At 31.9% G+C, this 69,815-nt stretch overlaps 12 protein-coding genes across 15 annotated transcripts in view; 7 read left to right on the forward strand and 5 right to left on the reverse strand.

Moving 5' to 3' along the window:
- The first annotated feature begins 11,496 nt into the window (after positions 1 to 11,496).
- On the forward strand, positions 11,497 to 12,725 carry LOC106795509 (uncharacterized). The gene has a single exon (XM_014765780.3). It carries the CDS (start codon positions 11,695 to 11,697, stop codon positions 12,643 to 12,645), a length of 951 nt encoding a protein of 316 aa, XP_014621266.1. The 5' UTR covers positions 11,497 to 11,694; the 3' UTR covers positions 12,646 to 12,725.
- Positions 12,726 to 13,591: 866 nt separating this feature from the next.
- LOC100802612 (transcription factor MYB1) lies at positions 13,592 to 18,511 on the reverse strand. The gene is made up of 2 exons (XM_003541642.2): positions 18,507 to 18,511; positions 13,592 to 14,086 (listed from the first exon to the last, which is right to left on the reverse strand). The coding sequence occupies exons 1-2, from the start codon at positions 18,509 to 18,511 to the stop codon at positions 13,660 to 13,662; spliced, it is 432 nt and encodes a 143-aa protein (XP_003541690.1). The 3' UTR covers positions 13,592 to 13,659.
- A 3,709-nt stretch (positions 18,512 to 22,220) lies between these two features.
- On the forward strand, positions 22,221 to 23,276 carry LOC100781024 (uncharacterized). Its single transcript, XM_026124913.2, has one exon. It carries the CDS (start codon positions 22,400 to 22,402, stop codon positions 23,090 to 23,092), a length of 693 nt encoding a protein of 230 aa, XP_025980698.1. The 5' UTR covers positions 22,221 to 22,399; the 3' UTR covers positions 23,093 to 23,276.
- A 1,992-nt stretch (positions 23,277 to 25,268) lies between these two features.
- Positions 25,269 to 27,586, reverse strand: LOC100818966 (pentatricopeptide repeat-containing protein At3g62470, mitochondrial). Its single transcript, XM_014765781.3, has one exon. The coding sequence runs from the start codon at positions 27,449 to 27,451 to the stop codon at positions 25,505 to 25,507; it is 1,947 nt and encodes a 648-aa protein (XP_014621267.1). The 5' UTR covers positions 27,452 to 27,586; the 3' UTR covers positions 25,269 to 25,504.
- A 1,522-nt stretch (positions 27,587 to 29,108) lies between these two features.
- Positions 29,109 to 30,747, forward strand: LOC102667106 (uncharacterized). The gene has a single exon (XM_006595343.3). The coding sequence runs from the start codon at positions 29,453 to 29,455 to the stop codon at positions 30,572 to 30,574; it is 1,122 nt and encodes a 373-aa protein (XP_006595406.2). The 5' UTR covers positions 29,109 to 29,452; the 3' UTR covers positions 30,575 to 30,747.
- A 3,094-nt stretch (positions 30,748 to 33,841) lies between these two features.
- Positions 33,842 to 36,859, forward strand: LOC100803670 (WAT1-related protein At3g30340-like). Its single transcript, NM_001370955.1, has 6 exons — positions 33,842 to 34,105; positions 34,346 to 34,408; positions 34,518 to 34,634; positions 34,752 to 35,169; positions 35,720 to 35,871; positions 36,488 to 36,859. The coding sequence occupies exons 1-6, from the start codon at positions 33,921 to 33,923 to the stop codon at positions 36,675 to 36,677; spliced, it is 1,125 nt and encodes a 374-aa protein (NP_001357884.1). The 5' UTR covers positions 33,842 to 33,920; the 3' UTR covers positions 36,678 to 36,859.
- A 1,582-nt stretch (positions 36,860 to 38,441) lies between these two features.
- On the forward strand, positions 38,442 to 44,187 carry LOC100812024 (target of rapamycin complex subunit LST8-1). Of its 2 annotated transcripts, none has more exons than XM_006594474.4 (11): positions 38,442 to 38,598; positions 38,784 to 38,947; positions 39,373 to 39,474; positions 39,562 to 39,674; positions 39,777 to 39,846; positions 40,401 to 40,478; positions 40,902 to 41,018; positions 41,105 to 41,199; positions 42,188 to 42,267; positions 42,366 to 42,425; positions 42,600 to 44,187. In XM_006594474.4, exons 2-11 carry the CDS (start codon positions 38,840 to 38,842, stop codon positions 42,725 to 42,727), a joined length of 951 nt encoding a protein of 316 aa, XP_006594537.1. In that variant the 5' UTR covers positions 38,442 to 38,598; positions 38,784 to 38,839; the 3' UTR covers positions 42,728 to 44,187. The 2 variants fall into 2 exon arrangements, with proteins under 2 accessions (XP_006594537.1, XP_003542977.1); XM_003542929.5 differs by having other exon boundaries at positions 38,461 to 38,602.
- Positions 44,188 to 45,147: 960 nt separating this feature from the next.
- LOC100779414 (uncharacterized) lies at positions 45,148 to 45,896 on the reverse strand. Its single transcript, XM_006594475.4, has one exon. It carries the CDS (start codon positions 45,809 to 45,811, stop codon positions 45,326 to 45,328), a length of 486 nt encoding a protein of 161 aa, XP_006594538.1. The 5' UTR covers positions 45,812 to 45,896; the 3' UTR covers positions 45,148 to 45,325.
- A 5,209-nt stretch (positions 45,897 to 51,105) lies between these two features.
- LOC100804197 (uncharacterized) lies at positions 51,106 to 51,572 on the forward strand. The gene has a single exon (XM_006594476.4). It carries the CDS (start codon positions 51,311 to 51,313, stop codon positions 51,494 to 51,496), a length of 186 nt encoding a protein of 61 aa, XP_006594539.1. The 5' UTR covers positions 51,106 to 51,310; the 3' UTR covers positions 51,497 to 51,572.
- Positions 51,573 to 59,918: 8,346 nt separating this feature from the next.
- LOC102667236 (cellulose synthase A catalytic subunit 4 [UDP-forming]-like) lies at positions 59,919 to 60,707 on the reverse strand. Its single transcript, XM_006595344.1, has 2 exons — positions 60,418 to 60,707; positions 59,919 to 59,970 (listed from the first exon to the last, which is right to left on the reverse strand). Exons 1-2 carry the CDS (start codon positions 60,705 to 60,707, stop codon positions 59,919 to 59,921), a joined length of 342 nt encoding a protein of 113 aa, XP_006595407.1.
- Positions 60,708 to 62,582: 1,875 nt separating this feature from the next.
- LOC100804726 (uncharacterized) lies at positions 62,583 to 66,483 on the reverse strand. 3 transcript variants are annotated; one of them, XM_006594479.2, is made up of 6 exons: positions 66,319 to 66,483; positions 65,905 to 66,181; positions 63,700 to 64,793; positions 63,403 to 63,567; positions 63,138 to 63,311; positions 62,583 to 62,787 (listed from the first exon to the last, which is right to left on the reverse strand). In XM_006594479.2, the coding sequence occupies exons 2-6, from the start codon at positions 66,161 to 66,163 to the stop codon at positions 62,773 to 62,775; spliced, it is 1,707 nt and encodes a 568-aa protein (XP_006594542.1). In that variant the 5' UTR covers positions 66,164 to 66,181; positions 66,319 to 66,483; the 3' UTR covers positions 62,583 to 62,772. The 3 variants fall into 3 exon arrangements, with proteins under 3 accessions (XP_006594542.1, XP_006594541.1, XP_006594540.1); XM_006594478.3 differs by having other exon boundaries at positions 63,138 to 63,317; positions 66,319 to 66,480; XM_006594477.2 differs by having other exon boundaries at positions 63,138 to 63,317; positions 65,905 to 66,478.
- A 2,343-nt stretch (positions 66,484 to 68,826) lies between these two features.
- Positions 68,827 to 69,815, forward strand: part of LOC100805261 (receptor-like protein 51) — a 1,494-nt gene continuing 505 nt past the window's right edge. Inside the window, exon 1 of the mRNA XM_003541647.5 lies at positions 68,827 to 69,815. This exon is cut by the window's right edge and continues 505 nt beyond it. Coding sequence (XP_003541695.1) covers positions 68,945 to 69,815 — 871 coding nt within the window. The 5' untranslated portion in view covers positions 68,827 to 68,944.

Below are 69,815 nucleotides of genomic sequence, written 5' to 3' on the forward strand. Positions count from 1 at the left end.
CTTTCAAATGTGCTTAGGAGACAAAAACAAATTTTATAAAACACAAAACTGTTTTTGAAAACAGTAAACAAACAAAGCCTAATAATAAGGAAATAAAAGAAACGTAAGAAGCTCTCAACATTTTAAAACCGAAACTTACTTGCATGACCTAAACCCTAAGTTTAGAAAAGAAGGATCGAAATAGAGAGAAAAGGAACATAGCAAAGAGTTTCGTTTCAACTAAAACCCTAAGGAAGAGCCAGATCGAAAAAATTGTTGAGGGAACTTACTTGCACCGCGACTACGAAGCAGAGGGGTGTTGTGTTTGAAAGGGTTGAGCGTAAACACACAAACTCCCTCCCTGTTGTAAAGAGAGAAGAAAGCGGGAAGCCAAAAATTGAGTGTGGAGTGAAGTGATGGAAGGGATGCCCCTCAAATTAATTGCAATGTTTATACGTACAAGCTGTAAATTGTAATGTTATCAAAATTAATTTTTCTGAATATCTCTGTGCAGTGAACGAAATTTTGATGGAAGGGATGCCCCTCAAATTAATTTTTTCCATATCTCTCTGTGTAGTGTACGAAACATATCTCTGTGTATTATTATTATATAAAACACTTAGTTTATGCATAATTAATTTTTTCCATTAAAATAATTAAATATAATTCAATACAAAATTAAAATTATCATTAATCAAAATAAATTCATATTTATTTTTTTTTGTTAAAATCAATCATGATTAATATGAAGGACGAAATAAAAACAATTAAAAATTTGGAAACGTAAAATTCAATCATGTATTATATTTAATGAAACGATTGAATTTACTATTTTTTTAAACCATGTATTATGAATTTAAATGCTAGATAAAAAAAATAATAGGGATATATTTTGTAATTTTTAAATTATTTTAAAAATTAAAAACTAGTTTTTTATGTAAACTTTATAATAAAAAAAAACATTGTTCTATTCTTTTTAAGTGGTATACCTAATACAAATACTTAAAAATAATTTGGTATAAATAAACACTATACTGTCTATACAAAAATATTCATTCTAAATAAATAAAAAAGAATATATAAATACTCATTCATAAATAAATAAATAAATTTATAAAATATTTTGACCATCCATGTTTTTATATTTTTTTATAAATGCATATTTGGCCAAAATTAATTTAAGTAACATATCTTAGTAAAACGCGTAGATTTGATATGTATTAAATATATTTCAGAAATTAATTTTCAAAATTTATTTGAATTCATTCACGAGGATGTAAGTTTTGCTGCACATTTCACTTAAAACACAAATAAGAAAAGGAAATATTGACGGTGTAGGTTTGTGTAAGATCTAACAACTTCATCCTAGTTTTTTAGACGGAAGAAAATTTTTAATTAAAATATAATTAATAACGCAATATATGATTTTTTTAAAATATATAAAAATTAAAAAAAACGCAATATATGATTTTTTTAAAATATATAAAAATTAAAAAAAAATTTATATTAACATCGGTTTTTTGGAAAACCGATGTTAACATATCATACGTTAACATCGATTTTTTGGAAAACCGATGTTAAGAATGATACTTTATTTACAAATATGCCACCGCGTTTAACTTAACATCGGTTTTGTAAAAAACCGATGTTAATAAGCCGATGTTAAAACTACTTTTTGTAATAGTGATCTATGAGTCTATCACATCATAATTACCAATTGAGTAATACTCTTCTTAATCATGCTTAGATTCTTTAATTGAGTGATTATTCTTAAGTGGATTTACTGATGATAATGATGGTCAAATGATGCTCGTTGTTTGCACATGATGAAGGCTGAGATGTATTGTTTGGCATGTGTGGGTACGTGGCTAAAGAGAGTGTTTGATTTGACCATGTCAGGTATCCCTTCGTCCTGATCGGGTACTTTATCTGGTATAGCTAACCAAGTTCTTGGCCTCAGTTTCTGTGTTCCAAATAGAATTGATCATTGGTTCTTAGTGTACGTCCAAGGGGAGAGTCTATGTAGTGTGAAGCATTGCAATTTTTGTGAGTAGACAAGAAAAATAGGAAATGCAAAAGAAACCAAAACGAATCCGATATTCGTGTCCAACCGGTAAAAATGTGGACTGTTTATTTAATGCAATACAAGATTATACAAAGACGTAAGTCAATTAAAAGCACTGCGAATCGAATTAGATCTTTGAAATATGAATGAAAGCTAGGGATGGAAGAATGGAAAAGAAGCATGAACCTTCTTGATTCCAAAAAAAATGCAAATTATGTGCTGTGAGAAATATACGTGGTTGACGACTTTGTGGTGGGCTTAAGTTTTTTATTGAAGCAACTAACCTCAATTGGGAAAAAGGCATATTTTCTTTGGGAGAAAAGAAAAAAATGAAAAGTAGAAAACTCCATAAGTCAATGAATGGCTGCTGCCCACGTTTATGATTTTATCAATTAAACATGAAGTTCACAACCCACTTTTTATTCGCGTTTTACTATTATATATACTAACAATGCCAATGGTAATAGTAATAAAATGTAAAGTAAGGGTGCAACGTCACAAGCAGCAATAGCCAATGAGACAAGACGGTGATCCCCATCTAACTTCCACGAGAAGTAACAAACAAAACAGCCCATTGAACGCGTTTTTCCGCCTCTCTGGCGCTTTTGACTTTGCCAAAACGCAACAAATTGGAAGACCGCTGTTTTTATACAGTATAGTAGAACCAAATATCCAGCGCCATTTTTTCTTTCTTCGTACAGGTTCAAAGCATTAAAATTGGGTAATGGAGATATCATATGCATTAAAGTGAAGAACTTTTTATCCAAAAAATAGTGCAGTGGAAAGAGTTTTTTCATACCGACTACCAACAATTCTTTTTTCTTTGACATCCCATGATATCAAACTGACTAGGATTGTGGATTATATAAAAAGGAATTGATAATTTTTGCTTCAATAAATTAATTACACCTTACGATAAATCAGGATTCAAATTTAACTTTCTCTTGAGATAGCTACCATGTAAATATTAAGTTGTTTAAAAAATAAATTTAATTATTTATAGAAAATATCTTACGATTTATGTGCTCTAATAATGTATTTTATAAAATCACAATCAAGTAAAAATATTTTTAAAAACAAATTTTTAGCCATGCTTAAAGAAAAAAACTACTGCACGAAAGTTACGAATTCAAACTTGACAAAATCAAGTTTTGCATTACCAGTCATGGAGGAAAGATCATCGTCCCATAAAATTGCAACAAGATAGTTTCGTTCAAATTGGTGAATGGTAAATTTCGTACCACATATCATATTGTGAAACGATACAAGTTCGAAAGGCACAAAAGGTAATATTTCAATGAAGACTATGTTTATGTAAAACTTGATTGTACAGAACTAGAAGTTGAACATGAGAAGACAAAATTGTCACTATGTGTATACATATATATATTTCCTCCCAATAAAGATGAATCTAAAAGTGTTGCGAATAATCCATAACAGAGGAAAACAGAACCATATACACCAACTATACATTGATTCAAGTATTCTACTATCCCTATGCTAATATCTTGTCCCATAGAAAGAATATAAGAATATGACAAAACTGATGAAGAAATAAAAAAAGGTTTTAACATTTGATGAAGGAGGAACAAGTTATGCTACTGAAGGTAGTCATTAGTCAATGGCCGGCACCGGGGCTAGGAACAGATCGCAGAAGAATTTGTTCAGTGCTTATGAGGTGACGCGCAATGAGCTTCTCATCGACCACGGTGGAGTGTCCTTTTCTGCTGGGTGTGGAAGTTGGGACGGTGCCCTTGGGAAGAGAACTAAAAAACAAAGATGGGTCAACCTTGTTTTTGTTGTGTTTCTGTGCACCAAGATGAAGCTTTCTGGCTTCTAGACACGAACAAAGGGAAGCAAAGAGAACCAAGAATAGAACAAGGTGAGAGCCAAAGCGTGCCATGGAAAGTGGAAACTGAAACAAGGGAGAAAGAGTGAGGAGAAGAGAGGAAATGGAGTCTGTTGGGTGTCTGCGAGGGAATGAATAATGAATAATAATAGGTTATGATGGGATGAGCTAGCTAGTTTACGTGTTATATTTATAGGACCTATTTAGCATTAAATGGGTGGGAAGATAGAGAGAAGACTTTGACTTCAAGTTTTGTTGAAGCATGGTCCCTAGCAAAGTCAAGAGAAAAATGAGTAGTAGAATAAAAGGGACAAAATTGATTATAGACCGAAAAATACGTACAAGTTTTACGAGTATTTTTATTGATTAATTTGTAGGGTTTTAGTATGAGACAATGCTAGCTAAAATGACTTATAAAATACTACTAACACTTAGTAAAATTTAAATAATAAAATTGGTAGCTGCTTTTCAAATAGAGGAGTGGGAATGCGGGATAGGTGTGTATGTGTTTATAGAACAAAAGAGACAAGAGTCACATTAGTCAAAATGCTGAGTAATGCATATTTCCAAAATAGTCATCACTTGGAGCGTGCCGCGTGGGCTGCGTAAGTTAGTTAAGACGCCGTCCTCATCTTTTTGGTAATTTCCTTTAACTTTCTTTTTTTTTTTTTTTTTTGATTTTCTACGACGCCGTAAGGATCCACTCTAATTAATGCGTCATTGCCCAGCTTGCTTCCCCACCCATCTATCCCTGGTTTTCCATTTTGAGAATATTCAAAATAGTCGGTGTCTGCGGTTTAGTGTACCCCTCCTTCTTACTCTTAAGTCATAAGAAGTTTCTCAATTGGAAAAAAAATAAAATTAGATTCAGTATTATAGATATCTTAATTACTATTCATTATATAAATTCAGAATTTAAATTTTATATTTTGTAATTTATGTTGATCTCAAATGCTTTTTTTTTTTATAGTGTAGAATATTATAATAAAATTTCAGTTTTATTTAAATATTAGTACGGAGTTGATCCTACTGTTCATATGTTAAGTTATTAATTTTCTTAATTAGTAGTATCAGTTTTCCCGTAGGAAAAAAGAACCCCGATAAACACAATAAATTCTGGGAATGGTGCATCACATTTCACTTGACAACTTATTTTATTTGAGTATAAAATGGGAATATGTTTTGCGCGAGGAAAGAAAGTCAGCAAGGTCTATTAATTAAAATGAGACCTCATGAATCATGATATTAAAGGTAACAGAAACCATCATTTAAACATTACTGATCGCATTACATAAATATTATATACGGACAATTTCATTGAAATTGAGTTATGAATTACAAGTGAGAGACTCAAATAATTTGTAAAAGATTACCGATTTGAATTTAATTAACAAGTATTATACAGTTATATTTTTAAGTAATATTAAAAAATAAAAATTCATATACCTAATCTAAATAAACTAATAAAAACTATGCTACTTAATTTTAGTAGGAAAAATGATTTATTTTAAAAAAAATAAACAATCAATTTTGAGAATGTAAGTATCTGAGATGATAAAAATTTAATGTAAGGAATTTATAATAATTAATTTAAATAAATTAATATTTGAGAAAACCTAATTTTTAATATGATTTTCTTAAAAGTAATTAATATTTTGAGAGTTTTTTTAAAAAATATAAAAATAAGTAATATAAAATAGTGAAATTACATGCTAATTTTAAGAACAACGAGAGTATTACAAATACAATGTCTTAAGATGACTTATATTGAGAAAAGTTTAATGTTTATCTACTCAGAGTCTAAAATAGTTTTGTATTATTATCCAATGATAAATTATTATTTAAATTACTTTAAATTAAGATAATTATTTTAAAAGAAAATAAATTTAGTGTAAAAATTTTTATTCTATCAATGCATAATTTTTTTATAATAAATTTTTATGTTGTATAAAGAAAAATAAAGTGTCCAACATTCTTAAACACATAATTACCATATGGGTCATTGCTTATTACACCCCCATAATTTTTAATATTCTTAAGTTGCTCTTCCTTTTTATAAAACTTTCATCAATAACCTTTTTCCTTTGAGTCTAGAGCTATTAAAATGGGCTCAAACCCCAGGCCCAAAAAAAGAAAAAAAAAACTATAATTAATTATAGAGTTTAACCAGACTCACTTACGACCTAATCCACCCAGACTAAATTTGTGGTAGATCAGATTGACCTATCTAACCCACATAAAAATCTATTAATATTTTGTAATATTTTTTAAGACTTTAAATTGTTATATTCATTTAATTAGAAATAAAGTAAAATTGACCTAAAATACATTTTTATTGGAGAGATATGTGACCTTATTGAATTGCAAGATAACCACTTTATCATTTATATACCTTGGGATACCTATTGGAGCTAATCCTAGGTTGGAGGATACTTGGAAGTCAATTATGGATAAAGTTGGAAGAAGGTTGAACTCTTTGAAGCACAAATCTCTCTCTTTCATAGGGATTTTCTTAATAAACTTGTTAATGTCTTCTATCACTTTATTTTTTTTTTATGTCTTTCTTTAAAATTCCTAGGGGTGTGGTTAAGAGTATTGAGAGATTGCAAAAATTATTCCTTTGTGAATGAGAATGAGGGGAAATTTCGATAGATTAGATGGGGGAGAGTTTGTTGGCCAAAATCACATGGATGGCTAGGGATTAAGGATTTAAGAGCTTTTAATGAGTCTTTCTTGGGTAAATGGAGATAAAACCTTTTCCATCATGAGAATACTTTACGGGTTAAGATTCTTGAGTCTAAATATGGAGGGTGGAGGGGTCTTGTTGATGGAAATGTGTCAAATAAGTCTTCTAATTGGTGGAGAGATCTTTGCTCTATTTGTAGGGGCTAGGACTCTTCCACATGGTTTGAGTCGTGTTGCAAGTGGAGTATAGGTGACGAAGGAAAGGCATGGTTTTGGGTAGACAAGTGGGTAAGCGGAAGTAATCTATCATGTACATATCCTAGATTATTTTATTTATCCTCACAACAACAAGAAACTGTCAATAGGATTTGTAGTTGGGAAAATGATGAGTACGTATGGAATTTACAATGGAGGAGATCCGATTTTGTGTGCGAGGAAGTGTTGAAAGAAGAACCCCAACTTTTCTTGAGTACCATACAACTTAACAGTAATTTGCAAGATGAATGGAGATGGTTGTATGGTTAGTATGCATATTTTGTAAACTCATCTTACGTGTATATTTCTACTTTTTGGGAAGGTTGTAAAGAACAACCTTTGTTCTTATATTTGTGGTGCTTACAGGTACCTCCCAAGGTACAATACTTTATTTGGAGATTTTTGAATAATTGGATTGCCTTCTAAAGTTAATTTGAGCAGGAAGTGGGTTAAGTTGGCATCAAGTCTATCCTTGGTGTAACTCAGTTGAAAAATCAAGCGATCATGTCCCGTTTAACTGTGTTTATAGCTACCAAATTTGGAGCTTGTACCGTGGGTGGCTGAATGAGTATTTTGTCTTTCCAGACACAACAAAAATGCATTTCATGTAACAACATGGAGTTACGTTGACTAAGAGAGGAAACAAAGTCATAATGGTTTTGTGGGCCTCTGTTGGCTGGAATATATGGAAGTTACGTAATCAGTGTGTTTAGGGATAACCATTTTGATATGGAAAAAATAGTCCAAGATATCAACTTTTTTACTTGGTTCTAGCTAAAGAACCTGTTTGGTCTTGATATGAGTTTGTATCACAATGACAAGCCAACCCACAGATAAATTTCGAATTGATTCTCAAAGGGGAACAATTTTGAGACCAACTAACACATGGAATTATGCTAGGAATATGAGTTTGTGTGATTGACCTCAGGTTGACTGAGGAATTGGTTGGTGCATCTATAGAGCACAAGTGTGGGGTGGAGTAGGGTTTGTAATTGCAGATTGGTCTTCTTAATGGTGGGACTAACAGTGATATCAAACATTTAATATTGGCAACATATATATATATATATATATATATATATGCACTCTTTGGATTGGCACAAAGGATTGGAGCGGATTTTGGGGTAATTTATATGGTGGATGTATGCGTTTAATTTTGAGCCGAAAGCTTTAAAACTGCATTCCAATAGTTATAGTTGATTGGAGTTGGTTTTTTCTCATTGGTGTAAAGGAAAGTCATCATGAGAGGCCAATAACTGTCGTCTCTCTCGTGAACTGTCATGAAAGTCATCATGAGATAAATATATACTTTTTTTAAAAAAAAAATTAAGTGGATTGGTGAATAAATCCATTTAACTCAAAACTGGTGGTGGGTCAATCACACCATTTCTATAATTAATCTTAAGTGAACTAGTTGATCCATTTATAGGATAGGTTGATGTGAGCCGGATCCAACGAGTCAGATCTGTTTATTTTGATAGCTCTATTTGAGTTGAGCCACTCCTTTAACCCATTACAATTTACATAATACATTTTCTCTCCCTCTACATAAACATAAACGGGAGGAGGCTTTGAGTGATTTGGATACTTTTATCATGCATAAAATCCTCATTTCTATATTTATTTATTATGAGGAGGTTAGCTACTGTACAATTTGGGATTTAAAACAAACACACACATACATGCACACACATACATATAATCATAAAAACAATTCAATTAAGAAATTATAACTTTATTTAAGCTTATAAAAATATTTTTCCTCAGTTAAAGATAATCAATTTAAATAATTTTTTTTATAAAAATGAAAAAATTATTTCTTAAATCTGTATCAATGATATTAAGTTCAAAAGAATTTATAAATATTATAAATTTCTTAATATCATATTTTATTTTTATGGATAAAAAAATATAAGTTTGGATCACCAAAGATAAAAATAAAAACACGTCAATGTACATATTGTGGTATACATATTTTTTAAATTTTCAAGACTGTCGAACCCATTTTGGGCTAATAAAATTTTCAAACCAGGTTGAATTATATAAAAATAATTTATAACTTAAATTTCATTAACCTAATTTATATTGAATAAATCAGATCTGTCCATTAACCTAGCTCAACCTTTTTTAATAACTGGGTAAATATATATACAGACCTTTTTCCACACATATGATCACAACATGATTAGTTCATTCATTATTAAAAAAAATGGGTTGGGGTATATGTTTTATATCATTATTATTTTTAATTTAAGTACTGTAAAAAGTACCTGCACTTAAAATATAAGAGGAAAAAAGTTATTTAAATGAACGTTCTAAACCTATGATATTATCATTGCACTTCAGTCTTATATTTACTTAAGACCGTTGCTTTAATTTGTGTTTGCCAATTCTGATCGTTGCTTTCATGAAATTGTGTTTTTATGTTGCAATATTTGTTTTTTTTATAGGGAGTTTGGGTTTGCAATACTAGTCACTGAAAAGCCGGACAGATAACTTGATTAGCAACTAGGTGCTTCTTCTTCACCTTTTTGTGCTGACGGTTTGAATGTCAAGTTGGACAATATAGTTCTTGAATGAGGGTTTAATATTAGCCCAAAGTTATAGATAAGATAAAGATGTAACTTTATTCCCTTACCCCTCTTTTTGGTACAACAGAGGAAATTAAGGAAGAGAAGAGACGAGCAACAGGAGGAGTTTACGGATCTTCGCTCGTTTTTGAAAGGCTGGAAATAGAATGAAATTTTTAAAAGTCGTGTGGGATTCATGCAAAAAAAACTTTCCACGCTCGATTGCGAAAAATACAAAGAATTGATTATGATATATATACATAATCCATTATGAAAACATAATTGATGCCGGGAAGCTAAGTTCTTGAATCCTATTAGTGTAATTCTGATCAAATATAGCCAACGTACGGGATCACAGGTCTTAAACTTTTACAGCCTAGACTGTGCTCAGCAGGTACGATTAATTTCTACACAGACCCCTACATTTGAAACATTAACTGTCTGACATAGACAGGGACATACATATACATATTTTAATATTTAATATGATCAATGTCTAAAATATAAAATAGAAGAAATCATATATATACAAATAGAGATATTTCAATCAAATGAAAAATAAGTGTTATATAAAAAAATATTTAAATTGATAATATATTTATTTTTTAAATTTTTATGTATATTAATTATATAAAAATGACCGCTTAAATATTTAGAGCAACAAAAAATAATTTTTGAACACCTAGTAAGACATTTCGAACAAATATCAAATAAATACTAAGATGCGTTAATATAAAAAGTTTATCTGACATAACTACAATTCAAAACATAGTAAGCCAATACTTTATCCTAATCAACAAAAATGTAAAAGTTTTATAGCCCAATGAATGTATGTGTACTTTGTCAGCTACTCATGCTCCTAGCTCGTGTTTGCACAGCTACTAAATTGGACTTAATTACGTCTGATCTGACACTGAAGTGACTGAACACATTACCTTGATAATGGAAGACATGGTGCATTCAAATATAAAGGTCAGAGACATTTGCTTATGTATTTTTATAATTTTCAAGTGTACCACTATACGTGAGCTGCTTTCTATGAGATTAAGGCATTTGAGTTGTGGTTAGTGAATTAATAACATAATTGACCAAACCCTCCATTTCTAACTACATACTTGTTAACTCATTGACTTGTTGATAAGTGTATTAAATTTATCATAAATAATAATATATTTAGAAGTTTGAGTATTGAATCTATAAAAACTTTGTTTATATTTAGATTAATGTAAATCCAATTTAAAAATAAGAGATAAAATTTTTAAAATAATAAATAAATAAATATATTAGATAGGATAAAAATTTAAAGATAAAAATAAAAAATTTAAATTAAAATATGATAAAGATTAAAAAAATAAAATAAAAGAAGTAAAAAATAATAGAAATAAAAGATAAAAAAAGTGATACCATTAGGACCTGACTTATCTTATTTGTCTAGAATGTATAAGTTTATGATTTTTGTTTATCAATTTAGGTGATTCTATTTTATCCACACCTGTTCATTTACTTATTTATTTATCTATCTCTCAACTTCCTTTGAAAAGACTCTCGATAAATAAAATGTATGAAGTGTGAATTCTAGGTGTTTGCATGGATGCATGGAGATAAAACCATCATTTTATGTCTAGTATCGATGTTCTTATGTAATTTTTTCTTGTTGTTCTATTAGAAGTTATCATCTCCTGAATATCTAATCCAAAAATTGATTCATGCATATTTTTTAAAAATCTTATTCAGAAGATATCCTTTGGTAAGTGTAATAAAAAAAAGAAAAGATAATAGAAATTTATCCTTTTCATATGTTTAAACCATAAATAATAAAAATATCAATTTTTATTATTTAAGACAAAAATAACTACTAAATAAATATTTTTAAAAATATTTATAATATATTTTTATTATAAAAAAATAACTCATATTTAATAGGGAAATTGCTAAGAAATTTCGTAATCCCGAAATGATAATGGGTCCCAAACAAAGGCAAATTTCTGCACCATTCGGTGCTAGCAAGGAACCTTCTGATAACTATTTTTTCTTTTTTATACTTTTCCTTTCCTCTATTATAATAAATTGAATTCAAACACGCTTATTTTTTAATAAGCTCATCATCTTGACTTTAAATAATTCCTGATCGAAAGCTTTGCGTAACGTCTGTATTTCAGATCATTAAATTGACCTTGAATTATTCCTCGTCCCGTAACTTATATGCATATATATATATATATGCCACTGCCGGAACCTGGTCATCAATAATCCACTCCGAAAATTATTTTGAACACCCTTCATCGATCTAAATGGGTTTGGCAGGATTTCTCAGAAAACTCCAAGATATCTATTCTAAACATAAGCTCATATCCACTGTTTTCTTCTGTCTCTTGGTCTCACCTCCGTCCTTCTTCTATACCTTCTATGCCACAAGTCATTTATCCAGTGTTTTTCTCACCAGTGAAGGTGCCGACAACTCTGTAGGCGCAACCTTTCACTATATCATAGTTATTGCACAAGTTGAATGTTTTGCCGTTCTTGGCATATCCATGTTTTCCTTGCTAAAGCCACTGCTCCATATCTTAGCCTCAGAGCAGAAGATAGACCCAGAAGCGGAGTTGAGCATCAAAAACCTCATTTTATCATTGACCAAACCCGCGAGAAGCTTACTTTTTACCTGGTTCTTCGTAAGGCTATTCAAATTGGGTTATATATTCTTAGGAATATTGTTCGTGTTCCATCAGCGCGTGATGTTTGTTGTTAATTCAAGTTGTGACCAGCAAGCTGAACAAAGTTCCTTAGCCAGCAGCATCGACACGATAATATTCGTTGCAGCAGGTGTCTTAGTCTTCGCGTATTTGGCCACTTATGGGAATTTGGCAATTGAGATCTCGATTCGTGAAGAGATTAGTGGAACCGAGGCATTGAAGAAGGCTTCAGAGCTTTTAGAGGGAAAGAGGAAGCTAGTTGCAGGATTTGTGGTGAATGTAGTGCTCGGGGTTATATCTGTAGGGTTGTTTGTGAGTTGCGTGTACTTGAACACATGTTCCAAACTCTCGATGGACTCTAAGAAAAGCATCATGAGCCAGATAGGGAATTTTGGTATATTTCAGGTTGAGTTTTACACATGGGGATGCTTCTCAATCTTGTATTCAATATGCAAGAAGTCTCGCGGTGAAACAACAACATTTCATTTCCAACCCTATGGGAGCTTGCAACGCATGCTGCAAAAGGAGGAGGAGCCCTTGCTTCCCTTATAAAATTAAGAGTATCGATTGTAAACTTTCATTTAATTTGTAATTTAGGAATATATAAGTGAAAGTAAGTATTTCGTTTTTCACAATACTGTATGTTTTATTTGTTTTACGTGGCTTATAATTATTCATAAACTGAATCTCAAATATGAATGAGCCTTGCTTATATACGGTACGTGAATCTTTTCTCCAGCTCGATCGTTCCCATAGCTTAGATATTTAAACGATTAATAAAAGATAATTAATAAATAAAGTCTCGTATATGTTTTTATTATAATATTTATATATCTATCTTTTTACAGTTAACAGACACTGTATTTATGTATATATGTATGTACTACGCAATGATGACAAGTGACATCTACCGTGGTTAGTTAGCTAGGACTTGGGATTGCCATGACAAGAGTGTTAGACGACACAAATTGCTATACTCGCAGTTATCTCGTCTTATCCAAGAAACAGATTCAACTTTGCAACTTTAAAGACTCTCTGATTTAGGTTATATGGAAATTAATTGATATAAGAGGATTTAAGAGAAATAGAAGTAGAAAAATAAAAGGAAAGGAGGTTTTGATGAGGAAAAGCAAAGAGGGAAACAACCAAGGGGAGAGGAGAAAAAGGAGGTGGAAGAAACGAGAGATGTAAATGTAAATGTCATGTCAATATCTTGTGATCATTCCTGACACTGCTAACATTTTTTTTATATCAGGAACCAAAATGTAAATGCAAGTACTTATAGAGGAACTAATATAATATTTTTCAAGTTGAGAGACTAAAAAGTAAAATTTGTATAATTATAAAGATGAAGATGTAAAAATAATGCAAGTATAGTAGTAGGTACTAAAACATATATAACACACACCAAGGCAACACCACATCAGTGTCCATTTACGAAGTTAAATTTTTTTAAGGACAAAAACCAAAACATAATTGAAAGTGCTTCTACAAGAATTAAAAGGGATATTTAAGTTTATTAACTAAAAAATAAAATTTGTGCAACTATAAGATCAGACGAATAATTTAACTTAAGAGGATTATGAATTTTAGCTTCCCAACCTCATCCTGGTAGGCCAACAAGCATTGGTTGTTGTCTAAGTTGTCCCCCTTGTCGTGCATCATAGTTTTCCACCACTGATCAGTACTCCAATTATTAATGCACTCTGATGAAGCTGCACATGCTTGATGATGAGTTGAGCAGTGTTTGGCCCCACTCTCACCACCTTCTTCTCTAAGAACATTACTCCCTCTCAACCCGGAGGGTGAAGGTCTTGAGAAAGTTCGAGCCTTAGGCTTTATCACCACATGAGGCTTCACTGTTGTTTTCTCTTGCTTTTCATTGATCACCACCTTGTGAGATGATGATACCTTCCTTCGAATGTAGGTGTTCCAGTAGTTTTTCACATCATTTGGAGTTCTTCCTGGAAGTCTCCCAACAATCAAGGACCATCTACATACACAAAAGATCCAGTTTCAGTTAACTTTTAACTTCCGAGAACTTATACAAGTTTTGTTATAACTTTTAACTTTTACTATGTTTTTGATATTTTAAGTTCGTACTTTTTTAAAAAAAAAATTGGATCTGTAAAAGAGTTTGTTCATTTTTAATTATTCTAAGTTTACCTTTTTTTCAATTTTGATTCTTGTAAGATATTAAATTTGCTTCGTTTTAGTTCTCGTTGATTTATGTTTTTCTAATTTTAATATTTATAAGTTTGATCTTATGATGACTATAAATATTCATGTCTAATTTTTCGCTGGCATTAAGATACCGTACATAGATAATGGCTGTTCGTGTTAGATATTTTAGTTCTATGATGCGTCGATGTTTCCTTGATACTGAAGGAGTGAAAAGGACCACTTATGTATATGGGACCACTGCAATTTGTTTGTTGAATACAGATGTTATAAGTCAGTCAATTGTCAAGAGTCCACATCTATCTTTAATTATTTTTCCCGCATATTATATTATTACATCAATCCTCATTTATGTACTAACAAGATGAATGAAAATCTATGTATGTATGTATATTTTTTTTTGACAATATGTATATATGTATGTATATATATTTGCATCCACAAATATTTAAGTCAGGATCTCAAAGGGTTAAACAGAAGAATAATCAAAATAATTAACTGGTTCTTATCTATGACTGGTTTCATAACGTCAGTGGTGCTGAGTATTTTGTCCTCAATTATGCCATAACAAGTGAAAATAAAGCTCACATATATCACAAGTTTATTCTGTTATCAGGTTCAATGGATTACTGTTAATAGAATAGTAGGATGCGCATGAGCTTCTCTTATGGTCAGTGATCTATGGTTGCTTGTCTGACTTTTGATATGCAATGTGGGTCCAAATCCAGGCATCAGTACAAGTTAAATTTTGACAAAAATATACATATGATCAATTCCATCATTAGATAAATATTAAGATCTGAGTTCAGAAGTACTTGAGCTTCCTTTGGGTCCTAGTCCCTAATGTAAGAATGAAAGATTTTTCTATTCTCTTTATGTCGACAAATGAGCGTGTGCGTGGCATTTATTTGGTGAGTAGAAAATGCCATTTGACACTGTCAGCCCAATACATACCACCTTATACTGTTAAGTCTACAAATAACTGCATGTGGACATATATAGCTATTGCTTTAAATAATTTTACAAGAACAAGGAAAAATGTTTTGGAGATGCTGAGGATAGGAAATACATGTGCCCTAGTTAAATTTCGTGGAAGCACCATTATTTTATTTATTTCAGACAGGAAAAAGAAAATCAATATTGACGCAATGGAGAAGAAGAAAAGATAGAGAGAAACTGAGAGAACACATACACCTTTGGATCTTCTTTCTCGGCAAGCTTATTATTTTCTTTTGGAAAGTGTTTGATAAACATTCAATATGTTATCCAATACCTAGAGAGAGAGTAAAAAAAGAGAAAAAATGTAGATATATATAATAAAGTTTATGATATAATAAAAAGACAAGGATAAAACAAAATAAGAAATATTAATGAGATATTTAAAATAAAAATTAATTTATGTATCATTATTCTTTTTCTCCTTCTTAAGATTGTTATTTTGATCGTTTAAGTAGACTCTTGGTCAGTTATTAAAGTTTTCATCCATATATATCATACGAATACGATGTCAATTTCGATAATGAACCTGTTTTATCAAAATAAACAGAACCTATCCTAATTCTCAACCATTAGCATAAGTTTTGGACCGCTCTAATATCTTTCTGACAAGCTGAACATGGCCAAAAGAGGTACACTTACTGGTTTTGTGATATTGTATTTACTGGGGAAAGGGACAGAGAAACACTCTTTTTTTTCGGGCAGAGAAACACCAATTAAGGAGTAATATATATTATCCTTATAATAAATGTTAACATCACTTTTTATAATTATTTTTTCTTTATCTTTACTTTTATAACATTACTTATTTTGTCTTTTTACATCAATTTTCTCTTTCTGTCTCATGAATGTTAAAATTTATAGAAATATAACTTTTGGACACCCATTAAATTAAGTGTCTAAATTTTGAGAGAGATAAGAAGTGAGGAAAGATAAATAATTGATATAATGTCAAGAAGAAAACCAAAACAAAAATCTCATCTGTTGTTAAACATTGAGAGAATATTAATATCTGCCAAATAAAGAACACGATGTATGATCCTTCTGCCTTTTGTAGGTAGTTTACTTACTATTCTAACTTACAAAAAATAGCAATGTAGCAAACAAAAATTACTAGCCTAAATTTCACTTTTGATTAATCTAATCACATGATATCAATGCATAAGAGTCTTCTTGTGGCTGATTTCCACCGACAAGCCATTTCCTGTGAAGGACATAGTCTTGGAAAATCTCTGCTATTTTTCAATTCCATGTCACGTAATTAAAATTGAATTTTTTTCACTGTCCATTTTCCTCACATCTGAAGAAAACTAGAAAAGGCATTAGTTTTAGAAGAATTATCCGCGTATAATTCGATTGTTAAGGAGGGAATTAAATGGGCTTATTACTGTCGCAATAATCTAAAACATGTCTCTAGCAGAAAATGTAAAAAAAGAAGAAGAAACTGCTAATTTAATTAAGCATTGATCATAAACTGTTAGAATTTGGCAGGACAATTCTCCTTTGGCAAACCAGAAGAATGCATGTGCATGTTCTATCTGCCAAAGGAGAATTGCTCTGTCATTCCTCAACAGCTAGCACGTCTTTCACACTTACGGCACTAATTCTGTCTAAGGCTATCATGTTATAATATAGAAGTCCTATATATAGCAAGTAATAATCGCACCAAATTTTGGATATGCCATAGAAAAGAGTAGGAGGAGCATATGCCAGCACAATTCCACTGGAAGTTTCATGTTCCCGGTTTATAATCCTGATTCTCTCCTTATCAATTATTTTCAAAGTCCAAGGATATGTCTTTATCATAATTTCTCTTCGCATATAAATCAGATGCTCGTTTTTCACTGTAATTTATCACAAACTATGAAATTATATATACTACATACATCGATGTATGTATGTATCTGCAATTTTTCTGTGCATGAAGTAGGCCTCTTGTTTATATGATGTTATATGATTCATGCACACTACTCCCAAAAAAAAAAGGAATCAAGAAAACCTTCATACTAGAATTTAAGGTGAAAGGGATCTAGCTGTCACCAACTCTTAGATTACAAAATTCGGGATGCATGGGATACAGCATGTGGCCGAGGAGAAATTCTTGGGAAAGCTTTCATCGTGCCTACGCCTCTTTAGGCATATCAAATTTTAATTTTATTGTTACAAGTTTCACATTTTCTTAACACAGATACATGTAGACAAATGATTTTTCTAAGTGTTCAAAATATGGTATACATTTTTAATTTCCAACACAAAAATATATTCATAAAATTATCAAAATGATCGCAGCTTATAGGAATATTTAGGTCTTACAATAAAATCATGATTTGAGATAGGAGTATCTAGTATTTTAATTTTGAATTATGCTAGCAATTAATACACTCTCTAATATTTTTTTTGCAACTGATTAAAATTTATAAAAAATTACAAAATTATAAACTCATAAAATAAACAAGTCTCATTGAATAAGAAGTCATTCAGAACATAGAATTTTATAATTTTTAATAAATTTAAGTCAATAATAAATAAAATATTAAAAAAGTGTGTTAAAATTGTGCTATTACATGTTAGCTTTTACTCTTTACTTTTTGCACCTTTTGTATAATATATGCTATGTCTGAGTATTATCATCACCTATATATACAGATGTTGAGCTTGAAATTGTTCAGTGTGACAAAACTTGCAACAAGTCAAGTGCGGGTGCATTGCCGGGTTAGTTGGGCACTCAACCATGTCCATTCAGGTCACGAAGGCAGCCAGGGAAACTGCCAAAGGAGATTTGCCCAACAATTCATACTCCTGCACACGCTAAACCACTTTAGCATAGGAAGAAGAAAGGTACAATGCCATGCTCCAATATTAATTTATTGATCACATCTCTCTTTGAATTTGTTGTCCTTCCCTTTTTCTGGGTTGAACATTTTATCTGCTTCATCGAACAACGACTGCACAATCAAAACAATTAAGTCTGCAAAATGCAAGAAAAGTCGTCACTAGCTTAACTTAATAATTATGAAGTTGCTTCAAAGACATTGGTCAGGCTATACCCACGCTATATTATTATTGATGTGGACCACAACAGTGTTTGAAATAATGTTAAAATTATCTATAAGACTATAACCAATGTTGATAGTTATGTCTTTTTTTAATGATACAAACGGTTGGATATAAGATATAAAATAGGCAAACATCCATTCGAAAGATTATCATCAGAGCAGTTTCTCAAAGTTATTTACCTCATTACCCGTAACTCTTACCCTTTTGGGAATAATTACAAGGAAGTAGTAACTAATTAGAGGTAAAAATGTAGTTTGTTGGAAGATTTTTCAATAAGTTTATAAATCTATCTAAATAAACTAGCTAGTATACGTATGCTTATACTTATTAAACTTATATTCGTGAAGTTTAAATATTCCCATCCGAAAAGTTTTGGCAGTGGTCTTAGTAATCTCGCATAAAGTAATACATCAAATCAAATTAATCTCCTACATTATAATCATTTTCATTTTTTTAATGTATAGTGACTTGTCAATTTAGTCCATAGAAAATGAAAAAAAAATGTCCTTAAAATTTAAAATAAGTAATTTTACACCAATCTATTTTTTAGTCTATAAATAATATTGCCCCGTGTATTTAATTTAGTCTTTACATTTATCAGTTTATCTCGGTGATTCTGTCAAAAAAAAATTATATCGGTGAATAGAAAATCAAATCGATTGTCAGCAATTAAATGATACTAGTATATAGTAATTATTAAAGTTAGAAATCTATTTAATAAGTCTTAATGCCCAAAACTCAAATGGGAAAAAATTGTCAATTTTAAAAACTAAATTTTCTTTTTCATATTTTCAAGAAATAAATTAACAGGTTATGATTCAGGCATTAATTTATAATTATTCAATATCCTAAATTAAGTCATAAGATAACGTAACACAAAAATTTGTAGCCGAGCTTTCCAGAACCAGCTGCATCCCCAGTCTTCTTACAACAACCTTCCTTCCCTGGCTTACACAATCTGACTCCAATTATGTTCCTTCTTTTGCAACATGGTTTTCTAGACAAAAGGCTCTGTTTGTCAATTACTACAACGTACTAGTACTAGCGTAAAAGAAATAATTTATAATGAATAAGTTTTAGTAGTATTAATTAAAGTTAGAAGTGTTTGGCAAATGGTAACGATGAATGTCTTACTGTTCTTGTAGCATTTATTTCGTTAGCTTGCCACGTTTTTTCAGACATTATTTAAAGTAGTGTTTGACTTCACAATATATTTGTTTATTATTTTTTCTCTCTCTCACTTTTATCTTTGTTATTTTAGACTATATTTAAAAAAGTTAGTTGAAGCTAGGTTGAAAAAGTATTCCAAAATAAAAGATTAACTAACACTGTATTTGATAGATGCAAAAGAGAATAAAAAATAAATAAAATAAACGTTGAAATTTCATGAGATTCATATTTTAATTCTTTATTTTAATTTAAAATTTGTATCTCTTTTTTTTTCTTCATTCTGTTAAACATACACTAGTAACTAAAAATTAGTAGCAGAAAGCAGTTGTTTTATTTAGGTACACTAAATTATAATTGGAATGAGTAATTAGTTCATAAGTTTCAAACTCAATAAATCTAATTAAATCAAATATATATATATATATATATATATATATATATAATGAATTGATTCATTAACTATTATTTATTTGTTTGGTAACATACTTATTCTATCCTTACAAAATAGTCTTTTTTGATTTTTTTTTCTTATTTTTGAAATTTTTACAATATATTTTTAATTATTCAACTCAATCCAACTCAATTAATATTAAATTGGATTGCTAAAAAAAGTAAAGTCAACCCAACTTAATTATGTTTAATTGGATTAGGATGTACAAAAGATTAAATTCAATCGAACACAGACTACTTACAAGATTCATATCCCTCCTGCCTCTCAACAAAAAAAAAAAAAAACTGAAAACAAAAGCACAAAAAATAAAATAAAAATAAAAAACAAATGAAAGAGAAATTAGGAGAAAGTAGAGGGGGTGGGGGAGAATTTGAGCCAGAGAGGATTTAGGTTTCTATTTACACCCATACTATTTCTCGCGTGTTTGTATGATTGTTTCTTGAGGTAAAACCCTCCACTTTTTTATTTCCTCATTGTTTCTCACTTTCCTCCACTTTATGTCCATGCTCTCTTCTCCATTTCTATCTTATTTTTTCTACACCAAACAGAACACTAGATGCACTTTGTTTAAGAAAATCGGCACTGTTTGCAATGGCATGGCAAAGATTAAAAAAAAAAACAAAATCAACGGTACTGTCTCGTGAAGTCATCACGAGAGAAATTTTCAAATAAATATACAATAAATATATAATATATACACAAACATTTATTATTAACAAACATACATATATTTATTATTCAAAGTATAAATTTAGATTAAAGAACTAAAATTTACCTTGTAATTTTAAAAAAATAAATTAAAATCAAGTTAAGAATTTAGGTCCCCAAACCTAAATTCATAATAATTTTTTAAAAAAATTAAAAAATTAAGATGGAAATTCGAATCCTTTCAACTAGAATTTACACGTAAACAATAAACATATATATTTTTGTTAATAATAAACGTACATGTATATTTATGTAAATATTATATATTTGTTGTATGCTTGTGTGAAAATTTCCATCACGAGACGCACATGTGGAATTAGGCTTATCAGTAATTCCCCTCCTCGCTGAATGATTGAATCCGCCACAACCAACAATGTACGTTTATTATCATAATATTCCCAAAATGATTTTCTGCTTGACTTCACCCAACCACGAGATTGTGGAACGTATATAGTATGTGGCAGAAGCCGTAGAGACCACTCCGTCGTTACTTTATACCAGAACGTATTACATTCACAAAAATCATTTCTTCCCAAATTATCTTTTAAATATTTGGAAAATATGTGTGTTAGTCTTTAAAAAATTTATCTTTATGTTTGGACGAGGAAAAACTTAATTTCACAAATTAAACTCAATTTTAGTGCTTGTGTACTTGTGACAAATCATAAACTTGAGTAACATATAGAAAAGAAGGTAAAAGAAGTGTTACTGTTGTTATTATTTTGTTCACAGATGATGTAACTAAAAGCATAATATATACAATTAGGTAGCAGCAACAGTGCAACACACATGGTGTAACTAAAAGTGATAATATGATTTGGTAGAAGCATGTTGGATTATTATAACTCTGTGCTTTCGCTAATCACGTGAAGTTTAATTTAACATCAATTCATAACTACATGAAGTGAATCCCAATCTGATTCTTTAATTAATTTAATTAAGACTTGTGTAATTTAACAACAAATTTTAATTGCACAGAGACGCATATGAAATATCAGAAACAGATTTAAATATCAAAGGAAAATGATGTTTATGGAGTAAATAATTTGCCAAAACCATTTATATAAAAAAGGGTACATGATACCTTTCGTTAAAAAGTTTTGTATATGTAAGTCTAAAATCTCTAGCACAGTCAGAAAATTAGCATGAAAATTGCATCTAATGCCGACCACAGGGATAAAAAAAGGCTTTCAATTTTGTGTAGTTTGGAAGCAACTATCAATTATTGCTATTGTGACTGCTAGGCGCAATTAGTTTACACATGAAAGCTTTGATGCAATCACCAAACCAGCAAGAAAGAGATGTGACAAAAGAATCTCAACATCTGAGAGAACAGAAAAAGATTGGCAACAGTGTGGTTGATATCAACCATTGGCCAACCTCATATCTGGCTTTATCTAGTAGCATTCGTAATTCTCTATTATTTTGCCATAAAAAACCTTTGTTTTTGCCTCTTGTTAAAGCCAACCCCACTCCAAAACACTTTCATTTTTGTCCAAAACCAAGGTTTACCACTTAAAAAATACAAATAATAAACAACAAAATGATACATTAATAAGGGAAATGTCTCAAATCCAAAACGTGTAAATGATTGGTTGAATTCTTCTCGTAATTTCAGAGTTCATGAAGGGTATAATATAACATATCTTATATTAATTCTTATCTACCATGTCTTGACAATTTACGTCTGCTAGTACAATTCAGAAACCTCAGCTGAGTTTCCAAAGCCACCATCTATTCATCATGGATGCAGAAGAAGTCTTGAAGCTCTTTGATTCATGCTGGTTCGGGCATCAAAATTTGAAGGAACACACAAGTTCATCAACAATACCAACAAGTCTTCATGAGAATTCTTCAGATCATAATCAAATAAAAGAACCATCAGAACCAACACTTTTACGCATCCAAAGCGGTCATAGCAGATCCATGAGCGACCAGTTGAGTTCCATGACATGTTTCAAGGACGATTCTCTCTCACCAGACTCAGTTTTCTCACCAAAGCTTCAAACCATTCTCTCAGGAAAAGATGTCACAGACGCAGAAGCAGCACATGTGCAGCTTCAACTACTAGTGTTGCCTAAGAAGAGGGAAAGGAGGAAGAAAAGACCGAGCAAGAGTTTATCAGACCTTGAATTTGAGGAGCTGAAAGGGTTCATGGATCTGGGGTTTGTTTTCTCAGAGGAAGATAAGGACTCAAGTTTGGCTTCAATCATTCCTGGCTTGCAAAGGCTAGGGAAAAGTGATGAGGAAGAAGAGGATTCTGAATTAGGGTCCTCAGTCCAAAGACCTTACCTCTCTGAAGCATGGAAGGCTCAAGAAAGGAGAAAGAAAGAGAACCCTCTCGTGAATTGGAAGATTCCTGCTCTGAACAATGAAATTGACATAAAAGATAGTCTCAGGTGGTGGGCTCAAACTGTTGCTTCCACTGTTAGATGATGAAGTTTTGTTATTCAAGTTTTTTCTTGTATTATTACATATACTTCGCTTATTATATCTTTGAAATTTTGTTTCACTTTTTGCCATAGCCGCAGCTTTTTAACCGTTTTTTCCTTCTGGATTTTCTGGAATTCCACATTGTAATTTCAGACTAGAGGAGGGGAATGCATCTCAGCTTTTAAGATCATTGTAGGTCATAAACAATTTCTGTTGCGGTAGGTCCATGTCAAGTTTGAATATTTCTATATCAAATTTAAGGCCACAAAGCTTACACCGAATTAAAATATCAGACTCCCCAACCTGAAAAAGCTTAAACATAATTGAATACCAACTCATTCGGCTTTTTCTGATCACTTTTGCTTCCTTCACTGGAATGTATGAAAAATGAGAATATAAGTAATATCATTTCTTATACATAGAGCAAAAAGAAAATTTGATAGTTATAAAGAAAACTAGACATTTTAACCATTTTTCATGTAATTGTATACATATATTCACTTTATTCAGTGACTGTTATTGTATAGAACTTAAATTTAAAGAAGCAGAAATCTATCAAACGTATAATATTGTTAAGATCATGAACAGTATATGCATTATTACAAGCTGTTTGGCAAAACAATACTGGGAAAAGAGCATTGCCGATACTTAAATGTTAGAATCCAGATTCCAGAAGTATCTAAATGTTCCTTGATCAGTAATTTCCGAGTAACCAAGCACAAGAACAATCGTTATGCAATCATTTGATTGATAGTTTTTCAGCCAGTCAATGGCACTGCACAAGCGATTGACTTTTCCTCTCCTCAATTATCATGATTCTCCCCTATATCCTTTTTACCACCTTACAAATTTTTTTCTTCTTTATATGGACAAATGAAAATCTCATGCAATTGACACATCAGCAATTATGTGATTGTACTTTTTCTTTTTGTTGCATTAACCACAGAACGTCAAAACCAACCTTCCAAGTTCCAATTAGACTGATCCCAAGTCCCTCCCGGCCAGACACTTGGGCCAGAAATCGGTAGTACTTGAAGTTGAAGATCCAAATTTTTGGAACTTAACCGAATAGATATCAATGAAGGTGGGCCTGGTAGAGTTGCATAAACGCTGACAGATTTACTGACCCACTCAGAGCATGCTTGGCTAACCGGTTGTGAGGTCAAAACGTAATTTTGTCAACAGATCAAGACCTTCCTTTCGCGTTGGATTATTGGATTTATCTCGTAATTCTTGTAAGACAACAATTTGAATGAAGAACCAAAGTGCATGTTTGGATACCAAGCAAAATCAATTCTAGCACCAAAAATCATGGTGAATAATTGAAAATGGAAAAGCAACAAAGAGTTGCATTGGTGTGACTGAAAAAATAAGCAAGGTGCAGTGACCGCACCGCCTACTCGAACACACACTCAGTCATTATTAATTTATAGAAGAAAGTTGTCTTTTACCAAATAGAATGTTAGTTGCAGTTTGTTGCCAAGTATTTCACTGCTATATTCTTCTTATAAGTTATAACTTGTTTTCATTAATTTTTATAACACTTTATAAAATACATTAAATAAAACATAAATACGTTCAATGTCTTAAAAACATATAAAACATTTAATACTTTTCTTTCAGTAAGAGGATATTAAATAATATTGTAAAAAAAATATAGTTATTCTTTTACCTTTATCCTGTATAAATTTTTTTAGCATGCTCATGCAGCTTTAAATCTACTAAAATTTCCAGACTCATCCATGTTTCTAATTGCTAATTTGAATAAACAAACCTTTGAAATAACCATTCATAGTATGGAGCATCGATGTTAGTATCCCAGTTGTCAATTTTATAAAGCTTACATGTGACCGAGAAAGTAAAGAGATCCTTATCAAGCATTTTGGCATATGTATGCCCATTGACAGTAGAAACTTCTTTTAAAAAAAAAAAACTGACAGTAAGAACTTAGTCCTATACCTTATCACAAATTATTTGTTAAGGCAATCTCTTGTTATACCATAGATCAAACATAGAAGTGAAAAGAATAAAACGAAAATTTAGGCACGGGAATTACCAATCAACTCATAGGTTCATTGAATAAAAGTACAACAAAAAAATCTGATGTAAACCAGTTTGTCATGTGATGTGGTAGTTACCACTTGTCTGCTTCAATGTAAAACAGCAAATTGACAAAGACTTCAAGAAGGATCAGCCGAATGTTTCATTCAAACTAGTACATGCCATTATACACACAACCAACAGCAATATACAAAATAAATAGTTTTTTTTTTTTTTTTTGAGATGGAGCGGGGGTACAAAAAAGAAGTTCACACAAAAACTAGAATCTAAACATGATCAGTAGCTCAGAGATTGTGTTGCCATAACAACCTTGGACGAAAGGGGTCCTTGGCCAATTGTAACTCAATCAAGTAATCATGTAAATTGCCTAGCAGATGTTGTAGGCTCTCTTCTCTTGGCACTTTTCTTCATCATGTCAGCCCAACTAGCCAAGACATTAGACACTTCAAACTTACCAACAAAATTCATCTTTCGAGCTAACTCCTCAAGAATGACAGCATTCCCAGTCTTAGAAATATCAGAAGCAAACTTGTTATAATCAAGCTTCGGAGCTTTCATTCCCTTCTCTAACATTTCCTCTAAATATTTGCATGCCTCACCAGACCTGTCCTGTCTTATAAGCCCACCAATGTATACAATGTAGGAATTATCATCAGGACAGCACCCCTTCTGATGCATCTCATCCCAAATCTCATGACCCATTTCATAATTTTTTGTCACAAAATAGGATTTCATTATCATGTTGTAAGTGTGAATTGTTGGTTTGATGCCACTTTGAATCATCTTCTTGTATATTCTCACTGCATCATCTGGCATATGTTGGCTAGTCATCAGTTTTATCAAAGCGTTGTAGGTCCTTCCATCAGGTGGACAACCTCTTTCCCTCATTTCCTTCAGTAGACTGTATACCATATCCATTTTCTTCTGCCTCCCAAACCCAGTGATCAAACACGTGTAAAGTGCAGCATCAGGTTGACACCCACGATCTACCATTACATCAAAATATTCTATAGCTTCTCCCATCAACTTTTGTTTGCAGAAGTCCTGTATCATAATTGTATAACTCCGAACATTGGGTGAAGGACCTTTGGCCTTCATGATTTCAAACAACTTGATGGCATCAGACTTCTTCTTACACTTCAACAATCCTTCAAGCATAACATTATGTGCAACAACATCAGGGTTAAATCCCCTATCAATCATCTCATTCCACACCCTCCCTGCTTCCAGCAAGTTTTTTAACCTGCACCAACCACTAAGAAGTATGGTGTAAGTTTGCAAACTAGGTGTAAATCTATCTTTCAGCTTCTCGAAAACAGCTTGTGCTTCTTTACCAAGCTTTGCGGTGCTGAGACTATCAAGCAAGAAATTAATCACATCAACACCCACCTTAAACCCATATTTCTTCATCAGATCAAAGATCCCAACTGCCTTTTTCCTTTGCTTTGCTTCAGCAAAGGCTTTGATAGCAATGGAGAAAGTCTCCATTGTCAAAAGGCCCTTCTCACCCATTTCCTCAAGCATTGCCACCATGGTCTCAAACTGTCTAGTCCTCCCAAGAACACACATCATGAAGTTATAAGTCCTAGAATCATGAGCAAACCCAGGCCTCTTCCCAGCCCAACAAAAGAACCGAAAGGCCGGCTTCCTAGCATGCTTGAACCTTTGCAGCACATCCACAACCAAATCATGGGACAACCGAACCCCACATTCATCAAGAACAACCTCCATGTTCCTATCCAACGCAAACAATTCATCAATCACCTTGCATACCCTCTCAACCTCAACAGGATCTGCACATGATTCACCACTAACACCTCTACCATCATAACCCTTATCACCATCACCACCATCATCATCATCATCATCATTCTCAACCCCAGAATCAGCATTACTAGCAAATGTCCTAGGACTATTCAAAAACGGAAACTTTTCATGAAAAGGGGAAGAGGGTAAGGCGGAAAAAGTGGCGAGATGGGGAATCAGCAGTTTTTTTTGTAGAGTAAGGAGTGGAGAGGGGTGTGGCAAAAGAAATGGAATTTGACAACGAGAATGATGGAAAGTGCAATTAAGAGAAGAACGAAGCAAACGAGACAAGGGCAGAGAGCTACCACAAGGTAAGCGCACTTGCTCTCCTCGTCTTTGCGGTGGTCGTCTCTGATGGAGAGAGCGAAGCTTGGTGGTGGAGAAGACGCAGCAGGGGCCATAAGGTAATTGTGAATCTGTGTGGTGGCGTAGGAACAAAGTTAAAGGTCGAACGTTGGAGGAGGTTATGGTTCTGTGTCGGAGAGATAGAGTCATTGAAGTGCCATTTACATTATAGACAGTGAAATAAGTAAGGACGAAAAGAAGAGAATTGCAGTGAGTGGCGTTAGGTGTTTGTGTGGCAATGAAGGAATGGGTGAGGATCACGGGTTAAACCCTGATGGGCCCTTGGGCCACTGAAAATGGAAGTTTGTAAATATGAAAAGAAAAGGAGCGGGGTGTGGGGGGCATCTCAATAATCTTTTCAATAGCAGTAGCAGAAAAGATGGAGTAAATTATCAAGTTATTGATTTTTTAAAATCTTAATTAATATTTCAACTTACCATAAATATTCATTATAGAAAAAAAAATTATCCACTGGATAAGTTTAGATTTAAGTATAAATATTTACTCATAAAATTTATAAGAATATAATTATCCACCAATTTACTATTATCCTGCTTCGTAATCATATCTTCATGTTTAATTTAATATGTTGAATTTAAAATTTAAAATAAAATAAATATTGAATCGATCGTTTCATAAGTTTGTTAATTATTTATCTAATATCAAAACATTATTTATAATTTGTAATTAGTCTTCTAAAGTGCCCGGATATAATATGAATGTTGAGGTTAATTGTAAATTTTTTGAAGTATATTTTTAAGCTCCTCAAAGGGATTTACTAGTTTGTTATTCTGAGGATGAAGTGATATATATTTCATAACTTTTTGGAGTGTATTACCCCCTAGCTCCAGTTATTACAGGCAAGATGTTTATACATATACATATACATATATATATATATATATATATATATATATATATATATATATATATATATATATATATTCTTACTTCATATTTCTTTTTTATGTATATACACACGGAAACAATCTTATGTCTTATCCCATAAAAGAAAAGAGACACACCAAATCACCAATGCAGGAAAGGAACAAGAAAGAAAAAGAAATGGATCAAATAAAGACACTAAGTACAACTGTAGTAACGCCTAATTGTTTGTTTTTTGGTGAACCGAAAGATTTGGCCTAGTCTACATTTGCATCCTCGATCTTAAAGATGATAACGTTGGAGCCAAGGATTATTTGGAGCTATTCAAATGTCCTTATTTGCTTTTTTTTTTTTTTTTAATTGCCATATAGCTGTGCAGTTTAGGTCCTTAATTGGAGATAATTTTTTAATGTAGCCATACAATCAAAACAGGACAACTTTGCATATGATTATCAGATTGTCACCATTCATGACTGCGAATGGATGATTATATTTAACATACGGATTTAAATTATCTATGCCATTCTCGACTTCTTTAATTTTAAATATAATGGTTTTTTTAACAACTTTTTTCTCCTAAACTGTAAATTTTTCTACTGCAATATTATTTATGTTGAGGGATGGAAAAGAAGATCAGAAAATAGAACCAAAGTCTAATTAATCATTTGGCTCCTATATGAAATTATGAATTTGTCTCTACTTTGCACCATCTTTTTGCTTAAGTTTCTGCACTTCAAATTTTTACACTTTGGTCTTTATACCAGCAATTTTTTTTACATTTTAGTGTCTATTGTTAATTTTGTAGCAGTGTAGAATCGCAACAAAATAGAAATATAAGAACTAAAATATACAAAAATTGTTTATAGAGACTAAAACTTTAAATACAAAGACTAAAATGATAATAAAAAGTTGGCTCATAAAAACAAAATGATTAACTCATCAACCTATAAAAGATTATCTGGTTTCTTTGGCATAATTAATAGTTCAACATAAACTCTACAATTTACAATGAATATTATAAAAAGGTTGTGTCCTTTTGTAAAACTTTGTGTCGATATCAACAACACGGCCTGCAATGGTGACATTCTAATATACTCATTAAATTATGTCACATGTGTCCGTGCTAGTTTTAACATGTTCTTATCTGTCCCTTTTCAAGAGATGAAGATGCTAGAGCCTTATAATTAAAGCTTATAAACCCCATCTAATTCCCTTGAAACTCATCAAAAGGTTAGGTACGTAAGTCATGTTGTGGCAGGGTTTGAGATGTCAAAGAAGCAAAATATGGGAGCAATGAGTGATAATGGAATAAGCCGCAGCAGAAAGAAGTCATCATCAAGAGGGCACCACAGGTTTGTAGGGGTTCGACAAAGGCCATCAGGGAGATGGGTGGCTGAGATCAAAGACTCTCTACAAAAAGTTAGGCTTTGGCTTGGAACATATGACACTGCTGAGGATGCAGCTCGAGCATATGATAATGCTGCACGAGCCTTGAGAGGTTCCAATGCTAGAACCAACTTTGAGTTGCCTGAGTCAGCTTCTTCTGGTGGTGCTAATAAGCGTGGTGGTTCCAAGTTTGTGCCTGAATGCACTGAACCCTTTTCTTTTGAGGATGTGAATGAGCCAGGTTCAGATGCAGAAGGCCTTCTTGGTGCACTTAAGGCAAAACTGCTTGATGGAAAGAAAGGGAAGTTTGATCAGTTTCAATTTCTTGGAAATTCTGCTGCTCAAGTTGTTCAATCTGGCATGGTTTCAAGATCAAGTCAGAATTGTTCTGGGAAGAAAGAGTTATTATTACCAATACCATCATCTTCAGCTAATGATACTGTTCTCACAAGGATGAATTATGGAACTGGAACCAGCCCTGTGCATGGTGTGATGAGTACTTTAGCTTCATCAAACACTTGTGCTAATAAGAGTGTGGTTATCCCAAATCATGATTATCATGAAGGAGCTGTAGCAAGCACAAGCAGTGGTAGAGTCAACTCTCATCAACTTTGTCAAACCCCACCTGTGGCAACATGGCCCAGTGAAGTGGCATATGATTTGCCTTGGCCTACACAATATATGAGCCAAGTTCTTCCTGATAATGGCCTTCTTGCATCTTCCAGCACTGCTGCAGCCACCTTGACTAATATATGGCCACTTTCTGGGGTAATTGAGTCTACTGTTGATATGACATGCATGGATCAGGGACCATCAAGTAGCAACAAAAGTGGCCAAATGATGAATATGGTGAGCATGCAGTTGCCTCTAGTTGGTGGTGCAAATGAAGGTCTTTGGACATTGGAGCAGCAACAGTTTGTGCAATGTGACCAGAACAACAGCTGGTTTAGTTTTAATGGATCTTGGGATCCTCTCCTCTATGTTCCCTCTGAGCTAGCCTGATTAGTTAGTGTTAATATTGTCTGTGAAAGAAATCTCAATTTGTCAATTCTTAATATATCTTGATCTCTACTAATCATTCTTTAATTTTAACTTGATACTATAGAAGACCATCTTTGTATGCTCAAAGGTTTACCAATTTTCTTCTGTGAGGGAAGTAGAATGTTTTGTTTGTTCCTGACTTTAAAACATATAAACATTTTTTTTTTGTCATTTTAATTTGTAAGGCATTATTTTATTTATCTGTGATAAATTCCTTCCCTAAATATATAAGAGGAGAACACTAGCTCATTGAAGCAAATGCCAGCAAAACACTCATTTTTTTGTTTGGTAATTCATATGAAATATACACAATTTTAATTAATAAACATCAAGATCTAACTTATCATTTTTAATGAAATTTTTCTTTTTCATCACATATTTTCAATCACAAATCACATAAGACATTCTTTTAAATGCTCTACCTTATTAATTAAAATTTATTTAAAATCATAAAAATTTATAAGTCTTATTTTTTATTTAAGAAGTTCTCTTCATAATTTCTAATTTTTAATAAATTATGATTAATAACAAGAGAGTGTGTTATTAAAAGTATTAGCAATACTCCTTTACTCATTTGTAAATCTTCGATGAAAGTTTTATTCTGTTCTCTTTTTTAATGAATGATTCATTGACACCAAGCACCAGCTAATAAATTATTTTTTCTTTTTTATTGAATGATTCATCGACACCAGCACCAGCTAATAAATTAATCAAACGTTTAACCTTTCTTTTGGGCTAAACTTAAACAGTTAATATTCTTTTCGTGACTATGTCGTGCTTCTTCTGCAAACATTTGGCAAGAACAAAAATAATTAAGCAAGTCTCACTCCACTCAAATATGATTATTTTTTATGGAAGATGATTGTAATTACCAAAAATAACAATAATAACACAATTAACTACTCAAGTGGTTATCATTTCATTCTATTATACAATTTCACTCGCGGACCTCAATATTAATTTTCTAATTTTGACTCCAAATGGAAAAATATGTCCCTAGAAGTATGGTACAATTATCATGCTGACAAGAGATAAGAATTCATGTGTCTAAATTAAGTGGTTCAGATCAAATCACGAGAAAAATAAATTATCTTTTAAAAAATAAATTAAACTAAATGCTCACTTTATATAATCTAAATTGAAGGGATGTCAGATTTATTGTCTAATAATTCATTGATTCCATCAGCTCGATCCTCCTTTGTAAATTCTCTTATTTGAAATTAAAAAAATACTCGAAATGATTTAAGAGGTCAAGCTTTATTCTTTTGAATTCCGAATGTGTCATCATTTGGTTGGCTATATATATATATATATCAGGAGGTTAATAGGGAATATTGTAGTGGTGGAATTTGTATGACACGGACAAGAGCCTTGACAAAGTCTACAAGAGGCACAATCTATGGCGAATGAGCGAGGCTTTATATGCATGCTAGCATTCTTTCTTCACTTTTTCCAATTTTTAATCTTTTTTAGGATGAAAATCCAAGTTGCACCCTGCCCTGGAAGGAAAGCAAGTGCTAATGCTTAGATTAGATCTTGTGTAAATTGAACGGTCCTCCTTATTCTACCAAGCTCTTAATATATATATTAATTCAAAAGGAAAACAAGGAATCATGCATGGAAAGTGTTGCATATTAGTTGCAGAAAAAGCTTGAGGGAGGAACCTCACCCAGGAAAGCCAAGGAATAGTTGACATCTTAATTAACTTACCCATGTTATCATATGCTTGATTAAGCTCTAAAATACAAAATGCTATAGAATTTGCGCCATGTCCACCAAGCCATGTAGGCCATGGCCCATGACCATATTAGCAGGTTCCGGCATCAAGATAATATTGTTTAATTAATTTGCACTTTTGCATAGTCATGGAATATATCATCTATTATCATGAACCATCTTAATTTTCTGCTGCAAATTTCCTTTGAAAACATGAACTGCATGGTCTTTTTTCTCTTTAATAAATAAATTATTTATTGTGTATCAACTATCAAGTATTAGATAATAAAATTGCACCAACAATGATAAACACAAGTAGGAACAAACAACTTATATCTTTTAATTAAATAATTCAAAATTCAAAATTCTGATTAACTTTTCAACATAAAATAAATTGTGTTTGAGAGAAAAATATTTATCTTTTGTGCATTCATAATTCTCAACTAATATTAATCATTTCTTCTAACAGGACTATTTCATACCAATAATATGTTGAGAAAAAAAATATAATAACTTATTATGTTATCCAACTCTTATATCTTTTTATTAGAATTTAAGTGTGAAGATAAAATTTTACATTAAATAAAAATAAACAAATTAAGTAATGTATAATTGATAAAGACTCACTCATCAATAACCTAATATCTAAAAATTTTAGATGGCAGTTTAATATCACCTACTTATATTTTATTGTATCATTCTCACTAGAGCAGACCTGAATACTTCAAATTCCTCCTTTCTTTCACAAAAATTAATGCAAAAACTACTTCTTAACCTTTCATATATATATATATATATGTGTGTGTGTGTGTGTGAGCTTTTATCCACATTAAAGAATCTAATTCGTTAGCCATGCCACCTGAAGATTTTGAGCTTTAATTCATTGGACCGTTAATTCTTCATGCTTTAAACGTTTTCCTACTGTGCTCATCACTATATTCTCTTGCCTTTTGAAGTGATTAATTTGAACCAAGATTTGATAAATTTTTTCTGGCTTTCCATATTTTTGAGCTGTGGCTGCTGCTTACCCTATTTCAAAAGATGAATAGTATTAGATGCCACGTAAATGAGGGCGGGAGAAGCACCATTTTTTCTACAGTTCCACCCAAAAGATGCCTCTCACCAATTACAGAAGCTTCAATTGCCCACTGGGTGAAAAGAACAGGGACAGCATGAAACATAGCCAACTTCCTTCCTAGACGAATTAGCAAATGCACAAACACGTGGCTATATAATAGGCTAATAATGTCAGGGTCATAGATTATGAATCAACCTATAAATATTTATACAAGCCCTTAACATGATTCTGGAATAACTCCTTATATTGAACAGAATCAGTCAAAAGAAAACAAAAGGAAGTGCATAATTATTAAACTATTGTCAAAGCTGGTTGCTTAAAATGTTGGATGTGACTGCAGAATTTGATCTTGCTTTCTTACCACTTATTCTGGAATATTTTTTTTTATATAAATCCACAGGTAGCTCTCTGTGGCATTGCAACTATCACTTTCTCATCCAAATAAAATTATAAGGAAGGAAAAGCTTCACCCTGCCCCATCAAGAGCTGTGGAATAGAATTGCATAGCTGAAAATGAGGAGTACTTGTGATGAATGGAAACCTTTTATAGTAATGATAGCAATTGATTTTTCTTTTGCGGCAGTGAATATTCTTCTCAAGAAAGTCCTTGAAGAGGGAATGAACCATTTGGTTTTTATCACATACCGGCTGTCAATTGCTACCATTTTCATAGCCCCAATCTGCTACTTTAGGGAAAGGTTGGTACCCTAAACTTCTTAATTTTAGTAGTTAGGGGGGGGGGGGGGGGGGTGAATTCTTTGATATTGTTAACATGCAGATAGATCAAATTGCGATAATGAATGATTCTGAACTCACCCACCTAAGCCACAATTTGTTTGTATTGGCATCAAGAATGTTAAGCTAGTAATTTATCCATGTATACTTGAAGGGATATTAGATATCTTGCAATTATGAGCATATATTTAATTTTATTGCAGAAACGACAGACCAAGGCTCACATTTCGAATTTTATGTTACCTATTCTGCAGTGCCATTGTTGGGTTAGTCACAAAAAATACAAGTCCTTGGTTGTCTTTCCTTTTCTCACTAGCACTTTTTTTCTTGTCATGTAATTGCGAATTATCTGTTATGTGATTAACATGACTGTAGGGCATCAGTGACTCAATACTTTTTCCTTATGGGGATCCAATATACTTCTGCTACCTTTTCTTGTGCTTTCATCAACATGGTGCCTGTGGTCACATTCATGATGGCATTACCATTTGGGTATGAATCAAAATTCAAAATTCAAAATTCAAACCTATGTTATTCTTATATTCTTTGTAGTAAGCTACCATCACATGATGCAGGGTAACCGTGTCATTTGTTTCTTTTCTCTCACAGGTTAGAGACCGTGAAAATCAAATGCAAAAGTGGGAGAGCTAAGATTCTTGGTTCATTGGTGTGCATAGGCGGCGCATTGATGTTGACACTTTACAAAGGCAAGCCACTGTTTAATTTTTCTCACTATGAATCTGTATCTCCTGTGGCCAACAGTTCTGCAGTGAATCTAGCTTCTACAAGGACAAAGGGAAAATGGACTATTGGTGTAATAGCGTTGGTTTTGGGAACCATCTTTTGGTCTTCTTGGTTTATTTTACAGTCAAAAATAAGCAAGAGATATCCATGCCAGTATTCTAGCACAGCCATCATGTCCTTCTTTGGGGCCATTCAATCAGCTGTTATTTGCTTCTTCACTGACCACAACTTGTCCATTTGGGTTCTCAAGGGAAAGATACAAATCATTGCTATTCTATATGCTGTAAGTTCACTTTTCCAAGCCATGATGAGTTAGAGTTCCCGTGTGGCATTACCATTCGATATAGAATTGCGTTAAAATTAAGATAAGAGAGAAATTACTTTTACAAAGGCAAGTGAGAATTTTTCAGGTAGTAGGTCCTCTAAAGTGTGTTACTCACTTTTAGAATGAAAAGGAAATAATCTGAAGTTATAGATGAATAATTAACAGTAAATAATAGTACATGCAAATGCATAACAAATCGTGAATATCTTAAAATACCATGTTGATCTTGTCATCAACACCTAAGTTATTTCTTTTACCTTTACTCAATTTAGAAGAATCAAATCCTTTGTTTTTTGTGGTATGGAAAAAGGGTGGCAAATTCTTAAGCTATAGACAGCTTTGCGTGATGCTGTTTCATGATTGGAGTTTTTGTGTTAAAAAAAGAGAGAAAAGATGAAAGCATCTAATACTAATAATGACCAGTGACAATGAAGGAGGAAAGCGTAATTTAGAATTGTAAACAGTTTCATGACTTAAGGTTAACAAAGTGTAAACAATTTGTTTACAGGGGATGATTGGTTCGGGTTTGTGTTTTGTGGGCATGTCATGGTGTGTGAAGAAGAGAGGTCCTGTCTTTACTGCAGCATTCAGTCCTCTTGTTCAGATAATGGCAGCAATGATTGATATCCCTGTCTTGCATGAGCAGCTCCATCTTGGAAGGTAAATTCTTCTACCTTTATGCACAGTTGCACCCTCTTATTATAATATATACTCCCTCACAATAGTGCATCAGTGCCCCACATTATAGTGGCTCCTTGGTTCTCAATTCTTCCACAGTAACTAAAGTTAGATATAACAATCAGTCGCCTCTCTCTAAAGCCTGATTTTCAATATATTAAGTTTAATTTTAATGTATAAATATTTTATAATTTTTTTTCAACTATAAGACCTTTGGTTTTCGGGTGGAACCCGAGATATCCTCACAAATTAAGGATTGACTATTAGATTAATTATTGATCTGAGACTTAATCATATTTAAAGCTTTTTGTCTCTTCCAATAATATATTTTATGAAAATTAAACTCACTCAACTTAAGTCTTTTTTCATAAACTCTTTTTTCATAAACTCGGAGTATGTTGTGAATTGAGTTATATCTATTATGTATGATTTTTAAAATAAATATTATAAAATTTAACAATCATTTCATTTATAGTAATTGATGATTGAATGAAAGTATAAAAAATATTTACATTCTTAGTGCAATTTAATTAAATTTAGTTAAGGAAATGAAAAACTGCTCTTTACCTGATTTAAGTTTCGTCGACTTGCTGTTTAGTGTGATGGGGTCTATCTTGGTGATTATTGGATTGTACATTCTTCTATGGGGTAAGAGCATGGAAATGCAGAATCGTGTGGTCAAGTTAGTCCAAGAAGCTGAAGAAACCAAGGAGCAAGAACCGCAACCGCAAATACAACAGTTGACAGTGTATGTTCACGCAGAATCGTGTGATTCGCAGTGCCACTAATTGTTTTATATGTATGTTCACGTTTGTCAAGCAACTTTCTACATAGTTTTAAGTAGGTTTTTACTTAAACAATACATCAGACAATGTATAAGGGGCTATGGTTTGATCCGTCTGGGAATAAGGTAATGTAATGTACGTTAAATGAAAAGGAAAACAAAAAAGAGGGTAAAATTGTAGTGAAATGAGAAAGTCAAGATGTTACGATCGTAAGACTCAGCGAATAAGATTTTATTTACTTGTAATCAAGATTTATCTCCGATAAGACCAATTTATGCTAAGTGGCCAAGCATTTTAATTTATTTACAAAACAATTGTTTTTTTTTTAATAAATATTTTCTCAAAAATAATTTTTTCCATGCATGATCTTAGTTTAACGACTTGGTGTGTGCTAGCTTTATTTTTTAGAATTTGCATTAAAATGAGGGATTACAATGGGTCGAGACAAGTTTGCCTCTCCCCACCTCTTTATATAAATTTAATAGGTTTATACCTTTTATATAAAAAGATATTTTTAGTAATAAAATTTATTTTAAAAAAATAAGGAAGAGTATGTTTATAATTGGGAGGAGTGTAACGACTTTTTTACAAAAATAAGTAGAAATAAAAAATTATTTACGTAAAAGTTATAATATGAATGATTTTATTTTTTTATATTAGTTATAGTTATAATTGATGTAAAATATGTAAATTTTTTACATTTATTATAAGTATAATTGATTTTTAAAAAAAAAATCAAAATCACTCGTGTCATATCAATAATTTCCATACTACGTTTTTTTATGTAAATAATTTGTTTTATCTAATTTCGTCAAAAAGTAAAAGTCGAAGTGTAACTATCAATTGCCCAAGTGATGCTTACCTTTAAAATCGTAAATAACTTATTGGGCTATTGGTTTCGATATAGGAAAGGGTGTTGAATCCTACACCTCCATACATGTATCTTATACCTCCAATTACATTTGAAATTATCAATTTACCCTTAAAGAATTAACACTCCCTCTCCTACAGCACAACTCCTTCCCCTAGACGGCATAGCTCCCTCCCCAGTGCCGCTCCTCCTCCCCCAATGCGGCACACGTCCCCCCCTTTCGGTTTCTTGTTTGTTTTGTTTCTTTGTAGTGGGTGTCGGGTTGGTTTCTTGTTTGGTTGGGGTGGGGTGGGTTCCAAAATAGGCTTCTAGAATGCCTATTTCGGAATGGGTATTTCATAATGTCTATTCCAAAATGGTTATTTTGAAACAAATTTTTTAGAACAGACATTTTAAAATGACTTTTTCATAAGAAGAAAATACTTTTAGAATGGTACTTCCATAAGTAGAAAATGCTTTTCAAAATAGTTGTTCCGGAAGTATTTTTGTTTATGTAATAACTTTTTCGGAAGTGCATTTTGTATCTTTCAAAATGATTGTTCCGGAAGCAAAGTCATATTTTACTATTATGAAATATTTATTCTGAAATGAAAAATTATTTTTTATTATTATGAAATATTTATTCTAAAGGCTATTTTTTTTACTGCTACAAAACTCCAATTCTAAAAACTATTTTTTATTATTATGGATCACATATTTCAGAAGGTAAAGTTATTTTTTACCATTTTAGAACACCTATTACGAAAAAAAAAATTCACTTTATAGAATAACTATTTTGGAATGGTATAATATGAAAAGGGTAATTTGGGATTTTAGAAAAATTAGGAGGTGCAGGATTCAGATCCCTATAGGAAAGTATCCGAAGGCCCATCCGAACAGAAGAGGGGTAAAATCGTAAAAAACTCATTGGTTGCTACCGGTCGGAAACAGCGCGTTTTTGTTGTAGGGAAGACCAAAGATGAACTGGAAAATTGACTAGTGCGGCGCGCTCCTATTATCACCGTAGACGGCGGAGGTGGCGGCAGAAACACGCCGAGACGGCGATCTCATGATGTAGGTCTCTTTCTTCACACTCTTACTTCGTCAGTTAGGTTATTCTTTTCGTAGTCATCACTATGGCGTTATTTTCATCCTTTTCGTTGTTTCTAGCAACATCTCATCGTATCGTAGTTACTTTTCAATATTTCCATTTAGATTCAATAGATTTTTACCAACCCAATCGCATTTTTGTTTGATAGATAAATGTTGGTTGAAAGAGGAAGAAGAAAAAGAAGAAGAAAAGCCGTATTGTAGAATGAGCCAACCAACGGTGATACTTGCCACTGCGAGCTATGATCACACCATTCGTTTTTGGGAGGCCAAGAGTGGCCGTTGCTACCGCACCATCCAATATCCTGATTCGGTTTGCCTTCCTTCCCCTTATTCGTTTTTTTTTTCTTTTCATTTTGTTGGTGGTACTGGTACTTCAAAATGTATATGACTTTTAGGTTTCTCAAATCAAAGCTATAACAAGTATTTTTCTGAACACTAGATGATGAGACTTTATTTCTGAACGTTTCCATGAAATTGGAGAACAAAGTTGAACTTGCATAAACTTCTTTAAGTGAATAGCTCTTCTGTTGAATGTACCATGCCTTATGTTTTAGTGTTAAAATTATGGTATGCTTAAAAGTTTTCTGTTTCAGTGTTTTTGTGTGTGTCTATTGTTAGATGGTGGTTGTTACTTGCAACTAATTTATCAAGAATGCTTTTTTTTTTTTTTTTAATTCTTGGTGTGTTTAAGGTCCATAGCTCAGGAACTTATTTTGCCTCATCTTCTTTGTACAGCAAGTAAACCGGCTGGAGATAACCCCGGACAAACACTTCCTGGCTGCAGCTGGCAATCCTCACATACGATTGTTTGATGTTAACTCAAATAGTCCTCAACCGGTTTGTCTTTTCAACTGATACACTTACTTCAAAGGAAATAATTTTTTTTATGGTTCCAAACAATTTGTGTTCCTGATTTTGTGGCAGGTAATGAGCTATGATTCACATACCAATAATGTAATGGCAGTTGGGTTTCAATGTGATGGTAATTGGATGTATTCTGGTTCAGAGGATGGCACAGTTAAGATCTGGGATTTGAGGTGAAGTAGATTAACAATGTATAATGAAATAAGTTTGTAGTATGACTTATGTCCTTAAATTCTTTCTTGATAATCATTGCATATATGATAACAAGAATGCAGGGCACCGGGTTGTCAAAGGGAATATGAAAGTCGTGCAGCTGTAAACACTGTTGTGCTACACCCAAATCAGGTTATGTTTCACCATTTTTGGTGGTTATACAATTTATTCCTGGCTTATGAGTACATTAGTCATTAACACGTTATAACAAGTTAGAAGATGTAACAATTAATAACAATAATTAATGCATGAATCAAATTAGTAGCTTGGACTGAATTGGTCCAACAGCACACTGGTTTTAGCTTTTCATATTTTATTTTACTTCATTTAACTAATTGCCACTTTGCATGAATCAGATTAGTAGCTTGGACTGAATTGGTCCAACAGCACACTGGTTTTAGCTTTTCATATTTTATTTTACTTCATTTAACTAATTGCCACTTCTATGGGTTGATATAACTGTTGGTTTATTGATTGATTTTTAGATCTGGAATATGACATACTTTCAATAATAAAAGCTTATTTTTGTTTCATTGCATTTCAGTTGAAGAATGGGTTATTGATGCTCTTTCTTCATTCACTATGGTTCCTTAATTTTTGCTATATCCAGAATAATCAGATTGCAGTTCTCATAGGTTTTTGCTTTGTGGTTTTCATTGATTTTTATTTTTCTGGTGATCCTACAGACTGAACTAATATCTGGTGACCAAAATGGCAACATTCGTGTGTGGGATTTGACAGCAAATTCATGCAGTTGCGAATTGGTATTAGTTATGACTTTTTTTTATTGAATATGGATATCACTGTAGAATCACGATTCAAAATATTTTTTATTCAAGAAATAAATCCAAAATAATATTTACTAAGAATGAACTGTCTAAATTAGTAGCCAGTTCTAACTCTCTAGGCATACACCTTGCAAAAGCACATGATGCTTTCTCTTTGACCTTCCACATGTACTCTAATATACATTCAATCACCATGCTTCACCAAAGGGTTCTTTCTGCACTAATTAAATGGCTTATAGGTTTTTTTATACTTTTGCCTTTTGGAGAAATCCTTGTTCTTAGGTTGATAGTCTTATTTCCTAAGAATCAGTGCACCTCATTCTGTCCTCTCTTTTTCTCTCACCTTTTGATAAAAAAATTATGGATGAAACATTATTTGCAATATGTGGAAGAATGTAGGTTCCAGAGGTGGATACAGCTGTACGCTCTTTAACAGTAATGTGGGATGGGAGCTTGGTAGTTGCAGCAAATAATCATGGGACATGTTATGTGTGGCGCTTGTTGCGAGGGACTCAGGTTGTGCCTTCATAAAAATATTAGAATGAGATTACCCGCATATCAAACTTTTCTTATTTGTCCCGGTGGATTATGTCTTTGTGCAGACAATGACAAACTTTGAGCCTCTTCACAAGCTGCAAGCACACAAGGGATACATTCTCAAATGTCTTTTATCACCCGAGTTCTGTGAACCCCACAGGTTATAAAGATTATGCTCATATTTTGCATTTTTTTTATTCCTCATCATCTTATTAAACCCAGACATCGCAAACGTCATGTTCAAGTGAACAGGGCAGTGGTTCAGCTATTGGAATTGTAAAACAATTGCAAATAAGGGTCATAGACTAAGGGTCTTATTTAGAAAAAACTGAAATATTGGCACTGAAATTTTTTTGTGATGAAAATGATGTGCTGAATTGAACATGAGCTCCTTCAACATAAATGTGTGAACATGCTCACGGCCTCACACACACATGCTATGTTGATGAGTATAACTGTATAAACTCTGGGAGACTATGACCCCTTTAACTGAAAATCTTCTCCTTTGTGCTTTTGTTCTACCATCAAGCAAATGCAGTGAAGCTCACATTTTGTTCCAAGTCATATCCATGGTCCATTGGCATGAAGCTGGACTTCACTGCACTGCTTATTCAATATGAGCTCCTTCAACATAAATGTGTGAACATGCTCACAGCCTCACACACACATGCTATGTTGATGAGTATAACTGTATAAACTCTGGGAGACTATGACCCCTTTAACTGAAAATCTTCTCCTTTGTGCTTTTGTTCTACAATCAAGCAAATGCAGTGAAGCTCACATTTTGTTCCAAGTCATATCCATGGTCCATTGGCATGAAGCTGGACTTCACTGCACTGCTTATTCAATATGGTTTTTTTGTATTTAAATCCCTATACTTGTTTGAGCTGGCAACCTCAGTTTAAATTGGAAGCATCAAACATGTAATAGCACACCTGTCTGGTTCTCTAAAATTTATCCAAAACTGTTTGACTGGATGAGTGTCTCTAGGTATAAGCATTTTAATATATCTCTGTCCCCTTGAGTGGATAAGGGACCAATTCAGTGTTCCAGTCCCCAGTCATGATAATTTCACTGTCAATAAGTATTGATATGCCTCATTGCTTCTGTAAGATGTCAATATTTCTTTGTTGGTGTTATTCTTTTAGGTACTTGGCAACTGCATCTTCTGATCATACTGTCAAAATATGGAATGTTGATGGTTTTACCCTAGAAAAAACTCTCATAGGTAATTCATGAAGTCTTGTGATAATCAACTGCTTTCTCACTTCCTTCCTCATTTCCCAAAATTTCATTTTCCCTAAGTGAGTTGGCTGTGCTTCACAGGTCACCAACGCTGGGTGTGGGACTGTGTCTTCTCTGTGGATGGTGCCTACCTTATTACAGGTACTAACTTAGTAATTTTTCAATATTCATCCACTTAGTTATTGGCATTCAGCTACCAGATATATAAAAAATTTACATTATCACTCCTCAATATTCTTGACAGCAAACAGATCTGATCTTTAGAATTTATTAAATCATTGTTCCATCTATTTAAGCTGCATATTGTTATTGCAGCTTCCTCTGATACAACTGCAAGGCTCTGGTCTATGTCAACTGGTGAAGATATTAAAGTTTACCAAGGGCATCATAAAGCTACAATTTGCTGTGCCCTACACGATGGGGCTGAACCCGCAGCTTCCTGAGATAGTGGTCATAAAGTTTTTTGTTTTTTCCATCAGATACATCTTGTTTTGAAAATAATAATCTGCCTCTCTCGGTCTTTGAAGTTTTCTATAGTTCTTTGACTGTCTGCACGTTTAGTCAATAAGTCTTTAATAGAACTGGAAATCCTAGTCGGGGATGAAAGATGGCTTTTGTCCTGTTATCAGGACCTCACAAAGGTGTTCATACCAACTTTAAAGACCTTTGCCTTGCAAAGGAGGGTATTCAAAGTCCAATCTACAAAGGATTCTATTCGAAGGAAGAAACCAAAAAAGCTCTTGAGCTAAACAAAGACATAAATAAAATAAAAAAGGCCCTCAAACCACAAAACACTACCATATTTATAAATACCGACCAAACCAAGGTCAACCACAAAACCAACAAAGATATAGTAAGTCCAACTATCCCCAAACCAATAAATGGCCTAAACCTAGAGAATTTCAAGAAGACACAGAGCCTATTGTTTAAGGTGCACAACAGCCAAATACATTCTGGGTCTCTACATAGGCGTGCATGTCTACTCTAACCAAAGATTTGTATGCACCAACAAAACTTCTTATTGGCAAGACAAAACCAACTGTCCATGCAAGATAAAATTTCTCTTTAGAAAAGTCAGATTAGACTTGGACCGACCAGTTTATGTCCTTTGGATATGAGGACCTAGCAATTTCTACAAAAAGCCTATTAGATCATGGATGTTTGGAATCAATCTTGATTCCTCCATCTGATAGATGGATTCAACCCCTCAATCAATGAGACTATAAACCTGATTCAGGCAGAAATGATGGACTACATTACCATCAAAATAACAACTTGCCCGAGCAGCTTTACTGTTCAGAATTACCCATGTCATGTTATGAGACTCTTACCTGAGGATCATAGAAACTATCTCTGTCTAGACTATCTCTATTATGAATACGAAATTTGAGATGTACATGGTAATACACAGTACCAATACAACCTCATGAGGGCATAAATACAAGGGTACCAATGGTTCTTGTAAGGATAAGACAAACGAGAGTTTGACTTAATAAGAGAAACTCACAATACAAAGCTTTTCCAGCCATCTTACAATGGGAAGTTCTTTATTCCTTTCCCGATTGATCACAACAATAAATTGGTTCAATTCTTCCAAAAAAGAAGAGAAAGACAAAGAAGTTTAAGAAGTCGTCATGGACAACAAACCCATCATTTTCCATCCACCGACCTCTCAATTGAAGATTCATCAAACATCTTCTATTCCAGAAATATCCTAGACGAAGAAGATGTTACTATCATAAAATCAACCAAGAATTGAAGACAGAAGCATTCTGCCAAAACAGCCAAAATTCAAGACGAGAATCTTTATTGTTGCATAGAATATGACATTGGGTCTATCCACAAAACTTTAGTTGTAAAAGTTGATAAAGTAAATGAAGTAACTTTACTGTTTTTGACCTAAGGGGCTTTTTGTCTTTTTCTATCAATTTTCTTTATATAAAGGGTTTTTGGGTTCAGGATCTTTGGGTTCAAATGTGGACACGCTGAAAAATACTAACCCATTAGTGAGAATTTGAGAGGAGAAAGTTTGTAACAGTAGTCTGTGTAATAATACCAAGTTTCTTTTTGGATCCTCCTCCTCTTCCTTTGTTGATTCCTCTAATAAATAAACTGTAAGTATGAGTTCTACTACGTCTGGCTAATCTTTTCGAAGACACTCTCAAGGGGCCTTAGTTATCTTTATTTAGAAAATGCGAATATGATCTAGAATTCAATTATTTTATTATAAACCGTTTTTCTTTATTTCTTTCTGCTTTGTTTTTCGAAAACCTGGGATTGGTAAGCCTGCAAAGGTGTGCCCTTGATAGCTGTTTTTGAAAAACGATGAAAGTCCTTTGTGGTTAAGTTTGTGCTTGAAGGAAAATAAGATCAACTTAAGACCCAAAGAAGCTTGGGCTGGTAAGGATCTTCTACTCGGCTTAAAAAAAATATACAAGATCCTTATCAGATTGGGTCTGCGTATTAAAGGACTTAAATGAAATTAATTAAGAAGAAAAATTAGGGTTGAAAAGGGGATTTTAGTTGCCTATTGGTTCTAGTACTGCTTGAATTTGCTAATTGGGGCTCTGCTCTCTCTGTACTCTGAAACTTGGTATTCCTTATCTTTGAAGAGTTGAGAGAAGACAGGGAAGGGTTAATGGGTTTATATATTGGTTGGTTGGTTAAGGATTTTGAGGAAATGGAACATGACAACGAGTCTTGTGGGTGACGGAGATTCAGGGTGAATCCCACACCTAGCCCCATCACTCTCTCTCTTTATCATTGCATACGGACATGAACATTAATTATTACTGTTATTTTTTATTGTATCTATTAATGGCAGTATATTTTATTATGGAAGTCAGCAAAAAAAAGTATTTTATAACGATAACTATCTCCAATATGATTGATTCACAACCCACAAACAAAAAACACACAAAATATATAATTCAAAAACATATCAGAAAAACAAGGTTATTCAAACATACATGGACCAGTAGTTTAATATTGACACAAGATGTTTATTCCGCGGCACTCTTTTATGCAGGTACCATTTTCTATTAAAAGCCAAATTGATGATCACTTTTGGAACCTTCTTTCTCTTTCTTTCCCTTCTTCCCTAGCTTCTCAACCTTGTGTTTTTGGCTCTGAGGAGGTTGGTCATCAGTGAAATCAGAGATATCCAAATGCACACCAGGGTCATTGGCTTGGTAACTTCCACCAAACATGATGGAGTTGTTGATGGCCTGAAAGTTGCTGTTAACAAAGGTGCTCAATTCTTCAGACTCACCATGAGAAGTTTTGCCCGATTTTTCATCCAATTCGCTTCGCAGTGTTGCTCCATCATTGGTTCCTGTGAGGGTAATGATCCTCGTGTCATCTTCATGCTCTTTCTCCAAATGGTGGGTGGAGCCAGCTTTGTGAAAATCAGTTACACGGTGAGTGATGGCAGATACCATCTCCCTAATTTCCCTGTCCAAATGCTTGTGCTTGTCGCCTTCAGCAGGGGGAGATTGACTAGACTTGGCTGATGATTCAAAAGGCATGTTTGTGAGGTGTTTCAATGAAATTTTCCACTAAATAAAAAAGTGTGTGTTGGTATTTGGTTGTGACTTGGGTTCAAAATATGAATGTGGGGTGTATTTTATTTATACCACTACAAGAGGTGAAGGAGTTATAGTTAAGTTCCTGTGCGAATAAATTAAAGTGGGTGGAATTACTTGAATGACAATAAGAGGATCAGAAGAAAAAGCTAAAGAAGGATTCGGGATTGCTTGACAATGGGTTAACTTGTTATGCTTATGCGATGGTTCTTATGTTTCTTTCTATCCTTACCATTTCCAAGGGAAAGAATCGGTGCATGTGCTTGGAGACTTAGTTATTAGAGTTAACCGAATTTTTGTTACCCAAATATCTTAGTTACTAGAGCATGAACACAGGAACAGAGAGGCCCAAATGTGATCTCTAACAGTATTAACGGTAGTTACTCCTATCAATCAAGGGGCAATTCAAAGACTCTTACTATTCTGCTAAAATGTAATACTACTATAAAAAATCTTGAACCACTTTTCATTGGATTAAGCCTAGCCTAAAATTGATTCAGCAGAAAGTTTCAATGGATTTTTATTTTACTTGCTTCATGATCTACAACTTCAAGAAAGAAACAACATTGCTGTTATCCTTTGGGGAATTTTGAGAAGCAGAAATCAGAATGTCTAGGACAACATAGAATCCACTCCAGATATGGTAGTTTCCCTTGCATTCCATTTCTTCTATGAATGGCTCTTTGTTCGTGCCAGCAGCTCTTCAACGAGCCAAGTCCCCAACGAGCATTCAACCACCTGGTCTCCACCTCCTCATGGCTCCATCAAGTCCAACATGGATGCTGCAATTTTCAAGGATAAAAACTCTTTCGGTATTGGACTTTACTTGCACGATGAGTTTGGCTCTTTCATTAAGGCTCGAACACAGCTTATTCCAGGTATCCCACAACCGCAAGAAGCTGAGATTTCTTGCTCTTCATCAACAACTACAGCTCTCAAGTGTTGTTTTTGAGACAGATTGCAAGTTAATGAAGGACTCCTTTGAATCTGCCAGATTTGGACAGAATGTTTTATTGTCTAGGTGTAGATCATTTATTGCTAGTATTTCAAACTCTTATGTGAGTTTTATTAAGAGGCAAGTTAATTATGTTGTCCATAATTTAGCTAGGGCATCACAATTACATGCTAGCTCTCATGATTTCATTTGCATTCCAACATATGATTTTGTTCTTGTTAAAAAAAAAGCCTAACCAAAAATAAAAGTCAATCTCATGGCCATACAACAAAAACAAGGAGAACCCCAAAGAATCTTATAGCATGTTTCTTTCAAGAGGCCTTGTGTTTACAATGATAAAAAATTGGTTGATAAGAAAATTAATATTTTGTAGGCTAAAATAGAATTTTTGTCTTTCTTATTTTTCTAAGTACATGATTTTAGTTTTCTTATTTTTTAATTGAGGTATTTTTCCTTACTTTTAAAAAATTCATGATTTTAATCTCTTTATTTTTTAATTTAGACATTTTGTCTCCCGCTTTTACAAAATATATGATTTTAGTCCCCTTGGTTAATTTTAAGCTTATTGGCTGTGTAGTCCTTTAATTTTTTTTTAATAAATTAAGCTTGTTAGAATTAAATAATTTTAAAAAACATTTATCATGTTATGTAAATAATAACAAACACGTGTCAATTAAAGTTTATAATATATAGATGAACATTTGAAATTGATCATAATGATTAAAATTATGATTTTTTTTAAAAAGTGAGAGATAAAATATCTCAATTAAAAAATGAACTAAAATCATAAACTTTTTAGAAATGAAAAATAAAATGTTTTAATTAAAAAATAAAGGGAGTAAAAATATGATTTAAAAAAAAAGAAAAAAATTATATTTTAACCTATTTTATATTGTAATAATCAATATCTTAATTTAGATCAGTCAAATGGTAAATCAATTTTCCAATAGACTTAAATAGTGATTTAAAAGTTACTTATTAATAAAGTTAATAAATATTTCAGATAAGTTATATGGTGACTAAAAGAATGAAGGTGAAAGTTGGATAAAATATATCTCTAATATAAATAAATGTATCATCTCATATTTCATTTTGTATCAGTAAAACATCAATTAAAAAATCATATGTAAAATCTAATATGACGTGTGCAATCACATATGGTTTTATGTACTAGCTTTTTTAAAAAAAAAAAAAAAAAAGAAGCAAACCTATGGAAGTAAAGTCTTTTTCAACTTAATTTTTATCCCGGGTAAACCATTATTTCCACTCTTAAAAGTGTAAAAAAAATATTTGTTAATCCTTGAAACAAAGAAAATTCAAAATAAATCTCTCACAATGTCAAATAAGCCCCTAAACAAAGAAAATTCAAAATAAATCACTTAAATCACATGATTTTTTGAATTTTAATCTAAAGGAATTAACAAATTATACTTTTAAAGACTTTTTAATTTTTTTTACTAATATAAACGTTTTACACCTTCAAGGACCCAAATAATAGTTTACCCTTCTACCCATAATGATCAATTTGCAGATTGCTCCATACAATTGAAAACAAAAATAATGTTCGCATGAGTTTGACACATCAATATATATCATGGTGCATGAAGCTCAGCTCCCAAGGAAAGAATTGATATCAAATATATAACTTTTGAATTGTGATCCACGTGTTACTTTTTGTCAATCATATTCAAACTTGGCCTAAACTGTATACAAAAGGATTACTTCCCTTTTATGATAACTGAATGAAAGTGACATCTTGGAGAGGAGAAAACTCACCATGAGTGTACAAGAAATACTAAGTATTAGAAAAATACTGAAAAACGAGAATCACGTTTTAAGATTTGAGGTGTATTCATGCATACAACTTAATACCAGGCACAACTGAAGACTTTGAGAGGGTAACGCCATTTCTTTTTTTCTTTTTTTCAGACGGGAAGACTGTGAGAAATGAGAATCATTTCAATCCTTATCGATAATGCAAAAAAAAAACAATTAAAAGATGAGTTGCATTAAAGACATAATATGAAATAATAAAAATTATCAAGTAGTATATGTATTAATAATTTAATGTATGTAAAGTGTCCTGCCTTCAAAACCACGTTCGTAGAATGATAATAAGCCTCGTGAAAATATATCAAGAGACATTATTTATAATTTTTTTTAAAAAAAATACTAAAATAAGAAAATGAGGTTTTTTTTAAAAATCATAAAATAACAAAACCATAAATAGTTTTTTAAACTATCTTTCTAAGTTTTTCCCTATGAATTTTTTTTAATATTTATATTATATGCTAAGTTAACTTTTTTTAATAGTATTAAGGGGATGCACTGGATTATGATTTCAAAAGATTATTTTTGCATAAAAAAATCTTAAAGATTTAAAAGATTTTGTAAAAATATAATGACTTTTAAGATTTTTTTTAAAATACTTTTATAATTAGGATTTTGTATTTAAGATTTAAATGAATTTATAAAATATGAATTCATAAGATTTGAAAAGATATTATGAGTTTTTAAAATTTTAAAGGAATTTATGAATTTTTAAAAAAATATTTAAAATTATTGATAAAAACCCATGAATTTTATTCATTTAACACTTAAAATAAACTCATCTTATACAAAGAACTATAAACTTGTTAGATAAAAAATCAATTTCCCATATTATATTTATAAGCACAATAAGTTGATTCTTTCTGCACCAGTATAAATCATGTTAATTGTATAAAAAAAATGTCTGCCAACACTATGAATACTTGTAGTCATTCTCACGATAACAATCCCATCAAATAAAAAACATGTACAACAATTGTTTCAAATTTCATTTATTTATTTATCCGCTTATATATGAGTCAATTTCTCATATTTATTAAAACTATATATTTCTCATGTAAATATATCATATATATTCACATTTATTAAAATTATATAGACACGTACTCAAGATGTCCCTCAAACTCAAAGAATTGGAAAAAATATCTCTTATCACCCGATTCAAGTTATGTTGATCGTTAGTCAAAAGAGTAAAAAAAATTATGAATGTTTATCGCTTTTAACAAAGAGGCAAATGATTATGTCTAATGAAAAAAGAAAAGCATGTCAATTTGTAGGAAAAGAAAAAAAAAAGTTTCATGAAATTTCAAAGATTTTGGTGTGATTGTTTAATGTGTATTTTCTTATAAAATGTCTCATGAAATTCATTAAAATTCATCTTAAGAAAAAATTTATTAAAATTTATATACTTTTGAATATGATAAGACTTTTTTAAGTTGTAAAAAATCTTAATTGAACACCAGCAGACTTTATTAAATTTCTTAAAAAATCCTAATAATCTTGATTAAATACCTCAATATTTTTTTAAAAATATTTTAAAATTCTTTAAAATCTTAATTAAATACACCATTTACTAAATGTCAATCCACATGAAAGGCTTGGCTCGAGTGTCAGAGTTATATAGAAATCTTGGCTCAAGTGTGTTATATAGAGACATTGAATCTAGTTTCCAAGTTGACAAAAAAAAATGTTAAATTGGATATTCTATGGTACTTATTAATTAGTGTTTTGAATATGATACTTCAAATAGAAAAGGTATTTGTATTCGATAGATATAAATTAAATGACACAAATATTCTAAATAAAACCAAATTGTATAACAAATAAGGATCATTTTATTTTCTAGTTCTTTTTCTTTCTTTTCACTTTTATTTCTTTGTCCAAAGCAAATGATGTGTTAAGGTTTAAAGTTTAGAGGAAAGAGAACAATAGGGAACCCATTTGTTTCTTTGTTTTCTCTTTTAATTAAACACTTTGTAAATTAAATTTATTTATAAAATGTATGTATTAAAAAGTATGTTTCATTTAAGATCGTTGATGTATATTATATTTTTTAACTTCTGTAAAAAAAAATTGACTGAGGAATATGTTTATACTTTACACATTTTATATCAATCTAAAAATAAAAATTATTTTTATGCTTTTACAATTTAAAAATATAGTTTCTAGATCAATATCAAAAAAAAATTAAAAAAAAAAATTGAAACAAATACTTGCTTAATTTAAAGTATGTTATAATTTTAATAATAAATACTGTCGTTCAATTTTAGAGATAAAAAATATTATTATATTGAATGGTGTTTTTATAATAATCTATAATCAATTAATGATTGACTGATTTTTAGGCAGTAACGTGGCAGAACAGAGGGCGACATGGTATCACTGTCAGTTTTTTGAATGAAGACGCAGAAGCAATATAAAAAGTTAAAGAGGAGAGGATAAGACTGGCACACTGAAATCCTAAACTGGAAACCGGTAACCATTACAACTTTGGCGGAGTGGCTGCGCCGCTGTTATTACCACATTCCAATACTACCTGCTACCCGGGTCAGCTCCCCTTCTTTTCACTTCCCGTATATATAAGCTTATATAAACCCCGTTGATTCTAATCCAAACTCAACCCGACCCGAATTCTTTGTTTAAAAAGAGAGAGAGAAATGATACTGGTGGCGATCGTGGCGGAGGTGCTGGAGGAGTATACGGCGTTGCTGGCCAGAGTGGTGGAGCAGGTGTTCCGTTCCGCCCCTGTCCCTCGACGGGTTCGTTTTCTGATCCTCCGAACGCTTCCCTTTGTTTCTTCTCGTCCTAGGACCATTCTGCCCCCTCCTACCCCTTCCTATTAGGATTTCTCCATCTTTTGTATATTTCTTTTTTATGTTCTCATTAACAGTGGATACATAGATCATCTGTTTCGTTTAACCTCTCACTCTTGCCTCTTTGCCTTCCCTGCATCACTCTAGAAACTTCTTTCACCTCTTTATTATATTATTATGTTAAGCTCTAAATGAAATGAGACCTACTATATTTTTTTATTCTCGTCGCGCTATAAATAATAACTGCTATCAAAAAATTGTGTTTAAATATATATAATTACTCTAATGAAATTATAATTATTCTTTTCGGTTATTAATATTATGAATAATACATATAATTCAATAACAATGAATACGCTGGGGATTCACATTGTGCGGGTCCAAAATCTTCTATTTCTATAGTTTATTGTTTGTTGGGGTACATTCTTTGGGCCAATCCTCGAAACTCGAAAGTACTAGATTGATAATGATTATTTGTAGGCTTGTTAGCTAAACCAAATATCTTAAGTTACTAGGATTGATAAAATAATTTAATTTTCCTTGTCGCGTTATTATTGGAAAATAATTATAAACAATATACAGTATATTAGGACTGGATTTTTTATTTTATTTTTTTAAGAGCTGTAGGATTGGATAATAGTAAGAATAGCTATAGTCATGGGCGGTTTCAAGGCCCGGCTACCCTGGGCAATTGCCCGGCCCAAAGACATAGACAGGAATTTTATTATTTTTATACAAAATGATATTTTTTACAATAAAAAATATAAAAAAGGGGGACATACTTAGTAAGTTGAGAAGTGAATTGTAAAAGTGAAAAATTATTTGAGTTGTAAGTTGTAACAACATATTTTGAGCTATTATTCTGAAGACCGAGGATTGAACTTGTGGTATACGGGCTCTTAATGGGCTGTATTAACGTAACTGCAATACTAGCACATACAAGTCGTTCTTCACGTTTTTCAGAGCTAAGATGCTCAAAAAGATAAGCTCAAATAGTTCCAATGCCTTCTTATTTTATTTCTTATTCTTTTTTTTATTTTCCTTGCTCATGGAAATGTTGTCTCAAATCATTTTTTTTAATCCACTAAGATAAGTCTAGTAGTGAAGGGTTGAAATAGATGCATAGGAATTTAAGTTTGTTCTTCATTGCTATTATGCATTGTTTTTTATAGTTGTATTCATGAAAGGATAATTGTAAAGATTTACTTACTTTTTATATCAAAAAAATCGATTCCATCTTGTTTCCTTTCTATTTTTTTTTCTTTTTTCCTCATCATCTCACTTATTAGTTATTATATTTTCTTGAAATTGTTTAAAATTTTGTGAAATGAAATAACCTGACTAATTGTTTAGTAATTTGCTTCCTATTTTATTTTCTCAAATAATGGAATAAAAACTTAAAATTTTTCTCCACTTTTATCAAAGAATATTCTAATAATAATTATAATTTTATCTATTGCATGACATTCTATTTGGCAGGTCACTGGATATCCTAATGTGGCCTCAGTCATCAAATTATGGCATTACAGTGTACAGATAAATGGCAACTCTTGGTTCAAACTTCAAACAGTATTGTGTGATAATATTATTTGTTATCCAAACAAAAGTTATGTTACTACAAAACTCCCGTTTCCGTAAATTCACGTTGATTCAAAATTAATTTTACAAATATATATATATATATATATATATATATATATATATATATATATATATATATATATCCAAACGCACACTAATAAGATGCTTGTGTTCAATATGACATTATCCTCACATGGATTTAGTAAAATGTAGAAATATACTCTGCCAATTGGGTCTCTGCTCTGGTTACTTTTTGGCTTGTCTGTCTCTCTGTTTCAAACAGGGATATTGCGGACTTAGGTCACGCACGCCTTATGTTCTTTTGACTGGAAATGATTCCTAATTTCCTTGGCACTTTTGACATGTTAACAGAAATTGCGTGCCTTCACCACTTATCCATATTTTATGAATTTGCTATCTTTAAATTTTTGTCCAGACTTTATAATTTTTCTGGCTCCGCCACTGGCTATAGTATTATGATCATGCCATTGTCATCCATATCCATGAAAAAAGCTTCATTTTAAAGCCATGCTCAATATTTATCTGTAGGAGCTCCATCCATTTTTCTGATAACATTATTAATATCGCATATCCCGTAAAAGAGAAAACAAAATCAAAAGTCGACGTCATAACAGTGCAGTGGTGATGTGTTGTGGACGCTTTGGTTGGATACTGGATTTGCAGTTTTGCACTTCATTTAAAGGAAAAAATGAGGTCACAATTATTGATTTTTAAAAATTAATAACTAGTGTTTTTATAATTTTTTTATATATGTGATTATAATTTATTATAAGTAGGGGGAAACAGGCCATTCCTGTCTAACTGATTTTTCATATTTCTTTAAAATTAAAAGAAAGATAATAAAAAATATTAAGTGATTTGTGAAGGTAATTGTAAAAATAATCATTGAGCTAAAATATTTTATTTCCTTTATATAATTATAGATTTTAACTTTAATTATTGAAGTTGTTTGTTATTCATTTATTTAGTTTTTATCATAATTTTAAGTATTTTTTATGGTTTGAAATCTATTTTATTAGTATACTTAACACATTATTTACTCCTTATACTTAACATACTTTTTAGGCTTCTACTTTATTGGATCTAATATTTTAAAAACAAGAAAAAGAATAAAGGATTTCTCTCAAGTCAATCAAGTCAAACACTCCTGTACCTTGGCGTCATCTTTACCCACAAGAAACACCTCATGAGTAGGTATGGTAAAAGAAATTTGAAAGGATTGGCCGTATTGCCATCCGTATAACCATATTCACAGTTCATCTAACATCTGTACCCAAAAATCAACATCCCTCCATATTTTTTTTAATTACTCATTTTATTTTTATAATTGGAAGATTTTTATATATTTAGTTCCTATAATTTTGAAAGTGAAATTTTTATTCTTTTAGTTTATATTTTAATTCTCTTTTAATTCTTATAATTTAAAAGTATTTTTTTAGTCCTTATAATTTGTATTTTAATTCTCTTTTAGTCTTTATAGTTTAAAAATAATATTTTTAGTCCCTACAATTTATATTTTGATTACCTTTTAATCCTTATTACAAAAAATATATAAAAATAATTTGCTACAAATTAGTTATAAATTATCAACTATTTTTTTATTACAAATTATTTACTATTATTTTTGTAGTTAATTATAATTGATAATATTATTCATATTTTGATGGTAATAATTAAAAGAAAATTAAAATATAGAATATAAAAACTAAATAAATTATTTTCAAATTATAAGAACTAAAAAGATATTAAAATACAAATAATAAAGATTAAACAAATTACTTTCAAACTATATGTACTAAAAGAATCACTCATATATATACACTTCTTCAACATATATATTATTCCCCTTCAACCACCATTACATTATCTAAGATCATCTTTAATAATTGATCTTATTTTGAAATCTTGAAATATTTTTTAATCAATTCTATAATATCACATATGCATCAAGATTTTTCTTTTGCTTTTTTAATATTAAATTTTAATTTAAAATCTCAAGACATTTTTTTAGATTTGATCATGTATTTCACTTAAATACATTTTATAAATTATTTTTAAATTAAATTTAAGTAATTAATTACAAACATTATAATTATGAAATAACTAAAATTAAAAATAAAAAAATTATTGATAATTAAAATTTTATTTAACTTAAAGTTAAATCCAAAAAAAAAATGCATAATAATTTATAAGCAACAAAATATAAAACATTCACATCCAACAAGAAAAATTAAATTTTATCATTGTTTTAATCAAGATGTGTCCAAATATATTACTGTTTGAAATTGTTGATAAATTCTTCTTATATAGATTTATACCAAACATTCAAATACCTGGTTAACGTTTTAAAAAGAATTACAGTTGTGAAAATTAATAAGTAATGGTAAGAGAAAAAAAATCACACCACACATCCTCCCAAACCCAAAGCCCAGAAAACTCCTTTTGTCTCCCTTCTTCCCCTTCACGAGAACCTTGGCTCCACTGCTCCAGTTTCCTTCTTTCTCTTCCCCCTCCCCCCTTCCACGAGAAAACCCTCTTCTTCTTTCTCTCTTGTTCTTCCTATTTCTTTCCCTTCTTCCACCATTTCGGTTAGCTTCCCTCCCAAAGTTGATAGGAAGAAAGACATTAAAAAACCATTTTTTAAACCAGTGCAGATCTTCAAAGTTCTTCCACAAGAACTCATCCTCCACACTGAAAATCCATGTCTCTAGTGATTGATCTTTCCAAAATCAAATATTGAGCTCAAAATTTCTCCTCAAGACTCCCTATGTCCTAAGAGATAAGCAACCTTATCTAGGATTGTTCATCACATTTTCTATCCCACTAATTTATTCGGGTCTAAAGTGTCTTTAACTGGTTTAAGATTAAGAAATTAAACTTAATTAGTATATATATATATTAGATTGTTTCAGTGGTATTTTTAAAAATATAATTAATACAACTTCTTAATTTAATAAATAATATTTAGTCTTAACTTGATATTATATTAATATTGTTTATCTTAAAATATGTATTATAAAATATAGCTTAAATTGAAATTATATACTATTTTAATTTTACAATTTATGCCCGGCCCATATATATAGTTGCATAAAGTTTGAGTTAAAAAAATTACCCTATAAAATTTTTGGAATGGATATATGGAGACAAATAAACTTGTCCCAACTAGAAGTGTAATTGGTCTAAGTTGGATTGATTTAGATTGATTCCTAGATTGATCATGAGTCATGATCTACTTATACTCCTAGTCTAAACCCGCACCCTAACAACCATAATTATCCAGCATGAGAATTCACTCTAATTACGCTGTTCTTACAAGAATCATATCAATCCATTGTCTCCTTCTTCACGTGCCAGAGCTAGCTAGCACCATGAATCAAGTTGAACGTCCCATCCTCCTCGCAACTCCATCACTCAACCTTTATCCCAAACATTTCTCACACACTGCCCATTCGCATCTTATCTCTCATAAAAAGTATAATTAATTAATATTAAGCCCATATAGCTGCTTCACCTGAAACCTGTCACCACAGCCACCATCAGAACAACCACCACCAAACCATAATTTTCTATTCAAAAATAATTTTAAGAGGTACGTCCACATGCAACGTAAAATCATTTCAAAGATCAAAATTTTCTATTCAAAAATTAATTTTCTTTAAAGTTATAACCAATCAACTCATAATCATTTTTTAAATAACTATGTCACTTTGATTTCTCTTGTCACACTAGAGAATATGTAAGAGCAGAATCAATATACATTCTATCGGGATAAATATTTTCATATTATTATTTATCACTTTTTATAGGGGTCAATTAATTTTTATTTTTTTTGAGTTATCTTAATTTTGCAGAAACAATTCAAGGTATTAATTTACCGTTTTATAATGAATAGTTCTCTATCTGTGATTCATTATCAAACTTTAAATCTCTTTTCAAACGCCAATTATTTAAACAAAGAGATTGTTCCCCCATTTTTATTCCTCAATAATTGAACTTTGGCGACTATACTTTAGTTTTACCTATTTTAATTAGTTATTAAATTTTGGTTAGTCGTTCAGTTATAGTTTCAGTTGCGAACATAATTATTTGAGCTCTCAAGTCTCACACAACTTTGTAATTGAGTTATTCACTTTACAAGTACAATCAACCTCTTAAAATATATAAATATATCTGTATGAACCATAAGTATTATATTTAAACCAAACAGTAAAAGTAAAAGTAAAGAAGAAAAATAATTTTAAAAAATACTTACCTTTGGTCATTACTATTAATCTTCTTTAAGTCTTTATAGTTTTAATTTTTCAAATCACACTTGCTCAAATTCGATGGTGTGTTTTATCTAAAGATAGGAATAAGTTTGCTGATCAAAATTGAAAGCACTTGATTCTATTTATATAACTCTGTCCATCACAAAGTTCAACTTTATTGTATCATAATGTATATTGTTATTAACGTTGTAAACGATAAAGATTAAATGTGAGAAGAAAATAGATCATATATAAAAACTCACTTCCCATAAAAGTCACAGTAGAAAAACAATAGGAGAAAATAGGAAGTAAAAACTCCAACACAAACATCATATTCCCCATATTACTAATGTTAGAAACCATGACATACTTAGAAATATGATGATAAAATTTTGGTAAGATGTACCTAACTTGCAGAGAGCTGGAATATACGTACACTAGCTAGCCCTACATTTACAACTTTTCTTTCAGTGTTCAGACGGTCTAATTTTCTCGAAGTACTTTCGAATATTTGAAGTATTGAATTTGTCTTTTTTTATGAATTTAATTAGAATAGATTGATAGTGTAAAAATCATTTATAATATCATTTATTTATAAATTGTCACATATAACAAGTTTGTCGTTGATTTTTATAATATTTAATTTAAAATAATTTCTAATCAGTTGGAAACATAAATTTTTTATTCTAATAGTACATGATTAAACATATTTTTTCAAGATTCTCAGCAACAAAAAAAGTGGCAACATTGAGCTAGCTAATAGAGGAACTAGAGGGGTAGATATTTTGTTGGCAATAGAAAAAGAAGGTCACTGGAATAGGCATTGTGTACTCGGGTGGTTGCTACTCTTTCACTGCCGCGTATACTCTTTAACTCTTCCTTCGGACACCATTGCTTAGGATTTAGGAAAACACAATTAAACATCTAGTGTAGCAATTGAGTTGACTAAGGTGAAGATGACAAGATGCGGGCATTATATTCTGCAGACACCTTTCATTGTATTCCAGAAAATTCATTCTGAAATTCAATTTTACAGAAATAAATTTTCTGAAATATAATGGGAGGTGCAGGATGCAATAATAAGGTGCAGAATGCAATCGTCCAAGTTGTAAGATCTTTGGTCCATCAAGGGCCCAATATTACCTCTTATTTATTTTAGGAAGCCCAACTTCACCTATTATAGGAATAGGTGCTAGGGATGCTTATTATGTAAAGCATAAAATCTAGAAATTAAGTAAATGGCGAAACTATCAAATCGACCGAGTGTGAGATTTGGGGGAAAATCCCAATCTCTTGCAAATAACCCAGAATAAAAGTTTCATTTTTAATCTATCTCGTGTAACATGCATGTAGGTATCTCCCCTTAATTTTAACATCTATTTTAATATTTATTAATGTTGACAGAAAGTATTTGTTCATTTTGTAAATTATTAAAATAACTCAAACTACGTCAGTCTCGATAAATTTTTAGGGAAGTCATGCGTTCATTTTCTGTGAATCATGAAAATATGCAAAACGACGTTAGTCTTTGGGAAAGAAAAAATATCAAAAGTTTAAGGTATTTTGCAATAAGTGCGACAAGAACTTTAGTCTCGATAATAATAAGAGAAAATTGATTAATCGGTAGTTTTCATAAGAATCGTGAATAAGTACATAAAATGAAAAAATAAAGATATATTTACAATTGATTTATAATATACCTTAATTATTTTATGATTTCAATAAAAAAATATTAGAACTTTAAAGTAGTGTGGAAAAAAAATTATTACGACTTTAAAGTCGTGTTAAAAAAAAGTAAAAAATTATAATGATAAATAAAATTTATAACTTAATGAAAAAAATTGTAAAACAATTTATAATTTTCAAAGACGTCATACATTATTTTACTATTAATTTCTTTTGAAATATTAATTTAAATTTTACTCCTTTTGGTAAATTTGTCCCCACTGGGATGAATAAGTTCACGAAACTCGTGTGACAATGAGAGTGAAGTTGATGTCTGTCAGCACCAGCCAACATCTTCCGGAATCCTTGGAACACAGCAACCTGATAGGATGAAACTCCTTCAATCACCCCAAAATCTTCAATAGTGACACCACTCCACTGCTGCTCAAAGGGCACTAGTGATTTTAATGTTAATGGAGAGGAAAAGTTCAAGAAGTTAGCAGCTGGTGTTATATCATTGATCAATAGAACTAGTCAATCTTACAAAAACAGAGAAGCTTCCCACTTTCCACACAACCACTTGAAAAGTTGTTTTTTATTTGCTCATAATGTAAAATATTCTTAATTCTTATTAACTAGCAGATTACTAGAACAGCCAGCAGTTTATATGAATGTCATAATCGTAGACAATAAGGAACTTCAAATACTTGCCTTCATTGCTCTACATTCCTTCAGAAAAGAAGGTTGTACTTTGTCATTCGGGTAGTCAATCTTCTAAGAGAAGTAGAACTCAGATGCTCCTGGTTCAATTGAAACATTTTGCAAAACGTAACCCACTCTTTTGCATTGCAGCCCCATCATCTGACACATACCAGGATATTTTATCTACAGGTTAGTCCACAGCAAGAACAGAATGCACTGTATTATCTACAGGATCAGTGATCAGTGATCAGTGTCAGTTCTTTCACAGGATCAACTGTGTCTGTACTTTGACAAAGAACTCCACAGAAACAAGCTTTTAGGGTTCACCAGGTCTTTCAAACCCGGCGTGGCAATGGCGCAATAAAAAAAGTGAACTTTCAAGCATCCAAAATACTAACTAGTACTACAGAGTACAGACTGAATATCCGTTCTCGCATTCAACTTAGATATTATTTCACTATACATTATCCATTGATTTCATCTTTATATATCACCTTTCACAAATTCTAAACAGAGAAAGAAATAAAATACTGAAACATACCTAAATCCACTGAAATATGATTTTTTAGCTCAAAGCTTCAAGTACAAGGAACAGGGTTTCCAAATGTTTTACAACTTCTACAGTTTCTCTTGCATTTAACCTAGTTAAGGTCTGAAATATTTTTAATTTTAAAAAAGAATGTTATTTCAATACCTATTTTTTATTGGTCCCTCAGCAAAAATGTTGCATACCTCATTGAACTTAATTGCATTCCTTCCATTTGCTGTTCTGGTGGAATTGGAGTCTCATTTTCAGCCTTAGGTGCAACCTTTTTCTTCCTTTTCTTATTATCATTTTCCTTCCAGCTCTCTACTCTATGTTTCCATATTGGATTCCCAGACTCATCATTCAATTGTACGAGAAAAAGCAGGTCATGATTATCAGTGTGCACTCCTAAAGAAATTGTACTAAAAGCGTAGAAGGTGTAGGCTGAAAACTGAAACTTCCCTTTATCACTATCCACTGTGGACACAGTTTTCATATGCCTAGCATGGAGCCTAACATCCTACATAGTTGGAGGACGGATTATTACTTTATAAGTGCAAATGTGAACTTGACAATCCTACAGAAAAAAAAATGCGAGAGATTGTAAAGCTAAATACTATTTTTGCACCACCAATAATCAATTACCTAGGAAACACTGAACTGGGAAGCCAATGTGGATCGATTTCCGTAAATCTCAGTAGAATCATTACCTTTTACTTATCAAAATAGCGTGACAGGATTAATTTTGTCTTTTAAACATGTAATCAAGATTTAATTTTAAATCCATATTACGAAAAAATATTCATTTAGAGAGGTCGGCTCTTACATTTTAATATCTCGAAAGATTAAGTTTTAAGATCAGAAATGCCTAGGATTAAAAAAATATATATTATCTTTTACTTTATCTATGAAATATATGAAAGGATAAAAATCATCTTAGGATATTTAACACAAAAGAACATCTAATGAACGAGTATACATACCATTTTTTATTTATTTTATATATATATAAATCTTCATTTAAGTAAAGTGACTGAGGAGATGATTCAGAAGAGAAGAGAAAGCCTCAAAGCGATGAATTTATAAATAAATAAAAATGAGAAGATTCCTCCTTTTAAACAATTAAAAACTAATAGTCTATTACTTTGTTGAATGATTCTTGAACCGTCAAAGTTTAATAACTTTCCAAGATTGTCGGTCTAAAATAACCTTGGCATGAAAAGTGAAAGGAGTATAAAATGAGCTACAAAATACAAATCCACATACTAAATTGGATTAATAAATGTAGAGCGAACAAACAAATAGACATTTTAATACCAAAAAAAAAAAAACATTTGGAGGTTACCAGCATAGGGAGTGACACATCTTAAGCTGACTATAAGAAATTTGAGGATAAATGTAACTAATTCGATAGATTACCAAAAGCAAATTTTATGTTTTTTTTTCTCCCGGAAAAACAGATTTCATGTTAAGAATATGAAAAACAAACTAAATCCAATACCAGTCGGATCAATTAGTTGTAGCTAAAAAATGTAAATTTAAAACATATAATCGTTGTCAAGATTTTAAATTAGTTTAACATCACATAACTCATTTACCTTTTTATTAATTTTAACTATTTAAATGAGATTTAATAATTTATATTCATTATCCTCATTTGTTATGGTAGGAACAACTCAGAATGAGAGGTAGGGAGTAATGCATCTGACTTTATTCGAGGAGTGGGCCTAACTGATAATGATACTTGACCTTTTACTAACATTCAGCATTTATAACAGTCGGTTTCTATTCTGCACTTGTTCCGACAGATCATGCTCTCAATCATAGCCAAGCTCAAAGTACAACCGTTTACATAGCATTCATTATATATATGCCATTTATCTTGCCAAGCATAGATACTCATACTAGTCACACTTTGCTATTTACCTAGTGGCCCCAACTTGTGCAAATTTCTTTCACAAATTTTCAACATTAGAAAATATATTCCATCTGGGCACGTGTTTGTTAATACACGGTAGAATAACGTGAGCTTTTGCAGTGTTCACGTAGCAATGCTAATAACATCTTCACAAAAGTATATAACCGTAACAGACAAATAGAGTGAGTACAAAGTTCAGGAGAGAATAAGTGAAGATGACATGAATCATTTCATGTGATTGAACTTGTAGGCCATCACTAAACAGCTAATATATATATAGGTCACGCAAAGCAATAAGTTACTATCTATTTGCATACTTCAGAAGATCAAGCAAAAGAAGTTAACAACCCTAATTATACTATGCAGACAGAATATTTAGACAGATTATGAGTATTTGAATGTATTTAGTTAGACTTGCATAAGCATATCTCTACTAAATTTAAAACAAACTACTAAAAGATTAAGAGGCATGGTATTAGTAAAAACTCGTGATATTAGTCTAAATCCATTGCATTCGCATGAATCACTTGCATTTGTACAACTAGAAACTCATTCCAGAATTAGCTTATAATAAGTATGTATGATATTTACAATGTCTGATTACAGCATCCAGTTGAGTCTCTTGCAAATTTACAAAGCACCGTCAGCTCAACAATTCCTGAAAATAGAAATACATAATTGATACACTACCCAAGTTAGTGTGCAAATTATGAGTGATTTTTTAGTAGTATGAAGAGCTGCATGCAATATACGTTTAAGGATAGAAATATGATGAATGTTATCAACACACTTTTTTAAATACATTCTCTACTATTAAGAGTCTAATTATTTATAATGTGCGACCTACACGAAGTTTACCTAACAATTGAGTGTTGAAAAGAGTGCAATAAAGGGTGTTTTGCAAGAATTCCTCAAGATATATATACACATGAGTCCATATTAAGCATTATGATAAGCTATTGTAGCAAAGAGAAGGCTGCTATAAGATTTTAGGGCAGAGGGAAATACCGCAACAGTTGTGCAATTTACATCCAGCCCAGCTTCCATAAGGCAATGATAAGTTTTATATTTCCTATAACATCGTTCTGCTTCAGAATCAAGCCATAAGTTCAAAAACAGTGACGCCTCTGGGTGCATGTGTTTATCAAAATGCAGAGTTTTCCCCAGACTCCTCCTAATAACCTGAAGCTTCAATAATTTAAACACTTTTTTCAGATTTTGAAAAACATAAAACCTAATTGGATTCTAGTTATCATCACAGATATCTGGGTACCTGAGCTATTTCATTGCCTTTGTCCTGGTGTTCACTGCTAGATGCTAAAAATCTCTGTCCACTCTGCCCAAACATATTAAAAACTCTGTTTTTTCCCATATAATCATTTTGTTGATAAAGCTGGTTTGGATCATTAAGGGTCTCTATACTTGTCATTTCAAGTCCCTTGAATGTAAACATGTACACGTCAGTCTCAATAATAATAAATATTGAGCAGAAAATAAAAAAACAAAATGGCACAATTGGCAATTAGGCTGCTTTTATGCAAAAATTGCTAAGAAATAGATTCATACATACCTTGGAACCCTCCAATGACCTATCAGGACCAAATGGATTATCTGTGGGAGTTGAATCAAGGGTTGGAATCCTTAGGCCACATCTTTTTGTGCTGAAATCATTTAGGTTATTGATTATTTGCTGGATCATAATCTCATCATGACCATGTTCACTATTTGAGTCTACTCCATCCATGGATGTTTGCACAAGCAATTCTGAAAGAACATGAATTGCACTGACAATTGTCCCAACATCAGGTTTTGGAGATTTAATTAAGGTCTTTGAAAGACCTTCAAATGTTTTCAGAGGATCAGGAACAGCATTAACCCCAGATGACAATGCTGCCTGAGTTGGAAATGGAAAATGACCCTTTGCAGGGAAAGCATTACAAACCCTGGAATCTTTAGTTCCCTTTACAAAGTTATCAACATCCACAACAGTTTCAAGTTTTCCATTGGATATTGAGCAGTCTTCTTTAGAGGAAGATTGTGTCACCATACAATGCAAATTTAGCACAGGATCCACAGAGCTATTTTTTGGATTATTAAACATATTAAATGCCTTTTCTCTTCCACAGGTGTTACTAGAAGACTGAAGCTCAATCCCCTTCCTCGGCTCTACTGGGGATTCAGCCATAACAGTTTTAATGAGCATGTCCTCTCCTGACAACAAATTAGTAGCTACAGGCGTACAAGAGATGGAAGACCCAAAATCATCCTTAACATATCCAATACCCGGAAAGAACTGAGGAGCCAAAGGGTTTAAACTATTATGTTTTTCTGTTGCTTTCTCAACATTACTAATTTGTATTGATCCTGAATTTTCTATTGGAGTTAGACAAAAAGCCATGGTTCCCTTCCAACAAGGAGAATCCACATCAGAGTCACTTTCACCCAAATTCTTGGAAGACTGATTTTGAGAAGTGTTTTTAGCGGAGGGCAATTCGGTTATTGGTAATTTGAGTGGGGAAACCTTGAAATTAGAAAGAGGAACAGAGATAGATTCGTTAGCTGAATGCATTAAGCCTTTAGAATTCGATGGAAGGTCTTCAGCCACAATTGTACTAGTACCAGCAGACTCTGGGCAGGGACTCACTCCATCAACAGCATGCTTACCTGTACATATCATGCCATAATTTTCTTAACAGGTTGAAACTTACAAAAAAAAACATCTATAATCAAAATTCAAGAACTGAACATTAAAAGTCAATCCTAGATGGAAGCAAGCTTTTGATACCCCTGGCTGTTCTATTGGTTCACTGTAACACCAATAATTCAAGATATTGGGAGTGTAACTAGAACAACAGTTTCAAGGACAGAACCATGTATGAACAAATTTTAACCCTGGTGGGATTGCTAAAAAGTCGAAGGAGTAGCTGATAATCACATTTTCATCCATACCAGGAAAAAGCAAAATTCAATTAAGGAAAAATATCAACTATGCTGTTGCAAACAGTAAACTTTCTCTTTAATTATTCTTTCTATTTTGAGGACAGAGACAAGGAAAACAAAGAATATTAAGTAATAATATAGAACAGAAATTTCAGATGTACTTTATCTTAAAACACCCAATTGATGACTCTCAACAAAAGCTTGATGTTTTTGGCAACATTATAAGATATTCTAATTATCAAAATGGCTAGAGAAGAAATTACAATATGAAGTGATGAAGAGTTACTTCAGCAAATGTGCAAAAAAAAAAAAATCAACAGCAATAAAGATTTCACGATTTTCTTAGCAATTTCATTTTTCTTTAAAGAACCACATGCTCCTCAGTGGATAAACTTCATACAACTAAGTGCATGTCAGCAGCCTTATAGCACAAAGCTCAGAGTCTTACAATGGTCACTGAGTATGAAAAATAGAAAGAAACTAAAGCCTGAAAAACAAATCCGAAATTCCCTGCTTGTAATCCTCATTTAAGCCGTAAAAATCTTAATATGCTCAAAAAACTGTATGTCAGCAAAATCAATTATTAAGGTAACATAAAAATAAAATGCATCTAAAATGATATACATTGGCCTCAAAAGTCAAAACTAAGGGCTTCAGAATCACCAAGACAATAAAAGCACAATCAATATCATTATATCAATATCTACATGATGATACACATAGAAGTAAAAACAAAAAAGGACAAGAGTGAAACGGAAGCATCCCAGTCATTCAATCAAACCAAGACAACAGAAGAAAAATTGCAAACCATAAAAAAAGGAGAAAACTAAACTACCCTTGTGAAACAAACTCTCATGAGAATCCCCTTCTCCTTGCTTCCCATGGCACAAGGGTGAGTAACTAGGCAACGAAAAATCCTCCCCAAACCCATCAAAGTCATATTCTTTTGGCGATTCAAGAAAAGGGTACCCTGAAAAAGGGGAACTTGAGCAGGGTTGGAGGGTAGAACGGTTGAGCGTGAAGGGTTTCGCCAATGGTGACAAACGTGTCGTGGTCAACGAGTTAACTTGCTTGCTCTGATTCTTCTTCATCATCCTTTGCAATTTGGAAGTCTGAAAGTGAACAGCAAATCCAAGAGTATCAGAGCTCACTCCAAAGGATGCAAAATCAAAGCGTTTGTGAGGGTTACTATTGACAAGAGAAAGTATATAGTAGCTTCGTCGCCAAGTAGTGTGATTATTGTGCTTACCTTCTCTCTTCTTTCTGAGTTGTTGGATTTTTTTGTTAACCTTATTGGGAATGTGTACTTCTACTTCCCAATCCCAACAACTGAAGGAGGAGCCCACAAACCATTTATGCAACTTTTTTTTTTTTTTAACCCAATAGAACTGGGAGAATTCTTATCGAGTTTTCAATTTTCATAGTGGCAACTTGCAATTGCAACAATGAAGAGTTGTTTTGTGTGAAAAAATACCAAAATTTCTGTTCGTATCATTTTTTAATTGTATTTTGATAATTATTATTGATTTTAATTATTAACATGAAAATAAATATTCACAAATGACATGACTAATGACACAACTTTAAAAATATACAGCTCAGTCCTCTTTATTGGCCCAAGAATACAGACGTTATTAATATATATATTCAAATTTTGATGATAATGTTATTATATATTTGCCTCTTTATTGGCCCAAGAGTACAGATGTTATTAATATATATTTGAATTTTAATAATAATGTTATTATATATTTGAATTATCTAGAGTTGGTTGGGTTGATAAGCTATTAATGTATATTTGAATCTTGATGATAATGTTATTGTCCCTTATCAGATTGTAGGATCAGTGAATGAGTTGATACACTAATGTAACAACCCAACGATCTAGGATTTTGTCCAACGTTATAAATATCATGTTGTATCTTGACTTTCCATCTCATTATCAATAAGCTTATTCACATACTTATTTAAGTCTTTAAGAGGTATCCCTCTAATTCCTCTGATAGAAGACACATGTATATCCAAATTAGGAAATCGTGAAGCTCACTCTAATAACAAGTCACCTTGACCTCAGTCAACTTCAAATTTTAGTAAATATAAAATAAAATATCAATTTTGTTTGGAAAATATAATAATTAATGATATATTTAAGGTTTTTTTTATAATATAAAATATTCTATTTATAAAGGAATAAAGTATCAGGTTCGTCTTAATTAATTCAGAAAAAAAAGGTTTATCTTAATTAAAGTAAGTAATGAAGTGTATCTATACCCCATGTTTTATTTACAATTATTGCTTCTACACAAAATGAATTTCAATTCATTTCACATGCTCTAATTTTCGTTAAGGGTAAAAAAAAAAAGATACAATATATCCACGGTATGAAATCATATTTGTTGGGAACCCTTAAATAGATTTTCATATCTTAAAAAAATAGTCTCTAATATCTAAGTGCAAAGATATTTTTCAAGTCTTTATGAAGGCCGCTTATTATTGGCATGCATGATAAGTGTTTGTGACCTATTCCCGTCCCTCGCAAGTGTCTTTTGAACCTATCAACCATGACGCAATGATGTGTGCATATTCGAATTAATTTGCTCTACATTTAAGAAAAATATCATAAAATAATAAAAAATAAAACTTGTAAATTGTAATAAAAACAATTTTTTCTCCTTAACAATCAAATCCAATAACGGACGACGCATAAGATACTTCCACCTCCATTTTTCAATATCTAACAACTTATCAGGCTTGACAATAAAAAAAATAAAAATAGAAATACTTTAATTTAAAACAAGAGAAGAAAACTGTCCTAACGTGTCCAGCCACGTCCCATTTCGCATTTTTAATATTTAATTTTTGTCGAGTTATTTAAAAACGGGACAGAGCGTTTTATTTTACCCATCTTGACCGTTGTTTCTTAAAAACACTGAAAAGACAGGTGCAATTCTGTAAATATCCCAAAATCAAAGGCATCAAAAGCAAAACGGCTAAATATCCATGTGACACGGTGAGAAATTAACTTCCTCAATGATAAAATAATTAAATCTAGCATTTGAATGAAAAAATGTGATTAATTAATTTTGCAGATAATTTAATAATAAATTAGTTTTTAAATTGTATATCTTGATATAATTTTTTTTAAAATATAATTTATTGTTGAATTAATTATTAAATATTATATTTTAATCACAAAATAATGTCACACTTCTTAAATATTTAATAATTAAATTTAATTTTAAAAATTAATTTATAAAAATAAATATTTATCCAAACAAAACACACTCCCAAGACAACTATGCACTGTAACAAGAAAAAACTCTTAGATACAATCTCAACACATTATTCTTAAATATAACAAATAAAATAAAATAAATCAAAATTTCAAGTAAAATTAAATTTGATAATCTTTTTGTTTTATTTTATAATCTTCTTCCTAATATTTTGCTAAATTACATTGAAATTGAAATATATAAAAAATTATAATTTGAATTTAGAAAATATGATTTAAGTTTTAAAATAATATATTTTGGTGGTGTAAAATTGTAGAATATTTTATTTTAAATAATAACTTTATTAATACAATTTTTTTTCTTAATTTTATGTTTTATTTTAAAATTATTAATTATAACTATAGTTTAATTTTATTATGAAAAAATATCAAATTTAATTTTACTAATATTTTAATTATAACTAAAAATAATATGTTAAATTTAGTTTTCCTATAAGAATATACCAGTCCTCCTCATCCCATCTAATAGTATTAGTATAAGCTACCACCATTTTCTCTCCTTTTTCATTTCTCACAGCCAAGGTTGTTGTACTAGTTGTATTGTTGTATCTGAAACACTCTCAATGTGTTCCTGAAGGGAGCCATGAGATCTTTAGCATTTCTTCTGATTTTCCATCTCCTTGTATCTCCCACCATTGTCAAATCTCTCTCTCTCCCCCACCCTCCATCCAATGGTACTTTGGACCCAAAACAAGCAATGGCCCTAGAATCCCTCAACATCCCCACCTCAAAGGACCCCTGCGCCCAACCCTCCTTCCACAATGCCACCCTCTGCGACGCCGCCAAGCCCTTCCGCCACCTCATCTCCCTCCGCCTGGCCAACTGCTCCTCCTACCTCTCCCTCTCCTTCACCGCCCTCAAGTCCCTCTCCACCCTCCAATCCCTCTCCCTCCTCAACTGCCCCGTCGCCCCCATCCGCCTCCCCGTCGACCTCGCCCTCTCCCTCACCTCCTTCACCTGCGTCAACAGCCTCCGCAAACTCTCCGGCGTCTGGCTCTCCAACCTCCTGAACCTCACCGACCTCGCCGTCTCCGACGTCAACGTCAAGGCCTCCGGCCCCTTCGTCATCCTCGCCCGCATGACCAAGCTCAAAACCCTCACCATCTCCAACGCCAACCTCACCGGATCCCTCCCCGGCCACCTCCACTCCAACCTCACTCACATCGATTTCTCCAACAACCGCCTCAAAGGCAGCATTCCCCCTTCCATAACAATGCTCGACAGCCTCCAGGTCCTCAATCTCTCCTCTAACTCCCTCGCCGGAGAAATGCCTCCTTCCATCGGTGACCTAATTTCACTCAAAAACCTTTCCTTAGCCTCCAACTCATTCTCCGGTTCCATTCCTGATTCTATATCTGCTTTACCAAGTTTGATTCACTTGGATCTGAGCTCGAACCAGCTCAATGGAACCATTCCCAAATTCATTTCACACATGAAGTCTCTTAAGCACTTGA

This window comes from Glycine max, chromosome 13 (genome assembly GCF_000004515.6).
Source record: "Glycine max cultivar Williams 82 chromosome 13, Glycine_max_v4.0, whole genome shotgun sequence".
NCBI classification, from domain to species: Eukaryota; Viridiplantae; Streptophyta; class Magnoliopsida; order Fabales; family Fabaceae; genus Glycine; species Glycine max.

Coding starts and splice junctions, on each gene's coding strand:
- LOC100779414 (XM_006594475.4), bottom strand. CDS start 45,811: ATGCCTTTTGAATCATCAGCCAAGTCTAGTCAATCTCCCCCTGCTGAA.
- LOC102667106 (XM_006595343.3), top strand. CDS start 29,453: ATGTCAAAGAAGCAAAATATGGGAGCAATGAGTGATAATGGAATAAGC.
- LOC100818966 (XM_014765781.3), bottom strand. CDS start 27,451: ATGACTCTATCTCTCCGACACAGAACCATAACCTCCTCCAACGTTCGA.
- LOC100781024 (XM_026124913.2), top strand. CDS start 22,400: ATGGATGCAGAAGAAGTCTTGAAGCTCTTTGATTCATGCTGGTTCGGG.
- LOC100812024 (XM_006594474.4), top strand. CDS start 38,840: ATGAGCCAACCAACGGTGATACTTGCCACTGCGAGCTATGATCACACC. Junction 39,675..39,776: donor GTTAAGATCTGGGATTTGAG/GTGAAGTAGATT, acceptor ACAAGAATGCAG/GGCACCGGGTTGTCAAAGGG. Junction 40,479..40,901: donor ATTCATGCAGTTGCGAATTG/GTATTAGTTATG, acceptor GGAAGAATGTAG/GTTCCAGAGGTGGATACAGC.
- LOC100804726 (XM_006594478.3), bottom strand. CDS start 66,163: ATGATGAAGAAGAATCAGAGCAAGCAAGTTAACTCGTTGACCACGACA. Junction 64,794..65,904: donor TGAGAGTTTGTTTCACAAGG/GTAGTTTAGTTT, acceptor TGATATGTACAG/GTAAGCATGCTGTTGATGGA. Junction 63,568..63,699: donor GGTCATTGGAGGGTTCCAAG/GTATGTATGAAT, acceptor TTTACATTCAAG/GGACTTGAAATGACAAGTAT.
- LOC102667236 (XM_006595344.1), bottom strand. CDS start 60,707: ATGAAAACTGTGTCCACAGTGGATAGTGATAAAGGGAAGTTTCAGTTT. Junction 59,971..60,417: donor ATGCAATTAAGTTCAATGAG/GTATGCAACATT, acceptor TCTTTGTCAAAG/TACAGACACAGTTGATCCTG.
- LOC100804197 (XM_006594476.4), top strand. CDS start 51,311: ATGATACTGGTGGCGATCGTGGCGGAGGTGCTGGAGGAGTATACGGCG.
- LOC100803670 (NM_001370955.1), top strand. CDS start 33,921: ATGAGGAGTACTTGTGATGAATGGAAACCTTTTATAGTAATGATAGCA. Junction 35,170..35,719: donor TCATTGCTATTCTATATGCT/GTAAGTTCACTT, acceptor ATTTGTTTACAG/GGGATGATTGGTTCGGGTTT. Junction 35,872..36,487: donor GAGCAGCTCCATCTTGGAAG/GTAAATTCTTCT, acceptor CTTGCTGTTTAG/TGTGATGGGGTCTATCTTGG.
- LOC106795509 (XM_014765780.3), top strand. CDS start 11,695: ATGGGTTTGGCAGGATTTCTCAGAAAACTCCAAGATATCTATTCTAAA.